Here is a 57,038-nt window from a genome sequence, read left to right on the forward strand (position 1 = left end):
GGCGTAGAAATGTGAGAAAAGAACTCGCACAACACTCATTCTGGCAGAAAAAAAAAAGGATAAATGCAAGGTAGATAAAGGCAATTGCGGCAGCTCTAACCTAGAAACGAAAGACCCGGAGAACTCTGGGTGAAACATGAAACTTTATTTTCTTTAAGCTAAAGTAGGGAATTAGAACAAAAAGAGAAACGAAGACAAACACAGGTTTGAACAACAAGATGCGTCGCGGCATTAAACCCAGATTAAATATCTTGACTGGAGTGAAACGCAATGGACCCTTTAAATGGCGTACCAAAGTTTTTAACCTCATTAATACCTAAACAAGAAAGGCTGGTATATGAGTCTGAAAATATCAGAATGTCAAGAGGGAACAGGATAGAAACACACACGCAAATGTCCCACTATAAAAAAAGAAAATTGTTAGTAATAATAAAGTGAGAAAGAAGAAGAATGCGGTGAATATCACTGTAGAGGAAACCTGCAGAGATCATGAGATTACTAAGGGTCTAACCGGAAACGGACGATACAACATTACAAGAAAGGATTGATGGGTAAATTTGTTGAGAAAGATGGAAAGAGTGAAAGAAGAGAATGCGAGAGAGAAAGAGAGAGAGAGAGAGAGAGAGGGGGGGGGGGGGGAGATGGAAAGCTGGAGGGAGGGAGAGAGGAAGAAAGATACAGCCATTTACTCTTTAATATACCTTGTATGTCTTACTTGTTTAAGTTCAAAAAGTGGCCAGCCAATGCCACAGGAGATATACCGTCCACACTTCTTTCCATTATTTCGGATTGTCTTACATCTTCCCTGACGGCAATGTCACTATCCAACCAACTCACCACTTGATGTCAGTGTGTATTACCCACAATGCCCCGGGGCTATGATTACATCATTTCACAACCATTCAAGGGCTCCCCACTCAGCGCTCTTCAAACTTCTCTCATCGCACGCCCATACTTTTCAACATCTTTGGCATTAAACTGTTTGCCCGAAAATCATCGACATCCTACACTTCATGTTTCGTCCAACAGACTTCAAAGGTGTTCACCGTGTGTCGGGAAAAAAAGAAAGTGTATTATTAGCGCTTCCCATTGCTGATGTTGTACATTTGATATTTGGCAAACAGTGAAAGTCGATCTCCCACAGCAAGAATTCCGACAATTACCAACATTTGACGCAGCCAAGGTCGATGAAAAGAATTAAAAGGATGACGACTTGTGACTCCGGCTACTGCTCTCACTTTTTGTTGCTTTCATTCCTAGTTCCCTACAGGCAGAACATAATGACACCGTACATATTTCGGGCCTGCCAACAGTTAACAAATAGCCTCTAGAGTACGTTCTAGTCGCAATATGTGTGCGCTCGTATTTTCCTTCGCTTTGTTTGTTGTTGTGGGAGTTGCGTTTGCTCTAAGCTGTGGTGACATTAAGATAGATGGTAAAAACAAGATCTTGTGTCTGTTAAACAGCCACTTGGGTGAAACATCACGCCAAGACTCTCAGAACGAAATGATATCCTTGCTCTATAATCCTTTCCCATCTTTTATCGATGTACGTACCTGCCCCCCTCCCCCCCCCCCCCACAGACACACAGAAATGGTTTAGGCATATGAGGCTTCCAAGGTTAATACCTCTATCACCTGCGTGCTATAGTATCATCCATCGCTGTTAAAATGTCCACCTTTGGCGAACTATTACCACCTGAAAGTGGCGATTCGCCCACAAGCGTAGGAACTGTCGAATTACAGATCCTTCTTCCGGTTTGACAATCTTCAAAGACATTTTGGATTGACTGAAATGTTAAGGATATCCAATGAGCTGGATATTGCTCATTACTATGCCTGAGATGGTGTAGTGATACGCCGACTTTGTTTGAGACGCTGTTACATGTTTATCGAAACTTCAAGTCTTCCGCATTTCAATTCTATTATCATTGATCAAAAGAGAAGTTACACGTAATCTCACTGTGCCAACTTGGGGCAAAAATTAACCATAGCAACGATTCATAACGCCTAAGCGGATTTGAAAATTAGCGATCGTATAATGTGCAAAAGAAACGCATCATTCGAGTCAGGGGGCTCAACAAGAAGAAGGAAATAAGCCGATCGCAATTGAAGTGACAAGAAATAAAAATGCGCCAACATTTGACTGTTTGATCCAGTGTAACAAGTTGGCATTTACACGACAGACACTCTCTTTTTCGACAGCTGAGGAAATAGAAAATGTATATAGAGAACATGCAACCAGAATTGTGAAAATAACGCAGGCAGTTATTGCAATAAAAGGAATATATCCGTTCTTGATCATGTTGATTATAAAGCATGAATTGGCCGGAAATTACTTTCAATAATATATTGTGTCACACCAGTGCCAACAGCTAACCACAAAACAAAATGACTTGAGGTTGAAATATTTCTTATTGTGATATATTCATTCTGCCTTGATTAACGCATGATGATGAAAAATAAAAACAACAAGACAGGTGGAAACTTTGAAACTCACCTCCTGAGTCCCCCTCTCCCTCTCTTCTCCTTTGCTCGGTCCTTTTCCGGGATGACACTTGTCGTGGTCACGGTATATTTAATGAAGTCGCTGTCGCCGCGAGAAAACGAAGCAAAACGTAAATATCCAACGGGGCGATTATAAAAGATCCCTCTCTTCCCTACACCTACCTATCTCCCTCTCTCTCTCTCTATATTCCCGTCTTCCAATACTCTTTACCCTTCCCTTATCAGCACTCTCTGTCAGAAATTCACAAAGAATATTTCCTCCCGTGCGGATGGAGATCGGATAGTTACTGGGAGAAGATAGTGGTGGCGAACATGCAGCGGATTATTTCGTCGCAGGATCGTCAACGGCGTATTCGTTTTCTTGCGTAAGTTGTGATACTCCCGCGGTAATAGACTGTTGTTTTTTATCAATTATGAGTGCAATACGTTGGGATATAGCCTGCCACAATCAAGTTCCTTGATGAAACCCTGCTTGCTGGCACAACCGCGTTCAACAATTGCGTATTAAACATTTCCTGGTCATTGGCGTTGGAGGTTTATAACGAAGATCACGGCTCGACGTCACAATCGCTCTGTGATTGATGAGTGTTCTTCCTGCAAAGAAAGAAGAACAGAAATCATCACACAAACGTTATTTTATTGGAATTAGGAAATGATCATCAAATACAATGATGTGATCAATCATAATTTTCTAAAGTGTTCAGAATTTACAATAACTCTAACAAAGACTTGCAAGTCTCATTCTTCTGAAATGCCAAGCACAATATTACATACGCGAACATTTCCAAACAATGGAAAAATGTAAATGATAACATTGCAAATGAAGATATATAAACCGAGAAAATAAAATGGAGAAGTTATGTTATTGAGCTTTGATGATAAATAAATTTGCGATTTGGTTCTATAGTAGAAAATGGACTGTAAAATGTCCTGATAAAGACTTTTTTTTTATCGAAGGAATATTCAAACAGCAGTAAGATATCACTTGCGATGACATTTTGATTAATCAGCGCACAGGTGAAGTATTTAAGTTAACTTTAAAAAACAAGCCCGTGTCCAACTCTCCCCACAGGAACTCACCTAGACCGAACAAATTCCTCTGGTGAACGAAAAGGAAAGAAGAAAGTGTCAAATTAGAAAGATTTTGCCGCTTTTCGGAGTCAGAGGACACTATCGAACGTTCTTAGAATCTCTCGAGCTGCGCAAGCGTGCTCACTGAGGGACAAAGACAGAAAGAAAACTTGGCCCACTCGTGGTGCTTCGCGCCTTTGTATTATCACCGAGGGGTTTCCCGCTCAAAGAATAGTCTTCACTGCGCGCTCGCATATCGCTTCAACAGCGCCGAAAACCGTCGTCTGCGTTAATTCGGAGATGGTTACAGACATAAGTACTAGTGACGTCGCATGATGATCGGCCAAGCTTTGCTTATTCATCATTCCAAACAAACGGAGCTGCGATGCAAGGCAGGAGCGAGAGGAGCACCACCGGGGGAAGATGGGGATAGATGGTAGAGGGATAAAATGTGGGAGGGTGGATGGAAAGGCGAAAGAGAGAGAGAGAGAGAGAAAAAAAAAAGAAAGAGAGAGGGAGGGACAGAGAAAGTGATGGAAGGGAAGAATGCCTTAGACGGTAGATGCAAAATGAGAGCTACCGTCTTTGGATTGTATCTTGGTGTAAGGTAGAAGTGGTCGGGGCTACAAGATGGATGGAAGAGTGAACTACGATCCCTTCCCCCTGCAGATGATTCCTTTCTGGGTTGATCGATCCACGGGGGTGAAACGTTGTTATCCTCGTAGTCTTATAAAACTTCCATTTTGTGATAAAAAAGCGAAAAATTACTCTGATTGGTGTCTCTTCTTTGCGTCCCCAGGAAGTTAGGTCGACATGGATTCACCGCATAAATCAAGCATACTTCTAAAGGGAAGGTCATGTTGCAAGTGGTAATTGTTATAAAGCAATAATATCGGTGACGAGGCGTGAATATTATGGTAACAACGATCATATTGTTTTTTAGTTAGATTTGTGGGTTTTTTTTTACACAAAATGATCAAAACATGAACGGCAAGTTCATAACATTATTAAATCAACAAAGTATCACTTTATGTTTGCATTATACGTTTAGTGGTAGATTTAATATTTTGAAATACGGAAACGCTTTTTAACTTGACGGGAAAGCATTCATCAGTGAAGTCATTACAGTTGACTAAAGAGTATACTATCATTAAAAAGTCATTGCTCATCCGTGCAGTGGTTACAAAGTGATGATAAATTCGCACTTGTCTATATTCAAGTTTGTTTTTCAGCACAGCCTTTGGAATTCGTACACATTATCTAACCTTCTTACTCCGTTGGCCCTTTGAGTAGTAAGCTCCAAATCTGGACAACGATTCATGTTTTAACATTAGTATCTCCCAGTTTAGATTCAAAAGATAAAATGACACTAGATTTGATTAGAGAAGCTATAGGTTCAATACTGGTAATTTGATTTTTGCGCGAAGTCAGGCTGGTGCAGACTATTTCCTGCTGTCTGTCTGCCTTGGCGGTCGAATCGACGAACGCCCGCCCTTTCTGGTCATCTGGAGACTTAACGTCCATCCGTGTCGGTTTCATCGCCACGCGTTGGTCTAGGGTGTCTCAGCAAAAAGCGAATTCATTAAGGGAAACCCATCTTTAGAGTTTTTCTGTGTGCTGCAGAAATTGAAATACCAGCCCCAGAGCTGGCTACTACAATAAATGATTTGAAATAGATGTATTTGTACATCTTCGGAAGATTTAAAAAACAAACTGACACGGGAATCAATGCATGATACTCCTGATGAATAACATAAGTCCGCTAAAGTGGAGATTTTCTTTGTTGATGCTCCGAGGGCTGTTGGTGTTGTTGTTGTTGTTCTTTTTAAAAGATAGCGACTTCTGTTTCCAAAGCTGCATACACTGCAGGCAAGGATGTAAATTTGACACATTGCTACGAAAATAATAGAACGCAGTTGTTTATCAGGGACTCCGGCCATAATACTATTGGAGACATTGCCTTGTTAGCCCTCGTCATTCCTTGGTGCGGAGTTATCCCAAGAAACGTCTGAATAACTTTTTTTTTTTCGTTTAGAAATGACAACTTAAGATACTATGTTCAAACTCAGGTTTATCACTTCATCAAATCGGCAATGATAATGATGCCATGACCAAAAGTGCGACCCTTTCCGGATCGCAACAAGTGCACAGTATCCAAAATGAAAGTCGTCTTTACGTTTTATATCTACTAGTCATGTTCTTCCTCACCGTGCAGCTCATGTCCACTTCCCGTTTGACAGTCTAATGTTCGACATCTCGAGCTGTGCATGCGTCATCAATGTTCGGCTTGGCTGGACGAAGTCTACCAAATCCCCTTCCATTCGTTTGCTATACTGTGTGGTATACAATTCGCTCTATCCGATGCATGTGTAATTTTGACAAGTTGAGATGTATTAGATCTGCAGTTGGCCAGATATATAGACACCTATACACAGGCAGGACAGAGCTTACGTGCGGGTTTCTCCGTCCTTTTGCATAAAATTGTTCCGCTCATTCAAATCGCGTCATTGGCGCTTATCTCAGAGGGTGGCTTGGCATTTCCACACATGTCAAACTTGTCGAGTGTCACTTTGATCAGAGGATTAGGGGGCATGATAAGAATCTACTAAACAGTTTCTCTTCGAATGCGTGTGCTCCGATTGTTAATGAGCCTGCGTCAAAGTGACCAAACATGCAGTCACAATAATTAGTACCATTCCTTCCCTTAGCTAGCAGAGGTTACCGCCGGACAATAGAAATCTAATCATTAATGTTATACAGGTCATCCCCGGAGTTTACACACGCCCGGATGTTCTGTGCACACATAAAAGGAGAGACCAAAGCATCCTATGACCAGGCTTATATTCTGAATCGTTTCTATCATGACGATACAAGTGTAGTGCATATTTTTCCCTTCATGTTGGCAGTGAACTTAGTCTTGTCACTAGATATTACTACCTGACTACGTCTACAGAAGATGTAGAAAATCCATATGAAGATAGGCGGATCCTACAGATTTGCATAACTTGCATGAGTATAAAATACATTTTTATTTAAAAGAACGTAATGAGGTCGAGTAACTTAAAGACTCATACTGCCAAAGTGTAGCTTAAGTGTATTTCGATCATGAGATCGTATGTCTCTTTCCTCTCCCTTACACTTTGTACTATACGAGTCCATACCGCAGAGAAGATTACATCGTGTTAAATTGTTCTGTGGTCTATTTCCTATGCCTTGATCATTTTTTTTTTCTTATATGATTTCCTTCTCACAGTAAAGTAAGTGCCTGTATTCACATCAGATAAAGGTCTGATAAAGATGTAGATAGATAGATAGATAGAGATAGATCAGCTAGAAGAACATATTAATGAATATCGGTTACAGAGAGAGGTGAATAGATAGATAGATTGATAGATAAACAGATATATAGGAGATAGCTGGATAGATGAAGAAATAAACAGAACGAAGTAGATATAAATACGGTATATTTTAGATTTATATAAAGAGTTTGATATAACAAAAAGGTTAAATAAATAGATGAAAGGATAGAGACTTAGGGGAGAAACAAGGGGGGACATAATTCATATGAAATGTGAAATTTACTAGTTTGGTATCACAGTGTTTTCTTTTTTCTTTAAACAAGGTTCTCATAGAGGAAACACCCATTTAAAAATCAGGATGAAACTGAACTACATATCTAGGGCTCCCCTTTGCATAATGCTACAATTTACCAGTTGCTACCTTTGTCGGAACCTCTTGATACTGGCATATCCTCAACATACACTGAAATAAAGATGAATTAAATCCCGTTAGAACATTATGCAACATACATCGACTAACCTCGGGGCGTAAATAATGTGTTTTTTACATAAATCTATAAATAGGAAAGGGATCGAGTGAACGTGCCTGCCACCCACTCTCCATACCCATCTCGCCGATTGAAGGGCGCTAACTCTCGATATTGCTGTCGTAAAAATTACGATGTTATGACCTTTGTTGGTCTCGACTGGATAAGTACATGGTGGTGAATACAGAACATAAACGGCTGGGCAGGGCAAGTGCCACGGGGAAGGTGACGAAACTGACTTTGTAGAACGTGACCGCAACAATAGGATGTTCACACAAAATCCCCCCCCCCCCCACGACGACGCTATGGTGCTAAATGCCTGCATGTTCTTAGAGAATATGAGGTATTTGTGATAATCGAATAAGCCTACAGTCTATTTCTCCGAGGCCAATGACCTCAATGTAAGTCAAACCCGATGCCAGCTTTAACAGTTATACGTCACCTGATGTAATGTTAATCTTTGCCCGATATTCTTGAAAATCCATTAGGGAGCTCCTTCAATCTTAATGAAGCATAAACTCAGTATAAACCCCTCTCTGTATATACGTTCTGGAATGTGAACGAAATTGGTTAAATCATGCTAATGCACGCAAAGTGCATTCCGGGGAATGAAATACAATGGGGCATGTGAATTAAATAGCGCGTTAGTATGTCTTTATATAGAGTGAAAAGCATCTGTAGATTTCAATACGACAGTGTAAACTGATCTATTTACAAAGGTACATACACAAATGCTGACTTGTTATTGTGGCAGGTGCACGTGTTACATTTTCTCTGCCTTCTACATAAAGCAACCTGCCCATAGAACCTGAACAGTTTTGGTTTTTTTTTTCCTCCATTGACTATACTTAATATCACGGGGGAAGGAGGGGGGGGGGAGGATATTGGTCGGGGTTGGGGATTCTAGAGGGGCGGCTGCATTTCCAAGGAGAAAAAAAAAATGCATTTCTTCGAGGAAGGAGGTCGGTATCCTTTCACCCCCACACAATGCATTTCGGTCTCGATTGGACATCCGACCATAAGCCCAGAGAATATTGCAGTCCAAGTTGCACCTGCCCTGGGTTATTTCGGAACCACGACAATTCTTGTAACGAGGGGATATTCTATCCAATTTATTTGTTGCCAAGGCCGCGCATGGATGATGTAATAGAAAATTCGATGAGGGGGAAGTAATAGAGGTCTTTAATCAATTTTTGTGAAGTCCATGGTCCTCCCCTCCCCCTTGTTCGTGTTCGTGCCTTCGTTCCAAAACAGGCACAAACAAAAAAAAAAAAAAATGACAAAACAGGGGACCTGACGCTGGTCGTTGACATTCAAGCAAAGAAATTTAGCGAGGCAGCCGAGGGTCGTCTATGCACAAGTAATCCAGTTCCACTAAGAATGAATAGCGTATAAGGTGTCAAAAACCCGTTGTTATAAGTTTGTCGCAGGTGATCAAATATGCATAGGTCATCACGTGATTGTAAGGAAAGTGTAAAGATGAATTTGTTAGTATGCAAGTAACGCAAGTTCCCATATAAGTGATGATAAAGCTTTAACCGATCCCTATCGAAATGACCATAGTCTTAGTAGCATTGATTAGATAATAGAACATCGTGTACATCTTATCATAGCTAAAGATTTACTCCCCAAAAGGTGAAAAGTGTACATCTCTTATTAGTGGAAGCACTCCCATGGCGAACCCATTGCCTGAACGTGAGGCTTATTTTGAGCGCGTGCTATGCATACCAGCGTGATCTCTGATCATCTGCGGTGAGTGTTCATCCTTGGGTTTATAGACGTAATCTGTGCACGTAAATGGTCAACTACAATATAATTAGTGGCAAGGGCTTTCCGCGGGTGATCTTCTCTTTGCTACCTGCTGGCTAGTCTATATAATGTTATGTCTGTAAGGTCTAATCTTCATTCTATTGGGACAAACTGAATCGATCTACACCAGTGGCATTTAATGCTAGGTCAAAGTCTAGAATTTGTGAGCTTCCATCTGAGGGAAATAAGTAGGCCTATATAGAGAAAAGAAGCCTCATTCTCCATTATAAAGATTGAGACAATACATCAAATGGTTGTAATAGTGGAAGTCGAAAGTCCTTCCTTGTGACGAGGGGCAATCAAAGTTAAGCTGAAAATATTCCATGTGGAAATATTGAAATCATTAAAAGAATGAAAGAAAAACCAACAAAGCAAAGCATAAAGCCCAAAAGGCCGTTAATAAACTGGCGTTTACAACTTACTGGTCTGCAAAAGTTCAATCACAGGAATTCACAGAATACCCTCGATGCCAGCAAGCTGGAATAGCTCACATGCGGAGTTAACAATTGCATACTTATGAAAGGTTTAGCTCATGTAGAATACATTCAATTTCAAACGCCTAGCAGTAGCACTATCGATGTTATACAAGACTACGCACCCCGGCGTTGATTGGAGTGCAGAGTTGGTGCACGTTGAAGTCCGCATGCGGACGCGTATGCGTATAAGCCCGTAGCGCATGCGCAGCTGTGACCAGGGACCAATAGAATGTTGAGTTGAAATCACATACTAGTACCTTACATTATAGCTCGTCCGTATGCTAAACTTGGATGGTAGGCTTTTGATTCTAATATTCTAACGATTGTTTCACGGTCACTGTTGTTTCATGGTTATTTATGTATTTCATATTTAGGAGACTAGTAGGCCTTTTGACACTTTCCGATCTCATACAATGTGATATTTTCTACGCTTAAGCCTACTCGAACATTGTATAGAAAACTAATGAAGTAATTGAGGGGTGAATACAGGTATTTGACTTATTTATTAAGAGGATGATTGACTTTTGTCTCATAAATGAATCGAACAATCGATAGCAACAACAACGACAACAGTCAGACGTCAACAACGTCAGAAGAGCCAATGCATTTAAAAAGTTCCACAAACACAACTTGTACGTGGAATGTTACACTTTAATTTCAGTTGAATTCAAGTACAGAACATAACATAAAAAACCTGCAAATTGTCTTGAGTACACAATGGTTGACTGTATGATGAAAATTAGAGGTAATTAATGAATCGAAAGCACGTGATAAATACCTATCACTTTCAAAATAAACTTGTTACATTATCCATGTTCTGAGAAGAAAGAAAAATTGAGAAGTCGACCACTAAAAAGCAGGGCTGATGTGGACAACTCATGCAATCGTCCAAAACTTAGACTTTCCAAGTTACGGAAAAAAATTATCAAGTAATTCAAAACAAGACAGGTAGATCAGAAAAAAGAAGCGTAACAAGCAAAAACACAAACTCAAAAGCGCAGCAAACCAGGCAATCTGTTAAGAGAGAGAGAGAGAGAGAGAGAGAGAGAGAGAGAAAGAGAGAGAGAAGGAGAGAAAAGACTTGGTGTTTACACAAAATCTGCCGATCCCAGCTACTCAATTTATAGTCAAAGCGTTGCTTACACGCTCGAGTTAACCGTGTTGCATTTTTTCTGCTTTTATTCTTGTTTATTTTCAGTCACCAATAATATACACATAGGGACAATATAGGGACAATTTGGAAACAATTCAAATTTCCAGAATATTTCCATGGATATTTCCCTTTTATTTGCCCTTCCTTTCTTTCAGATTTCCCCTCCCCAATACCCATAATAGCTTCAGACTAAAATTTGTAACTTCAGTTGAAACCAATACATCTCGTATTTTTGCTCGTCCCAAACAGACGTGTATAGGCAGGAGTTACATTGTTTCTTAACTTACTATAATCATCAAAATGTTTCATGCACAACCACAAAGGCTTTCCTTATGTAACGCTCTTAACGTTACTGTTTAACGTTTTTCTTTTTTTTTTCTTTTTACGAAAAGCATGGACTGCGATGATTTATAAAAAGTATGCCTGCTCGGCCAGGCAGAAAAGCACTTGGATGAGAATCCCAGATCAAATACCATCACGAGGTCGGGAGAAGTTGCGATAAGTTCTCCGAGAAGATAAAATGTCGTCTGCTTTCCCAACTAATTATCTCCTCGAAAGAATTAATTAAAGGGTGTCCCCCATGGGTGGCGAGTCCATCAATTTGCCTTAGGGGTAGGATAGCTTTTAATGAAGCTCGAAAAGAAGATATTAACACCTTCGTTGTTCACGTACCAATATGTCGCGGTGACATTATCTACCTTAAGTCGTTGACTCTTTACTCTTTATCTTCCACTGCCTTTTTTGTGCGATGTAGCATCATTGCTATCAACTAAAAAGATTATAACTGATTTTAACATAATTAGATCTTAACGAGAGTATATATGGCATCTAAGACACTGAATGGAATTGCAGAATGATTACCAATGATAATAATATACGTGTAATAGTTATGTATTTGACCTTTAGAATACAAAAATATATTACTCGCAGCTTATTTTCCCTTTTTAGAAATCTAAAGCAAAAAAAAAGTAAGAAGGTCGAGTTTGTAATTGGAAAAGAAGGCAGAAATTAAATAAATGAATGAAGGTAATTTCCCAATCGATATGATGTAATGAAATTATTATAGAAGGCATGTATAGAAAGATATAAAGATATCTATATAAACAGATCAGGGGGTGTTTCATAAAGCTGTTCGTAAAGTTACGAATGACTTATGAGCGACTGGTGATCAGTTCTTGTGTTGAATTATGGAAATTCTAACAAGTATAGCACATCAGAACTGAATACCAATTGCTCGTAAGTTGTTCGTGACTTTGCGAACAGCTTTATGAAAAATAGGGCCTAGGAATATCTGATTAATCTCGTAATAACATATTGCAAGTATAGACGATAAACACTGGACCAACCTAGACAGGTAGGTTAAAAAGTCGTGTTTTTTGACATTCTATACTAGTTTGTTTGTAACATTCGTTTTCTGTAAAATGAATGATAGCGCTGAAATTTTAATGTCAACCCATAACATGCAGTGATCAACAAGAAGGATGTATAACAATCTTTACCAAAGTTCCCTGCCCCCTTCTAGGAGAACACAGAGAGATTAGCAGTTCACTTCACGTTTGCCCAGTTTGTATCAGTATCCGATGCATGCAGTATAGACTGCGGTTTCATGGGCATTTTCAACAGCAAATCGGAACATTTATGCTCTTAACTCACGAATTGACCCATTTGTACATCCAAACTTTTGACGTTCTTCTGTTCGCAGTGCATCTTTAAGTAACATCACTCTCTACCAGATGACCATTTCACCCGATTCTTAATCAGGCCAAAGATTCGCATGCACACGTCCGATCGACGTTTAATTTACTTCATTAGCTCTCGCGGATGTCTCCGTCGGGCAGGGACATGGCGGTCGCCATCATGTGGCCAAGGAATGTTTGGTTCCGGATGTCTTTTCGCCATGCTCTTATGGGGTGACCAATAATCAATGGTGTCTTCTTAATCTCCCTAATGTAGGGTGTTTCCATTCTAAAAGCTGTCTCATCGATCCCTCTGTTCCGGATACGTGACTCAAGCTCACGTAATGAATTTGCCACCGTCTCGAGGTGGATGAATGTTGCAAGGGCAATGGATAAGAATATTGTAACAGTGGTAGGACTTTTGTTCAAAGTTTACAGACCTTCTTTTAATTGCAGTGACAATCGAAATCATGACTTATGCTAACCGACGTCATGTCATTAATAGAAACTCAGTAGAGTTTCAACGAGGAAGTTTCAAGGAAATAACGATTGCTATGATGGATTTTAAAAGGTCACTCCAAGCAAGAACCAAAAAGCAAACTACTTGTTTGTCAAAAAAATAATCAGATAGTGGTAAATCAAAGCAATGCAGTTCGTTGACATGCATATATTATCATTTTAATTAAAAGTTAGTGTGCCCTTATGCGCTGCGACAAACATGTTGCTCGTTATGAAAAGTCAGATTGATAAAACAGTGTTATGATTGTATGATGAAATCCACTGAAAGAGGGAAAATGGAATAATTATGTGATAAATGAATAAGTTGTATATGTATATATATATATATACATGTATTATGTATATATATCATTCATAAATCTTTAACCTATTTACATGTTATATATACATATCACAGTTTTTCACTGCTAAAAGTGTCATTTTGCATGCAGGAATGTGCTTTCAAACAAGCTTCGCACCTAAAATCTGGTCTTGATTTGTATTGAATTAGTAGTTGTATGAAGGTATGTGTGTGTCCTTTGAAAGAATGAGAATTGCCAAATGATAGAGAAAAAAAGAGAAGAAGAAAATAAGTTGAATAGATCTGTTGCTATGGCGGCGACTGTTCTCCCGCATGGACATCAGTTATATATCAGGGGAGAAATGCACGCATCACCATGCGAAATCACAAGAAGAGGCAGATGGGTTCCACTAGAGAACGAGTACGAGTACGAGTACCAGCTTGGCTCTTCCTGAAGCCAGCGGTCCTCGAATGTGTCAGGGAATCTCTTCATCATTTCCCAAACACAATCCGACAACCCTCCCCTCCCTCGTCCACCGCCTCCTCATCCTCCACATTTCTTCTCCTGACAAAATCAAGTGCTCCCCCAACACGACACTCTTGCTCAGTGGAATCAATTTTGGAGGGAAAAACCATAAAGACCGCCAGAACAGTGCACAATCAGGACTATTATATTCATCTACATGCAGTGCTCTGATGCATTGTATTTGCATCGTTCGGCACACTGGTGGTGAAATGTTCAGATGATTTGGTCCGATCATCATAGCAAATGGCGCAGCAATAACTGCCAATTTGACGGTTAGCAATTATGACTAATGGCATGGCATGCCCCAGTTACTGTGTGCACCTTTGTAATTTATTGCAATTTCCATCGAATCTGGTACATTTATTATTTTTGCTCAGTCGTCTACACTCTTCGCAAAGATAGATTCGCAAAATCACAACCCTGTCTAGGTCACTTTGCCTACATACCCTTGATAGATGTAAACTTATGTTTTGTGCAACTTCATAATAAACAAGGTTTTAAATGGACTGACATAATGAAATTGTAACCAAACCTTTAAAATCAAATTTGCACATGTGAAACGGAAAGCTTGCCCTACATAGCAACAAAATCAACATGTACTTTGGATCTCAAGCTCTGCATGCCAGTGTGATTAGTAAGAGTACGTTTATCGAATAACCTCTTGTACTCTTCTCCAGGTAAATATTTCAGTAAAAAAAAAAAAAAAAAAAAAAAAAAAAACTAATCTTGTCAATTCGTTCAATGAAAGGGCTTACTTTTCCTTCTTCGTAATGCAAGAATGATATTTATTATGATTGCATTTCACCAAGTTTTGCTTGCTGTAATTGACACATGATTCACTCAATCAAGAAAACAAAAATGTATACGTGACAATGCGAAAAGTATAATGCTTCATTTTTTTTCTTTCTTTGTGTAAACCATTCTTGAATGTTCCCGAGTGTAGCGAATTCACTGTCCCTCGCTTATTCAGAACTTAAGGCGCCTACGTTATTCCCGCAAGAAGGTTATAGGTCTGTGCATAATGAAGTAGAATTTGTATAGCGTGTGTAATTTCAGATGCTGTACATCACGCAAGAAAAAAAAAGAGAAAATGTTTACTATAGTAAGTCCATGACAACAGTCCCTGGATGTGTGACATAGCAGGCACAGGGATTCTCTTTGTAATCATTCTATAATCATTCTGCGTCGCGCCTCACTTTAATCTCAACACGCCACACCGCGTGGCACGGCGTAGAGTCGAATTCAACACCGCGGGTCTGTCTCCTCAACAGCTCCAAGTGTTAATTAAGCAATAAATATATGCTGCATTTTTCATGCAGCTCATCAAGTAGTGGGAGGGAATACTCAAAGTGAAAGTGATATTCTGTTATCCACTATGTCAAAAGAGAAAAAGAAAATAAAGATAGTTGATGTCGGTTGGTTTTAACTTTAATCTTCAACAGGGAAAATATTTGTTCTTTATTTTTTTATTTTAATAATTATTTGTCTTTGTTATTACCTATCAATTCAGCTATGTATTTAGTTATTTCAATCGTTTGATTATGTACTACAATTACTCCCTATGTCATTTATCTATCTAATTCTCACTTTATTCGATATAAAATCATTTTATCTCTTTTATTTCTTGAAGGAGGGGGCAATACTTCTCCGTGAGTAATGGAAACGGTAGTGATTCCATAGCTGGTTTTAGTTCTATTCTGTTTGTTTGTTTGTTTGTTTGTTTTCATTCAGTCTATTATGATATTGTTCAAACAAGCGTGTTTTGCTCAGGGAGAGGTACAGCAAAACTTCTTCAAATGCACAACCTCCGCACTTTCTCCGCAAGAATGATATTCCTCCGTCCTTTGCTCACCGTTATATAGTCTATACCTCTTTGACAGTATCACTCCTTCTAATTCATGTGAAATTTAAAATAATCTTTTACTGCTTATTCAGCCTTATCATTTTATACCATCATCATAACTCTGACCAAAAATAGATGAATATTGATAAATGCACAGGCTCTGGCAGCTGCACAGTCATGATATAGAGGAAAAACAAGCAAGCCAACAGAGATTATCGTAATTGGATCAAAATCATTCCTATATTGACTGGTTGAAAGAATTCCATGTGATAATTATAGGTATTTTCAGCTATGTTAGAATGTGTCATGTTTGACACTCCATGGCATATTATTTGTGAAATGATGTCACGAAGCAATTGTGACATCACAAAGCAATTCTGACATCGCGCACTGCTTCGCACCGTCACTCTGTGGAATGCAGCCGTTTCTAAAAATAATTGTAATATCAATAACAATAACAATAATTGTAAAATCACAAAGCAATTCCAACGTCGTGCGCTGCTTCGTAGAGCCATCACTGTATCATCACTCCACAACATCGCACCCACCCTATGACTTTTTGTCTCACATTTCCCCCTTCTTTTCTTAAAAATTTTGATCCAAAATATAGAACAAATATACTGTGCCTAATTTCGAGTTTCTGGCTAAAATTATAGGCCTCGGTGCCTTCAAAAGTACTATTTAAGTCAAGGCTGCGCTCCTCAGTAAATAGTACTATTCGGTGGTGGGAGTCACCTGTGCCCATAGTAATAATCAGAAACTCTCAAGGCAAAGTGTGTGATATCAAGAATATGAGTGAAAGCAGTCGATAATTAGCCCATTCCCTACCGAAACCTCTGGTGGCCTGTGTATAAAAGTCCATTGGATTTCGGAGTTCAGTATGGATTGGGTTAAAAGAAAATACTATACTAGTACTATACTACTATTTCTACTACTACTACTACTACTACTACTACTACTACTACTACTACTACTAATAATAATAATAATAATAATAAAAATGGTAATAATAATAATAATAATACTCATGGTAGCCTTATCAATATAAGCACTGTGTTTTTGTTTTTGTTTTTCGAAGCGCTCTATCATCACCCCCCCCCCCCCCCCGCCATAGCCAGGTATGCACTTTTACGCTTTGGTCGAGAGAAACATCTTGGGTAAAGACATCTCGTCCACGTACAGGAGGACTTAAACTAAAAACATCCGTTTAAAAGCCTCAAGAGTCTTATCCACTATACTACATAAGAAAATGAGAGAAAATTTGCAGAGTTTAAAGTAGGAAATAGCCAAATTACGCGCTACATATTACAAATGGGGACAAATGTTAATGCAATTCATACATCCGATTTTTGGACATATACTCGCCTATGCAAAGTTTTTATGTTGTTTGTTTTTGTTTTGTTTTTTATTCTCAGGGAACTTGCTTTTTGTACAAGCTCTGTTTGGTTTTGTTTTGTTTTGTTTTGCAAGTTCTCTCCATATTCCTCACGAGCTAGAGCTATTTCAACTCAAAGTGATTTCATTAAGATCAAATCATTTGCATATTACAATGTACGTAGGTTCATAATAATATTATCATATTATGTGCTTGTATTGCAAGTGTACATGTAGTATACTTTTGTTATACTATTGTTTGTACTTGTTCATGACAATCCACCTTCTTGTACAAATCGTCAATTCTACTCTGCCGATATAATTTTGTATTATCTCGATATGGAAATATTTAAAATGAAATAAAATAAGTTCAAAGAATAAGACATGTTCTTATAAGCATATTTCGTGTCAGTTCTGATAAATAAATTTATTTCATGGCTAAGAGACCGATTGCAAATACCAAAAGAATAAAAATAGATTAGAGGGGTCAGACTTTGCTACCCAATAATTTACCTATATTTCAAACATTTGTTATAATCTTTGCTATTTATCTTCATACCATTCGTTACAATTATCGTCGCAAGTTTAGTTCGACCTCGGGCAGGTGGCAATTAATGCCCCCTGTTCTTAATATATGCCTCATAAATATATCAGAATACTTATTATCCTTTGGATATTGCCTCTTTTGATATTAAATTCGAGCACTTTTTTATTGCTAACCTTTGGGGTGAAACAGCGGTTCCCCGATTTCACGAGCATGCATGTTTCCAAGCAACGAAAATATTGGTCTGATATTGCGTGGTATTTATTGCAGATTTATATGACAAATATCGATTCTGAGACAACATCATTTTTTTCTTTTTATTGGCAAGAGGTTCCCATTTAGCTTCCAAATCACAACAAATTGTTGTAACGACACTGCGTTTATGTGTATGGATGTATGTTTGTCTACGTTAACTCAAAATATGTTTTCCACCTCATAGTTACACTGAGTGTGACTTTTTGCTGTCTAAAACGGGGCTTATTATTATTTGATTATTTCTTTCTATTTTTCCCTGTTCTTGATATACATACGTACACACAAATATATATATATATAATATATAATTAACCAGAGAGAGAAAGAGAGAGATAATTCAAAATACACCTTCCTTGCTACAATTTGTACTTTTTGAATGGAGGGATCATAAAAAAGCTGTCAAAAGGCTTGTTGGATACGATTCCCTACAAACAATCATTGTTACATTTCAACTGGGCAATAATCAGACGAAATAGACAATGAAAAGAGAAAAAACAGGCAGAATCAGAAATAATCATTATTTTTACTTATTCGCATAGTTTCAGGCACATTTCATCATTTTTTTCAAATCCTTTTAGATTTACTTTAAGTCTTAATACTCTTGATTGATGAGAGGAGGGTATTCCAAATAATAAGGCCATTGTGATTGTAGAAATAATATATGAAAGATTGAGTTTTTGAAATCATGTTCAATAGTGCATGTAGTGTGTGAATATTTTAAGCATTTCTAGTGTTGTAATTTTAAATGGAATAATTCATTCAGAATGAATTTATTGTGAAATACTTCAGGAAAAATATTGTTACAAACTTTAAACATGAAGATTACACTTTCAAGAGAAATAAATTCTTGAATAGGTATTTCATCTTGTGAAATGATTGATTACTATTATATAAACACAAGTACACTTAGATACAGAGATACTGAGTTAGAAGAATATCATTCGTTATGTTTGCTTTTGATGACTATGTGAACGTGTATGTGCAGGTAACGTAAGCACAATTTGGATAACCAACGGACCCCCAGTCACATAGGATGATAATCCGTTTCGTCCAAACAAGCAAAAAACATGGAAGATAACAACACTGCCTCTCCGAGATCCAGACATTGTCAGATAGCATTTCATTCGTCCATTCGACGGTGACGCGTTTTGTTAGCTGTCGACAGGTTCTTCAGAAAATATGTAGGCATACTTGGGGGATCATGAGCAAACGGGGTTCATGTAGAATTTGGCTAGTTATTTACAATCAGTGTTTTATTCCCATTAACATATATATATATATATATATATAATTATAAATATATATATACTGGGTATCTAGCACTCCTTGTCGACCAGTAAAGAATTCACAGCGGATGTCTGAATAGTGACTGACGTTTGACCTATAAACTCAACGGATATAAAGTCGCACTTATCAAAGGTAAATGCGGCATTGGCAAGAATACGAACGACTACCTGCAGCAACGCACGATTGTGAAACAGCGCCCAAGGTATACAATGATACAATCTCTTGCCCGCGCAGGCGAGAGACATAACCTCCGCCTCTGTTAAAACACTCCTGGCTCCACCCATACACTACGCGGCGACGCGTCGCGACGGCGCCACACCTGTAAGAGCAGCAGCAGCAAGCTAGGGATAGGAGCATGTGTGGCTCTCTGAGGCTAATTCTCACTCTCGGAGCCGCCTCCTCCGCTCTGATCAGCGATTTCACTTATATAATATTCAAGCGTATATATACATATACAGGATGTGCATGTAAAGTAATTCACGTTAATTTGAGATATTTGTGATTAAGCTGCTGAAAACAAAACAAAGAGAGTAGTAAGAAATATGGGATATTTTGATCATAATTTCAGGAATATTCCTCGGTGGGTGACTGGTGAGGTAACGTTTGAAATGTTTTATTTTATTATACTGTATCAGTTGCTACATGCGTGTGAGTGTGTGTGTCTGTGACTGTGTGTGCATATGCATAATTATGATATACTAGTAGTGTTCCTAAGTTTTGGTAAGAGTGGATGCTAAGAATTATGTTCAATACCATGAATCAGCTATCTACTGCAGTTCAACAATGTTGAATTGAAGACATGATGAACAATGGAAATAAATTTGAAATTGATAGCATTATGCAATCAGATTTTATACTGTTGGAGTCAAATTAAAAACATTTAAAGACCTGGGATGCTTTGGCACGACTTAAAAGACAGTAGGCGAGGACAAATTAGCGCTGACATTTATCTGGCAAATGTAGTTGCCCCTCACACACCCATCCACACATGAACATAATTGAAATAATGTGCTTCATTATTATTACTATGCATGAATTAAGGTACGGATATATTTCAGAAGCTGTTTTCGGTCTTCGCTTGATTTTTGTGAGCATTTGCCTGCGTGTGTGTGTGTGTGTGTGTGTGTGTGTGTGTGTGTGTGTGTGCATTTAATTGCATTATACATACATCAATTTGGTGATGCCTTCACGAGAGGCATTTTATCTGCCATGAAAGCACTTTGTTTTTCACGTTTAGGTTCGCGCCCACCTCTTGATACACTGCTATGATACGTTTATTATAATACAGACGATCTTCACCGCCAGGGTCGCACCTGTCAGTCTCCCCGTTCCCGCATCCCAGTCTACATGAACTCCATAGCAACGGGAGGAGAGTACCATGCCCATATCTTCTCGGAGGAGTCTGACGGGTGAAGAGGTGGCGACCTCGGAGCCTGTCGAGACGGCGACTTCCCATCGACGAAGATAGCAGAGGCTCCATCACCTGTCAAAATAAATTATCGCTCCTGAGACCGGGTCCTTCCGACCAACACTACGTCTCATCCAGGTTGATAATTAAAGGGCAGCCATGGCGATCAGCCCGTAACTCCCCTGTGTGATGCCTCATACACGGAAACTTTTAGAAGCCTTGAAAAATAAATAAGACACACCATCACAGTGCAGGTGGTTGGGCGAATGGTGTTCGAATCTACCAATTGCATTACTTGAATTTGTTATAAACAGAATTCGTATCATTTACATATTTAGGTATGGTTTAACGTTTTAGGAGAAAATATGAAAATTATGATCAAATTTTTGAAACAAACATAATATAATCTCCTGCGAGCAAAATTAAGTAGGCGCAGTAGCATCTAATAATCTTTCACGCCATGAGGGTGCTTGTAGCCCACGATACATACATGCCCCTTGCTAATCGTGCAGGTATTTATTTTATTTATTTATTTATTTCCATTCACAGGGTGGATAGCCTTTTCAGCACAAGACTGATTTTCAAAGGGGTCCACGTAAAAAAACAACAACAATGATTTACAGGGTAAAACAATAAATACAAATTACATAAATAACTGTATACAACAAAACAAACAAGAATAAAAATAAAAGTACTCAACATAAGAAATACAAGTATTCCTATTCTTTTCAAAAGCATGGAAAATGTGCCTAGATAAATTGAATTTTCTGCCAGAGTATGCAAATAATCATTCATGATATGAATATTAATCAATGTATGTATAATAACAACAAAAATATGTATATTTAAAACGCAGGTAGTGTCTGAAGTACATTTATATTCTTTTTGGCAAATTCGAAATGGAGCTTCAGTTTCGTAATGGTCAGGAATAGTCGTAGACACAGAATCAGAGGTATGTTACAGATATTCACAGTGTGCCGAGGAATGCAATAACAAAGTGTACCAAAATTATGCCAAATCATTCTTGGACGTTGTTTTTAAAAGGGAGAAGAACAATGAAAGACGTGTATTTTCTAGGTCGGAAGGTTTTAGGCCATAAATTTCAAAGCAAGTTCGAGGACACGATTGCACCTTGGATTTAACAAAGTGAACTTTATATTGAACATTAGTACTGAGGGAACGGATAATAATAATACTTTGGTAATCATCAACTGGAAATATTAGTATTATGTTAGAAAAAAAAACACGAAATGAGTTTCTCATGCTATTGAAGTAAATTGGATGCACTTTTGAGATGAACAGCGTCAAAGCTACATGACAGTAATTATAGTCAGCGGATTGATTAGCACATTGTGAAAGACATAGAAGCTCGTCAAAATGTAGTTCATTGCACTTAGAATGTTTGTACACGTGTGCATGGGCATGAATTTGACAAAGTGTCTATCGGTTTAAATTTCCCTTGATGCCAATCGGTGACCTTGATCCAAATTTGTGAAAGTCAATTGTGTGATGAAGCGTGTGGCTAAATACAATCTTATTCTGCCAGTAACACAATTGCAAGGTTGTTTTACGTCAACAATGATTTGGGAGTTCTCCTTGTTATCAAAGAAGAGACTGCTTTCTTTCAAAATCTCTCGTACAAGATTCTTTAGTGCATTTTTTGTGCATTTTTTGACACAATCATTGTTTACAAGATGAGCATCATTTTCAGGATATACATCCCTTTTTTATAAACCCGCTCTTTGTTGGCGAACTCCCGACTACATTTCGGTACGTGAAGCATGCTAATAGTGCAAGGAAGGCAAGTAATCACGGAGGATTGTTTGGACCTTTTTTTTTTTTTTTTTTTTTTTTTTTTAAATCAGAGCGGTAAAGAATGACAAAGGGTGTATTGGCATTCATTGGGACCATACACAGACAACCAGAGTAATCATTGCGACATTGCGCAAATAGATTGGATGTCGGCATAAAGTAACTCGATGTATGAACTTTCCCTATGAACTTTGCAATGATGTAAAAAAAAAAAAAAAAAAAAAAAAAAGGATTTACGATTGCTCTCTCAATCTTAATTACCTACCAGAATAATGTGATCAGCGCGGCGTGTGTGAGTTTACCGATACAAGGAAACCAAACCCATTATGGCAAAATGTACACATGTCTGCGCAATTCCCGTGTTAGTCAACATTGAATGAGGAAATGAAATCAGATATTGCTTGAAGATTTATTTCTTCATCGTGGACATAGCGGCAAATCATCATAGCGTGTGACGGTCGTAACATCTGATGAGTAACGGCTTCTGCACTTTTCATTTTGCTTCTGATTGAATTGCCTGCGTGTGTGTATTTTTTATGATTTTGTTACATGTTTGTTTGTTTTGTTTTTTGGCCGTTTATCTATGGAGGAATTATGGATGACTGAAAGAGTGTGGTACAAGTACTTTCCATTCCATTTTCTCTATCCTAGTTGAGGCAATAAATCGATGATATCAAATGGGCTAATTTTACCGAGGAGAGTTCCAAGACAGGCATGGCTGATGACCTTGGGTGATTATTTTTATGAGAGTCGTAGGGTCAAGTTCTTAGAATAGTGTAAAGAATTTACGAATTACATGTAAGACTGATCAGTTTCTCTACCCGATATCTTACACACTACATCCCGATGGGGGATATGGGTATAAATGTATTGGTGATAGCGAGGTTTAGGGTGATAGTGCAGTCTTTGCAATAAACCACTGTTAGATACCAACAAGACATTATTGAGTCAGTTGTTAGTGGTCATTAAAATGGTGATAAGGATCTTAATCATTATTTATGATTGGCTGAAAGCTGCTTTGTATCAAGTAACAAGTCTATTTTTCGCCTGCAGGCCCAAATTCATTTGTTGCCCAGCTGCATTGCTACTGTTATTGTGTGCAATTCAGTTTACTTGGCGTTGGTGCTAGCCTCAAAATCTTAAAAAAAAAAAAAAAAAAATAAAAAAATGGTTACAGTGGAAATTAAATCATGTCACCATTTTATAAAACAAATATTGCACATTACTTGTCTGGGGTGGGTGTTTGTAAAATCATAAACTCCAGAAGTCATGAACACTCCAAATCATACTTGACATCACCTTGTGTTTCGGATTGTTCTAATGTACTTGAACAGTAACTATTGGATGTATAATTCTTACTGACACCCTTTGTAATGTGCATTAATTGTATACTCGTCTTCACATAAGCAACACACACAAACACAAACACATACACACACTCACAACATATGACTCTTTTTTTTTGGGGGGGGGGGGGAGAGAGTATGAGATTGAATTGAATGAGAGAGTATGAAGATTACAGACATCATCAGGTCATTTAACATGCATTCTTCATATCTTCAACCAAACACACATGATATACACAACAAATTTGTTTCTCGTACATGTTCAGTAAAAGATAGCAACATGTTATAATTCATTCTCACAAATATTACATCTCTGTATGTACAGTAGCCAAGTCAATGTTCACAACAAGCTGGTATTTACATGATTTAGCATTCTTGAGAGTGACCTATGACCTTGATAATATTGTACAATACTGGTACTTTGTAGAGACAATCTAAAATAAATGGAATTATTAACATCACAGCTTTGTGAAAACTGGTCCTGTATACCTCAACACACTTTAATTAAACAATGCTCACATTTACTACATTTTTTTAGTTCACAAATATGATAGGCTGGACGTTGTCCAAGATGTGGAGATAACAAGATACTTTATACTTGGAGAGTAGCTAAACTGTGTGTGTGGACGAACATTCATTTTGTAACAGCAAGAGAATCTTTCTTTTTACATGTCATTTGACAGGAGTGCGTAACCAGTATGTACAACTATAAAATATATAATACTTTCTTGCAGTTGGTCACATATACCTCCGTCTGTATAAGGTTGTTAACACAGATCTACTGAAAATGATTAAGTATCTGATAAATGTAAAGTAATACATGAGTGCAGGATCTTGGCTGGTGGTAATGCACTGTCTTAACCCAGAGCTGGCAAACAAATTAAGAACTGCATATGTGTCTACACGTGATAATGACCACTCTGTGAGACACAAAAATGATGTGTGTATATAGAATGACAATTGTTAACATTCCTTGTAGAATGACAGCTGAAAGATATCATTCTTCCTGAATACAACTTAGAAACTGACACACAGCAACAAATATCAAGGTGACGTTTAGCACTTGTGGTGACATCTAAAACAAAAGCCAATGGACTCAATGCATTTCAGATCAACGTTGCATGCTTCTGTGATAAGATACCATCATTTTAGTGACAGCTCATTTTCACATATTTATGAAAGTTTGTGTGATGAAAATAATGCTGAATCTTCATACCAAAAAAAATGTTTCAATTCATGACATATTTAAAGTATGCATAAAAAACATACATCGACAGTTGTGCAGATGGTAACATCTTAAATACTGACCAGTCACAGCATGTCTGTGTGATAGCTGGTCAATTCATCTTACACCCATGGGTTGACCTTAATTGATTTCTGGTCAAACTGGACCATATATATGTAGAAATGGATTAAGTTCAGCATTTTCCCAAAAGAGTCATGAAATGCATTCAAATCCTGCACAGTGGGCAGGAAGGACATATAACAGTGAGACTACCACCTTTGTTTAAATGACATTTGAATGACAAGTTAATGAATATTCATGACCTGGGAGTAATTCTTCGCTCTCCCCAACCAATTTAGCTCAAGTTTTCACTGTTCTTCATGTATCTTTCAGTTGGGCCTGCAGTGTGGTAAAGCAAAAATATGTATTTAGTGCCAGTCATCCCTCAATGTGTAGTTGATGCAACTCATCATCATCCTTAACATGTAGAGGTCCATAATACTATCATCCTCAGACAGTCCTTGTTCATTCCATGACACTGACAGTGCCCTCCGATGGCTCTGCTCCTCCCCCAAACCCAAGGAGCTCCATGGCAAACATCTCGGCCGTGATCCCCTCTGGCAGGGCCTCCTCCAGGACCTCCTGGGCCCCCGTGGCGTCGTACCCACCCAGCTCCGAGCTCCCGCCCTCGGGGTTGATGCCAAGGAGGGTGGTGAGGTACTCAGCAACCTCTGCTTCCGTCATGTGTTCACCTGGAGAGGCGACAAAATGATGACCAAAAGGCATGATAATGATGAAATGGAAGAGGTGCTTATGTACATATATGAGCTTCTTGCACAACTTTATCATTTTTTTCTCCTTCTGTAATTCTTTGCACCCTTGGAAAGTTTGCCATTTTCCTCATCTGTGTGTGTATGTAGACTGCATGCCTGTAATAAGAAACATAATTGTACAACAAAGTAAAAATTCAGATGTCAAAATTATTATCTGTGAATCTTTATATACTTTCTTGTTTGGAGAAACAAAATTTCAATTTAATGAAAGAAATCTTCCAGTGTCGAGGACTTTGTTATAAAAGGAGCTGCCAATCGCCTTTTTTTTTTTCAATTTTTCAATGGATCTACAAGCAACTCTCACAAGAACACACACATACTGACAAGTGAATGTAAACACTTTGTGTAAGAACTCTGTGGTAAACAACAATAATAGAAAAAAATCAATATTTCACCAAACTTGCCAAAATCGCAGTTTTTGTCTGTTTCATTTTCCATCAGAGAAGATGGCTGGATAGCCCATATTCAGCTGAAATGGTTAGTCTTCCATGGGGTCCAGTTGAATGTTAGGCAGAGCCACTTCACTGGGTTATGCACCCTGCTCTTTGTGATGAATAAATGAAGTGGGATTTTTTACGTGCATGAGTTGTGACTCTCTCACAGGACCTCCATTTTATGTTCTACATGAGAGACAAGAGTGCTTTGCCTCTTGCAAGAGGGGACGGTATGCTTATGTACAACATTGCTAAGCTAGACTCAGGAATCAAACCAAGGCCACACGGATCGGGAGGCAGCTGCGCTACCGACTGAGCCAAATCACCGCCCACTGATGATGCTTTCTCACCTTTGGTTTGTAAGAGCTCAAGGAGTTCTCCCCTCTCAATCTCTGGCTCTACCGTGTCATCCTCAGCATAGCCCAGGATGTCAAACGCCCACTGGAGCTGCTCTTCACTGATCCCAAAGGCTGGTCTGTGGTTCACATACACTGGAAAGATACAAACCAAAAGAACGAACATGAACTATTGATACAAAGCAATATTCAGGACTGAAGAAAGTTCCGTTAAAAGCAAAATACAGCAAAATTCCTATAGTACAGTGCAGCCTTGTTATAAAGAGGTATAACAAAGCTCTCTGCAGGAAGGTGATTTTGCAGGTCCCACCAGTTGTTTGTGTTTTTAACCCGATATAGTGAGAAGGTATTGTAGTTGTTCTTAGGTCCTCTTTATGATGACGTTCCCCTTTAACCTGATGGGGGATAGCTTATTTTGCTATAACCAGCATTTCCCACAGACACCTGCCTGAGTATACTTGCGACTAATCTTCAATGTGTAAATGCTAATTATAGTAGTAATAATGGCAATCATCAAAACTGTAACACTACCATTTACACTACAGTGGACTCCAATTATAACAAAGTCCTTGGGACCAGCAATTATATCGAAATCTTTTTATAACCGAATAAATAAACAATAAAAAACACAGAGCGCATTATGCTGCCGCCTGAATTATTACTTCCTTACAAGTGGAATTTTGTTATACTGTGTTCGTTATAATGGGTGTGCACTGTACTACAAATAATAATAATAACAATCACTGTCTTAATTTTGCTGTGTATTTATGAGCCTTGAGCACTTTACTGAGTGAATTTGGCACCCCAAATTGCATTCTTAGTACATGCATTATTATCATTATTATAGACAACAACTGTTGATGTTTGACAGACATTTCCCAATCATATCATGGTGAAGAAAAGCAGTTAACAACATGATACTCACACTTGATGAAGGTGCCGAGGTCAATGTATGAGACGTACTCTCCAGTGTCCACATACTTGCTGAACTTGATCTCATTGATCATGTCCTCTACCTCCTGTTCACTGGGGTAGTGGCCCATGGCCCGCATCACGAAGGGCATCTCGGAGAGGGGGATCTCTGTGGAGACCCTTCGTGTGTCCATTGTATCAACACCTTGACTGTTGGAAGCAAAATCAAAATACACTGTAAGACCAGAAGGATTTGCAGCATTAAACGTTTGCAAATTGGAGCCAACAGCCTTTTTTCGGGCATGAAACTAACCCTAATTTCTCACAAATTGCCACTTATGTTCAATGCCTTGCGTAATAAAAAAAAAAAGAATATGTGTTCATTTTTTTTCGCAAATCTTCACTCCTCGCAAAATTTGTTTTATAACATATAAGACAAGGTCAAACTCATGTTACCATCATCGCCTTGGCATCCAAAAATTGCACTTTCAAGACTGAAGGGGAATTACATATTTGCTGCAACGCGAAAATCTTCCAAGTAAAATAAATCACTTTTTATGACATTGTTATCATTATAAAGGATGTTGCAAAGCTCTCAAATTTTATTTTTTGTGTCAACTCCTACAATCCCATCAAACACTCCATAATAGAAGATTATATTGCTCAATGGTTGTGATAAACCTGTATCATGTCATAATGATTTGTATCATAAGATAGAAATGTACCCTTAGTTTCATCATATCCTGTATATATATATATATATATATATATATATATATATATATATATATATATATATATATATATATATATATATATATATATATTGTAGTGGATATCCCTCATCCTGGCAACGCGCATCATACTGCGTTGCCAGGCAGCGCACAGCGCATCATCCCAGGCCATGGATGTGCGCGTAGAAGATGCACCGGCGTTGGCAGTTGGAGATCTGCAGTGAATGAGCTAACATCACGTAAGTCAATTCAACCCCCAAGTGTTATCAATTCAGTAGATTTAACCCGTTGTAACATTGGTGTCAGGAGTGGGATGAAACTGAATTATAACCTGACTATGTGCAAATTGTGAGAGGTGTTTGAATTGAGTGAATTATGGGATAAATAGTTGATGAGAGGAATATTGCGTAAGTTGTCAGCTGACGTAAATTGATGTGTTTTATTCAACGTTGTGTATGCGTGTTGTTCATTTTATTGTTTATGATCAGTGTCTGATGTACCGAGTATGATGCGACGAACACCGGTAAAAACACGCTCTAAGCGGAAAACCAAAACGGTAAAAAGTCAGTCATCGAGCGATCAGTCTGCCGTGACTGCCCTACTTACGGCGTTGAATGGGTTGACTGTAAGCTTGCAGCAGACTACATCTACGATTAATGCGAAATTAGACTCGGTTACAGCTAGTCAAAAAGAACTTGAAGAGCGCATGACAGTTGTTGAAACTAAGCGTGAAGAAATTAAAGTTGATCAAGCCAGGGAACCATCTCCGTCGCAACTACTAGAGCAGTCTAGTTTGAATCAGAAACGCGGCAAAGTGATTCTACCTCCATCGTACAATGGAACAGTGCCGTGGGAAGCTTACTTCTCTCAGTTTTCTTTGTTAGCACGATCAAATGGGTGGGATGAAGATCAGATGGCTGTTTATCTGGCAGCAAGTCTGACAGGTAAGGCGGCTTCGGTTCTAGCTGCCATTCCAGCACAGCAGAGAGGTGAATTTCGGGTACTAGTGCAAGCCCTTGGAATGCGATTTGGCTGCGTCCACCAGTCGGAACTGAGTCGCGTACAGTTTAGAAATCGTCGACGCCGCCCTGACGAGAGCTTGCCTGAGTTAGCAGGAGACTTAGAGCGTCTCGTTATGCAGGCATATCCAGACGCAGGCACCGCAATTCACGAGTCGCTAGCTCTCGATCAGTTTATCGACGCCATCAGCGATGAAGATATGCGTTTGCGACTTCGTCAACATCGTTGCGCGACGCTTCACGAGGCTTTGCAGCTCGCTCTCGAACTGGAGTCGTTCTCCCTAGCTAGTAGAGAAAGACAGAGGGATGTCAAGACAAGGGAGGTGAAGGTTGACAATGGCATTGGGGAATTGATGGACACGCTGGTTGAGAGAATTGAGAAAGCTATCAGACGTGGAACTGGTGGCAGAGAGAAGACCACACAAAAGGGAAAAGGGCAATGCTACAACTGCGGCGAAGTGGGACACTTTATCAGGGATTGCCCTGAAATGACGTGTGCCGTCTGCAAACAACGAGGCCATCTTGCAAAGGATTGCACGTCAACTTCTGCTTCCAGGGAGAAGCAGGGAAATGACCAGTAGTCGCCCTCACGGAGCAGAGGACGACTAGGAACTTTGAGAATGCTCCAAATCACGTTATGATCAGGTCACTGGGAGGAGAGCCGGGAGGGCTTGTCGTGAGGGGTGAAGTTGAAGGAGAGGCGTGTAGGTTCCTCGTCGATACTGGGTCAGGGGTGACCCTAATCAGACCGGATGTCTGGGGAAGAATCGAGAGGAAGGCACGAATGCAACTTACCGCAGATGCACGACGAATTGTCACAGTGACTGGTGAGAAGGCGGATGTTAGAGGTACCGCGTGGGTGCGCATTCGCATGGGCAATGACGTGGTGGAGCATCGCGTTATCGTAGCTGATATTGTCGACGAGGGCATCATTGGCATTGACTTTCTTTCTACGCAAGATTGCATGATCGATATGGCAACTCGAACACTTAAGATAGGAATGAACAAAATTCCACTTCTTCGAGAGGCGTCGGGCGCTAGCAGTGTGAAATGCTCGAGAATTGTAGCATCTTCGGCTGAGGTACCAGAAAGAAATGCAATAAATAATGAATCAGTTGACGTATCAACGAAGTGTAACATGAGAGTGGATGTCACTGAATCTCACCAAGGGGTAGATTATGAAGTGGGGATAATGTCAGGTGAGACATTGGTTAATTTGGGATCGAGATGCGTTGCTGCACCTATAGAGTCAGATGCTTCAAGCACGCTTTCTCGTAGCATGTGTACTGGAACATGCGTAAGTGTCGAATGTGTTGTCAATCCTTCAAATAGGGAGGGAATGAAGGGAGAGATAGAAGGTGTCGAGGTGAAGCAGATTGAGTTGGAACCGCATTTAGAGCCACCAGTTGGAAGGGGTGGGACAGATCTTTCTATGGAAGAGAAAGATGAAATGCGGAAGTTTCTGCGCAAACGACAGGATCTATTCTCCATAACTCCCAGTGGTACAGGACCGAAGGACATATTGACGCCGAAAAGGATGCATGATGAAACTTTAGAGAAAGGAGAACAGGTGTGGCTGCACAATCCTCTTAGGCGCAAAGGATTATCACCTAAACTCAAGTCGGAGTGGGAGGGACCATTCACAATATTGAAGAGACTGAATGATGTGGTCTACAGAATTCAGATGACCAAACGAAGCAAGCCCAAAGTTGTGCACCGTGATCGGTTGTGGCGGTACAGAGTGCACAAGGAATTCTGGCTGGCTGACGAAGAGACGAACTCAGCAACAGTGCTTAATAAGTGCACTCAGACAAGTAATGATGGATATTAAGAGTCTTGTTGTTGTTGTTGTTGTTGATGTTGTTGAGTTTCTTTATTCATTCAGTTAGCTTCCAGTTTAGAATGTTTTGGTGTGTGGTGTGATTGCGTTTCAGACACCTTCTGACACCATTGTTTTTCATTAGTCAGTACGAGTATTTTATTCTTTTGGATGAAAGAATTTATAAGAGTTATTCGGATCTCTACCGGACGAGATGCGCGGATCTCGTTTGTCACTCTCAGCATTAGAGCGCTTGAAAATTGGTACCTGTGAAGAACAGGGATACAGCGCAATGTCCGAGACGTAACGAATGAGATCAGTGTAGTTAAAAAAAAAAAAAAGAAGTAAGAATTGTAGTTCATTATTGGTTGAATTGAAACGTGTTTGTGTACAAACAAGGTAATATTTTGACGGGACGTCAAATTTGTAAGGAGGGGATAATGTTGTGGATATCCCTCATCCTGGCAACGCGCATCATACTGCATTGCCAGGCAGCGCACAGCGCATCATCCCTGGCCATGGATGTGCGCGTAGAAGATGCACCGGCGTTGGCAGTTGGAGATCTGCAGTGAATGAGCTAACATCACGTAAGTCAATTCAACCCTCAAGTGTTATCAATTCAGTAGATTTAACCCGTTGTAACAATATATACATATATATATATATATATATATATATATATGAAGAGTTTGTTCGCAAAAACCGATAAGTCCATTTTTGAAGATTTTGAAGTGCGGTCTCTGTCATAAAGTACGAAATAATACCTTTTAAATGATATATTGGTCACTACATATAAAGGTACATTTTTGAAGTTATGGTCAAAAGAAGCAAAATTTTTTAAATTATTGTCTGTATTTTTCTTGACCTTTAATCGCAAATATCTCCATTTGGCAAATATGGACTTATCGGTTTTTGCAAACAAACTCTTCATATATATATATATATATACATATATATATATATATATATATATATATATATATATATATATATTATATATATATATTTTTTTTTTTTGTAAAACTTCATTCATGCAAAAGTTGCAGAAACCAAGGAAGGAAATCAAAGATATTATCCAGATAGAAATAGATAAGATAGAGATAAAATCTTGGGGAATACCATTTTATCAAACAAGATTCAAAAGACAAAGTCAAAACATATTACTCCACCATGAGCTCCACTCACCTCCTGATCTGTGCATAGTAAAAGTAGTTTTCCAGCTCCTTGAAGAGTTCCCCCTCCCTTCCGCCCTCCAGGAGACCGTAGAAGGGAATCAGATCCTCACCACCGAGCTTCACTGCTGCCTCTAGGGCACTGAGAGAAAGAGAACAAGGTATGTGTAGATTATGTGATGTTTCAAAGTTTGCATGGTGTTAATCATACAAAATTGTCATGGAGGAATACAGGTTGTGGTAATACCATCATATGTGACCGTGCACCTCAAAACGAACATAAAGTTGCACACACTGATTTTGCGTGAGGACTGAAAATAAGTGAAATGGGTCAACCTAGCCGAACTTGACTTTTTCATATTTTCTGAAAGAGCGGGTCTTCTTTTACATTATGCTAAAATTTGGTATCATAAAACGGGCAGGAAAGTGTGTTTTTTAGCAGTTTATCTCGAACATTTTTGGTAGAATAGTGTGATTAGGTGTGTCTTTAGAATCCCTTTTTCATTTCTGAAAATCCTTGTCCACACTCTTCACTTTCAACTCTAATAACTTTTGAAAGGATAGTGCTACTGCTTCGAAAGTTGGCATTAATTGTGAACAGAATGTGTTAATGAGACATGCTTAATTTCAGTTTAATTTGATGATCCCTTCATTGTTGTTACTCTGGTGGTTTACTTCCTGTTTTTTGTCCCATTCATCGCACAGCCAGCACGGTTTGGTAAAGATTAAGCGCTTAAATAGACACTGTACTTCAGAGCCTCTTTTCTCAGTTCACACTTTTCCTGAGTTTGTGCTTTCTTTCCAATATTTAGATAGGTTAGGAGAGTCCATTTGATTTGAGTTATACATCATTTTAAAGCTTAAAGTCGGCTCTTTCAGAATATGGTCTTAACTAAAAATTCATGTCTGGCGACTTTTTGTTTGTTTTGAGGTGCATGGTCACATATCATATGTGTAGACTTGTCCGCCTGCCATATATGTTGATACAACAGGAAGGTTTAAAAGCATCCTTCAAGCAAATTTATGTTAAGGGGACTGTGTCGTGAGGAGACTTTGTATTGCTAAGGATGGAAAGAAATAGAAATATGAAAGACAAGATAGGTTTTTTTTTTTTCATAAACATTGCCATTTATGCATATTTTGAATCACAGACTCAAACATACACTCATATTCAGGATGAATTCCTTACAAGATTTTATATTAGATACAACTGCCAATTGCAAGGCCATGGAAGTTGACTTGACTAATGTAAGATACAAGGATGAGGATACACACAGATGGAGCTGTTCCACATCACACTGTGATTGTACACACTTACATAGAAATGCTCTTTGATTTCATAATTTTCTGAGGGTACTGACAAGCAATCTGGCCACATTCCAAACACAAAACTGTTGTATGTAAACTTATTTACGTCGATGTAGGGCAATTTGTCACTCAGTTGCAATGAAAACATTTCGACGGAAGAATTTCATGAATTTGAACAAAACTGTTGCACTCACATTCGTCTGACTGTAATAATATCCATGACCCTACATGTATTTGTGTGTGTGTGTGTGTTTGATTGTTTTTGCTATCAATATCACATACTTGCTTTTTTGCTATCGAATATGCTGTGCAGAAAACCTGGAAGTGTTGCAGACAGTTTTCTGCCATAAAATATGTGCTTTGAGCAGTTTTGGCGAAAGTTTAATCTCTTTCCTTTTTTCTTGTGAGCATGAACCATTCCAGGTGTTTGGCTAATATCCACGCACATATTGCTGCATATCTCACTCAGCAAAACTAATGCAGAGCGCATGCATGCTCTGTGAAAAAAAAAAAAAAAGAGAAAAAAAATAACAATAAACAAATAAAAAAAAATGCCCTACATGGCCTATTTTTCAGAGACCTGTTACTCCAATGCAAACTCATGTTTTGTTTTTTGCCTCAGGGGAACAGTGCTCCAGTTCTCCTTACATGGTAGCTTGGTAGTCAGGATGATGAATCAAAATCTCGACTTACATGAAATTTGTGTCCCACATGTGCACTGAATAGTCAGAGCCTCCTGCAGTGAAGACATGCTTCCCGTCGTAGCTGACAGCTAGGTTGGTTACCTGTTGGAGAAAATGGTCACGGTGAATATATTTCATCAATGAGGTATATCCAAAAAGAGGCCTGTCTAACTGTTTGTGAAATTGCTACTGTAAAAACAAGCATACTGAAATTCTGACTGGTTGCTCATGTTGTTTGTTTTCTTGTCTTTGTTTACTGCATTTTTTTTATGTTGTTGTCTATCACTGCTGTTGATTTGCTTTTCCTGTTTGACTTTAACAAATAGTACTACGAATTATAGTTTTATATCACATCCTTCTCCTCAATCTTGCAATGATTCCATAGCAAAGATCTCTGAATAACTTTTCCCACATATGCCATAGATATATTCATTATTGGAAGATTATCAAACATTTTTTATTACAGTGTACTCCCATAATAACGGACACAGTTGGTTACAACAAAGCAAAAATTCGGGCTGCAATGTTATCCACTCTGTGCTCTTTTATTGTTTATTCGTTCGATTATAACAAAATTTCAATACAACAAAAGAAAAGTGCCGGTCCCGAGGACTTCGTTATAACGGGAGTCCACTGTATTATCATTACCTTTTTTTTTTTTCTTTTTTTTTTTGGGGGGGGGGGGGGGGGGGGAGAGTTTGTTCCTTTGAGCAGAGAAGTAGTGGGACAAACTTACCCCAGAGGGATGGGCAATCAAGGCCATGGCATTGTGGGGGTTGCCATCTGGGGGCATCTTGTGCAGACCAACCTTGTCCTTGGTCACATAGGCCATGTAGCGGTTGTCGCTAATGGGGTCTTCTGAGGGAAGGACGGCAATCCTGGATGCAGTGGGAGGCAGAATCAAACAACGTGATGGATGACATGAATGACATAAGCCAACATAATAATTGTTTTTAGCAGCTTTTCTTTTATGTAGCACCTTTCCATTGCAGTGTGGTGCTCATATACCTTCACAAGTAATTTCACATACATGTCTACAGATATATGGGACCATTGTGTTGGTGTTTTTTGTTTTTTGTTTTTCGTTTTTTTAAATCAAAGTAATCCTCCTGTAATGGAAAAGGATTCTTGTTTTCAAATTCATTTATATACACTTGTTTGGTAAAATTGCTTTCATAACCCTCCTAGATACCATAGATGATTCTGTAACACTCTCAAGTGAAAATGATCAAACAAACAAAACCACAGGAATAGTCAGTCATTTAGGTTAACGCAATCAATTTAGGTTATAGTCATGAAACTACAATGCATTAATACATGATTCGTTTAGGCTGAAGAATAGTTAGAACATACCAAGTACTGGCAATGGCTGTGCAAATGTCAGTGTTTTCTCTTCAATAGAAAATGCTGTGATATGAATCAGTGTGAGATATTTGGTGAATGGGCAGAAAACAGAATTTTGTAGGACTTCCATGGTTTGTCAAATACCCCCCCCCCAACACACACACACACACACACACACACACACACTTAAAAATAGTGTAACTAACCTCTGAATGGGAGATCCATAGGTTGGTCCTAAAACAGTCCTGCGGCACATCTTTGTGGTTGTGTTGAAGAGTTTAAATTTGAACTGAAGAAGGAATAAGAAAAAAAGTCAAGTTGTGAATAAAAAAAATAACACAAACAAACAAACAAACAAATGATGAACATTACACAGATGCAAGGGATATAGTGGCATAAATCTGAAGTAACGAAAAAAGATCTGCCTATATGAGAACTCTTGGCATATACAAAAGATAAGTAAAGATGATCAGGGCTCCATTTTATAAACAGTTGCTATGACAGCAAAACTTGCTACGGGGGCAAGTATCATGGTAATGACAAGAATCTGGCTTCCTGACTGGCTGTTGCTACGAGAAATTGTAATTCTAGCAAGATTCAATTGCTATCAACATCTTTAATGGAATGAGACCCTGTTGATCTGACAATAGTAAACTTTCCAAGGCTTTGCAACTGATTGACAAATTGCCCTACATCGACGTAAATAAGCACTGAATTGATCAGTGTTTTAGTAGTAGCCATGATAAAAAAATCATGGGCGTACATACTCGAGCAGGATTCGAACCCACGACCTCCTGATCACCGGACAGGCGTCATCTCCACTAGACCACCGAGCTTTCGCCCGACAGCAAGTGTTGGTTCTAATCCTTATAGCGTGCAGCGGGTACTGCTTTGTTATTCAAATTTATGAAGTTCTTCCGTCGAGATGTTTTCATTGCAACTGATTGACAAATTGCCCTACATCGACGTAAATAAGCACTGAATTGATCAGTGTTTTAGTAGTAGCCATGATAAAAAAATCATGGGCGTACATACTCGAGCAGGATTCGAACCCACGACCTCCTGATCACCGGACAGGCGTCATCTCCACTAGACCACCGAGCTTTCGCCCGACAGCAAGTGTTGGTTCTAATCCTTATAGCGTGCAGCGGGTACTGCTTTGTTATTCAAATTTATGAAGTTCTTCCGTCGAGATGTTTTCATTGCAACTGATTTCCAAGGCTTGTATGATAAAAGTAACATACAACAAAAACATGTCTAGAAATAATCATTACATCTTTCAATATTATATAAATGAAAATAGCATCAATCAGTCAAACCACAACACACATAGAGGGAGAGAAAGAAAACAGTGGTGGGAGTATTTTGTATACATACTATCAGCATTATTGGCGCTATCATCTACATAAACTCTTCACAGTGCAGTTCAACCTTTGTCTTTAATTGTTATACATCTTTATGAACGAGATGAAGTACGCCCAGTAATCTATACATGGTCACAATACCTTTAGAAGCTTTACAAATTGTACAACTAGCTAAAGATTTAAGTTTCAGGGCACTCTTAATATAGATTTATGTATTTGATACAGTTTTTATTAAGTATGTCCAATGGATGTCAATCTCTTCTGTCTTTCTGTTTGTTTTTCTTCTATCTCTTGCATTGTATAAACTTCTCTCTTCAATCAGTAAAGAAAGTATGCTGTCTCTCCTTATTCCCTACTCTGTTCTTTTGACTGTTAAAGTGGATATTTTTGCACCAGTACTTTGTCTTGCTCTGTCATGTAAGATGAATTTCGTGTGTTGCTTTGATTTCACTGATTCAAGACATCACATGGTGGCACATTCCCACTTTGACAGTATTATAAAGTCATGCAATTCTCAATCTACAGCAGGCAGGCTTTACCATCCACATACCTGGTTATTGGCAGTGATGAAGAACTGCTCCTTGGTGATGGGTGGGTACCAGGCGAAGCACTGGGGCACGGCACTCTGCTCGATCCGGTCCGTTGACAGGACCTGAAGACTGTCCTTGGCAACCGTCTTGAGATCGTACTCAACCTGGTTGTCGGGGAGAAGCGAGACAGAACATGGCGATCATGGTAATCACAAGAGTGTCGATACGAGTGCAGCACTCCATATACCAGTCTTGTTTGGAATGTCTTGAGTGTGCCTTTGATATCAAAGTCCAAATACTGATAAATTTTTGTTGTCACAATCAGAGAGCTCAAAATTGGAAGACCATGATTACAATGAAATAAATATTTCGTTGAGATAACCCCTCTCATAGTGAGTAATAAATCTTCATGGTTGGTTCAAAACTTCTTGGGTGAGATGACATAAAAGTGTCCCGTATTGAGTGTTAAAAAAGTCTAATGATGAAGACAAACAGCAAAGCAGATGATAAATGCATGAATGTTGCATTTCAGCATCTTGAATACTGAAGAGATACTCCAAGGTCAGCCACTTGTTTCTTGGTTAGGGGAACTTCAGAGCTTATCAAATATCAAAATCTAATCAAATCTAAGGAAACTTCAACACAGTTGCGTATCTATGTAACTACGCTGAGCAAAAGTACTCCTGTATGACAAAGCAACGACTGAGGCATGTAAACATGGATTTTGACACAATGACTTTAAACAGAAAAATTGTAATCTATACAAAACAAAGTATGTTAGGTTGCCCAAGTTATGATTGTTGTCTTCTTGGAGTTTCAAATATAACCCTCTTTGTCCTCTACAAAGAAAAAAAAAGGAGCAACAGTGCAATCTGCTTCAAGTTGACATTAGGGAGCTTTAGATTTTAGAAGCGCGGACGTTCAAAGAGAAAAAAAACATGATCTGAGCGTGCGCAGTAACTTGATCCGCGCTACTGCGCACGCTCAGATCATGTTTTTTTCTCTTTGAACGTCCGCGCGTCTAAAATCTAAAGCTCCCTATTAATACATTTCTCTAACCTAAGCATGAGCTCTTTCCAATACAGCATTATCCTACAAAACTAAAAGTCAGTCAAATTTTCATCATTTTAAGGGACTGAGAATTATAATTCCTTTTGACACCCCCTTCCAAATAATTGAGCCTCAAATAAAAGGTGAGTGAAGCATCTCATTGAGTGTACTAGAATCAAATCAAACGAACACAAAGAGAGATAGCTCTCCTGCAGCCAGAAAAAGACATAAACAAACAAGATGGATGATACAATAGAAAGACAGGATTAACTCAGATGAGAAAATCACTGGGAAATTTGATGAGTACCATTGCTCTGTCCTCTCCCAGGGAAAGGAGCCGCGGTGAGCCAGAGTCCAGGGCAGTCCCAAAGGTAAGACCCCTGATGTGTTTGTAGTGAGCCCGGTGCTTGCCCATGTACACCCATGGTTCCTCTTCACTCAGGGTGTTAGCTTTGTACACCGTCACACAGTAATCAGCATCCTAGACAGATGATAGTATGGTTTAATAAAGAGTGAGAGACATGGTGAGCTAAATGGTAGATAAATCCTTCTGTGAAATGAGGCATATTTGTTTAATATAAAGGTGTAATTACAGCATTGCATTACAATGTGAGCCAATATACAGTTTCATGAGAACAGCTTTGATAGATAGGATGTGTTTACTGGTAATGATTCAAATATGAAAATTCAATTTTACAAGAAAACATGCTCACTTTCTGTCCTCCGCGCCACACTGCGTGTCTTAAGCAATCCACAAGAATACAACATTCCTCTAATTATTACCAGACATTGTAAGCTTTATATATTGCCATCCTTCTTTCTACTCTTATGAAGTAATCTGCCAGATTTGTATCAACCATGCAATAAAATAAAGATCAAATATCAAGGTCAAAGGTGAAAAGTCCAGAGACTTACAGCAGTAGCCATCCACCTGGAGTTATGAGAGAAGGTGACATGTGTGACGGCATCCCTGGAGTACCGGAAGGGCTCCTGGTTCTCATCTATCAGGGTGAGGGCATCCAGGATTCTAACACAGCCATTCTCAAAGCCAACACCTGTAAAAGGATAGGTTACCATGGCAACGGTCACATCTGAGACTAGCAGCAATATTACAGTTAAACATTAAAGGCATAATTTACCATTTGCAGATGAAAGCATTAGTGCTGTATAATAGTTCTAAAGTGTGAGTTAGGGATAGAAACAACCACTGTCAAAATTTGAATCCGTATAATCGATGTTAAGATTTGTTAAATACACAAAATGTGAACAATAGTTATAATAAACAATTTTCCAGACTAAACCGTATACAGTTACGGTTTATTGAGAAAAACCCTGATATCTCCTTATATTTTAGGTTTTATTGCAAATATTTCATATGGTAGGATGTTTTATGATACAACAGACCTACACATATGCATCAAATATGAAATCTTGAAAATTTTTGAAATCACTGCTCCCAAAGGTAAAGTGGACCTTTAACATGAATGGCTACTGCCACAAAGAGTGAAGCTAGATTTGCGATGACTGCGACTGCAGTAATGGTCACAATGTTGAATGAGGAATGGTATTATTTCGGATGTTGAAAAGCATCTTATTCAAAATAATACTTATTACCATTGGAATCGTAATCATATGTTTATCATCGACCAATGTTGGATGCCACAATAGCAGCCACATATTTCTCACATGACTAATACTGTGGTCATAATAAAAAGACCTCAGTAACTTCCTTTAGTATTTTGGACAGAAAAGACATAAGAAGATTGATTGTAAAATGAGAGGTGGGTCCTGTACAGTCATTTTGCACAAACTACAATGTGTACATACATTGTGCAGAAGAAGCAAGAATAACTGAATAGCGTTGTTGAAAACTGAAACTGAAAATAGAAGCAGAAATACACACAAATATATTATTTCTATGCACAGGAAGAAAACTTTCTACTTACCAAGGTAAGAGCCAGATGGGTCGTAGGCAACGCATCTAATGAGATTCCCTTTCGGGAACTTCCTTGAAGCGATGACTTGCCTGCAACAGAAAATAATATGTCGCCATTAGCATCACTGCTTTCAATTTCTATCAATATCTACTTCTTATGTCTTTTCCTCATTCCCTGTTGCCCTTCAATCTTAGTGATTCCCCTCCACAGCTGTTAGATATCACACTATGTAATAGGTACCCAGTGCTTCTGTCCACATCAAGCGATCTTTGAGTCCTTCATTCCTTTCTAAATACAATTCTATATAAACAAGAAGACAATCATTCTATTGCAAATTATTTTCACTCACTATTGTCTTGTCTATCTGCCTCAGTTGTCCTTTTGGTGCACAGAGAGATGAAATATCAGTATATAACATACAGAGATTCATGATTAAGGATTGTATTAGCATGCATTCTCTCAGTAACACCACAAGGAATAGAAAAATAACCAATAAATTATCAAAATAGTCTTTACAGACTTTGGAAATCCACATCAAAAGTATTAACTTACTTCTGTTCATAGTTCCATACTTTCAGAAGACCTGCGTAGCTGCCAATCACCAAGTAAGGCCTGATGAAGTAAAGAAAATCATTCTTAAATGAAATCTCATATACCTTTCTGTAGTGCATGGATACCCGACACTTTCAAAAAAGCACTTCTACATGACATAAAATGAGGCTCCATACAACATTAAAAAATCACATTGCATGATTATTCTGATATTTCAATGAACTACAGTGTAAATTTTTTTTCCACCTTTTTGCCCATCAATATGACTTATTCTTTAAATACCGAGACAATGACTATTTTTTCTCTCTAGAATGTACTGATTTCATCTACACTGTATGTGACCACAGATTTAGTACCTGTACAACAGTCAACATTTTGCTATCCAAAATGGGCCAACAGTATTCTAATCAGAAATCCATCTGATGATGGCTATCAACCATGGGGCAATAACCTTTCGCATAAACCTTTGACCAAACCAATGACTGAAATGTAGAATGACAGTTTCAAAAGTCTATGGTTACCACTGCAGCACAGTTCATGGCACAATTCACAATTACTCCAATGTAAACATATCATTTTGCTTATAAGGAACGTCTTAAGGTGTAATCATGAAAAATAATGATTTTGTCAACTTACTGTGAGGGGTGTGTTGTCAGTGCGTGAACCGGTTTGTCGTGTTCATCACAGATCATCTGTAATGAGTAAAATCACATTGAGAAGAATGCATATTATCACAAATCTGCGGAAACAAGCAGTCTGCAGAAAAGTCTTGAATAAATCACAATGCATTTGCCAATGCAATGCATCCAAGGCAAAGCCTTATCTGTAAACTTGCATTGTGAATATCTCTGTAACTCTTAAAGTTGTTTGAAGTGGATTTGACGGTGTATTTCACAAACACAACAAAAGAAGGCATCATCCCTTGTCTAATGCATACAGGAAGACGAAACTCACAAATCTTTCAAAAACTCCTCATAATTAAATTACTCATACATATTTTTCATTACAAATGAAATTTACGTGTCCAAAATATCTGTGTAGAGTTGGTATGAATGATTACACATTTTCTCTAGATTAGTTCTTCAACAAAATTTTTTGCTGAATTCTTCTATTCAAAACAGACAAGAACAAAAGACAATTCGTGTATTCAATTTTCCTGACCACTTGTACATTTCCACCGAATCCCATGTTTGTCACACCAACTATACCATGGTTCTGAATAGAATCGGGCAATCACCCCCTGGCTAAACACTGGTTAGTGATAAGGTTAGAGTAAAGATTAGGTTTAGGGTAAGGTTTAGGGTAAAAGGAAGGGTCTGGGGTAATTGCCCAAGGGGTAATTGCCCTAGAACCTCCTGAATGCAAACAGGAGCAAGAAGGACTCACTTTGACTTCAACTCCATCAGCGACAATGAGTGCCACCTGGGCATTGGAGGTACTGATTATGTAATCCCTTGTCACAAATGAACTGGCCTCTATTGTTGCGTCCTGTGGGTAGTTGCTGCCTGGCTTGGCACTGTGGTATTAAAAGAAGAATTGTGGGATAAACTTGGGCATAAATATATAGCACATGATTATGTCCATTTCAAAATAACATATGTTTTACTGCTTGCTGACATGACCGTCAAACCAAGCAGAAATTTATATCTGTCCCTGTGTGGAGTCTTTATCCCGTTGAAGACGAGTCCTGAGTATACTCGGGCAGGTGTCTACGGGAAATGCGTGTGGTAGTAAAATCAGCCCGTCCTTAATGGGTTAAGCACAACTGAAAATTGTCATGTTGCCAATTTATGTCATACACACAAAGACTGCTAAATTATTTGAGATGTGTTATCAAAATGACGATACTGCATTAGCTGAGTTTGATCCTCATTAAAGAGCACCAATTCAAAATGTCCATACACTTGAGATTGAGCTTGTCAGACAAGGTGAATGCAAAAGAAGTGCAACTGTTGCTGCACAATTTATTGAAATGATACACGAGACCAGTAGATACTTTGTATAATGCAAGAATATGAACAGTGGATGATACTCCACCCACTAACTTACAACAAAACCATCCAAACATGGAAGAACACCAATACCACTCTCATCATACTGCAGATATATTCCACTTAATCAATATCATCATGTGCACAATAATGGCTGCATGGCTTCTTTTTTCTTTCTTTGCCAAGCTGTAACATTGAAACTAACTTTTCACCTGTCACACAATGCAGGCACACAAACAGGGTGAAAAGGAAGAAAAGACAAGAAACATCAACTTACTCTGCAGTAAATTCTGGGTGGTAGGCAAAAGAGACAGAATTGATGGGTCCCACATTGAAGTCACTATACCAGTTGGACATCCGCAGCTGGGAGTCGTAGAACTTAACGTGTCCAAGCACATCTCCTGTTACAACATATCTGTCAAAGGAAACAGGTACAGAGTGTCAATCATCTGGTTCTAAACTAATTTTGGGTTGAATATAGGCAATGGATGCCATGTACATTCCATGCAAGGCAGTAAAGATGAAAATAACCAAGAAATCAGAACAAAGCAACAGTATTTCATTGTTTGCTTGTTTGATCAAGCACTGCCATAAGTTAAAGGGGAAGGCTAGTAACTGATCAGTGGGAATCAGTGGATATGCTGGGAGATGATTGTTCCAATCCTTATGGGATTCATTCAAGAGTTCATTGTATACCTATTGTTGTGTGAAAATGATTTGCTTCAGAACGGTCACATATTCCAGTAATGTGCAGATTAATGCTCCGTCACTGACCAGGGACGCTAACCTGGAAGCATTAAACTGCACATTACTTGAATATGAGATCATTCTGAAGCAAATCATTTTCATGCAACAATAGATATACAATGAACTCTTGAATGAATCCCATAAGGATTGGAACAATCATCTCCCAGCATTTCCACTGATTCCCACTGATCAGTTACTAGCCTTCCCCTTTAAGTAGTGTGATTATACATTGTACGTCAGCTAGCTTACTTTTACATACGACACTAGCATGCTTTATTCATTGGATAGCATGGTTTGCGTTCTACACATTGACACATTGGCCCGAATTCACAAAGGTGGTACAAATGAAACCATGGTTTAAACCATGGACAAAAACCATGGAGCGCCAAGTGTCGCACGGAATATTTCGTTACAAAATTGGTCATTTCGTCGACAAAATGACCGTTTCATTAACGAAAGATAATTTTGTGGACGAAATGTTCATTTAGTTACAAAATTTTGTTATTTCGTTACGAAATAATAATTTCATTGACAAAATGACTGATTTCGTAACGAAATATTACATGCGACACCTGGCGCTCCATGGTTTTTGTCCATGGTTTAAACCATGGTTTCATTTGTACCACCTTCGTGAATTCGGGCCATTGGGGCAAGATAACTCATCAAGAGTGACCAATAGAGGGCGGTATGAGACAAATGCAATGCACTAAGCTTTTCCGATACTATATAAAGAACGAGTCTGCAGTGGTGATGCATGGAATATGCACAACAGTGATACAGAAAAATTCCTAGGCATCACTCAACATATTCTCTCTGTCCCTGCACTGCCTTCGCTAATGAATGAAACACAGACTAGTTTGTTGTAGCACAGAAAGAGTAAATTGGTATGGGAAGATCTAAACATGAAAATAAATGTGCCATGTACCACTGTATTGATGCTTCCCTATGTATGTGGCCTAGCTGCACCATCTAAACAACTTTGAACAACCTGCCCCCTTGGATTGATTTTTTGCTGGGTCTGATGATGAGACATTTTGAAGAAGTCCTCTCACAAGATGTAAAAATGCAGTAAAGAAAATGTCATACTCCAGAATATCAATGAACAAAAGAAAAAACTAGAAATGTCGCTATGGCGACTGATGCCTCCGCCATAATGCATGATTCTCCAAATAGGTGTATAGTACAATGTCTTCACAATGTGTGATGACAGTTTCACATAACTGGCAAAATATTGAAATGACAGGTTTGTCAGAAATATCTTGAATGTTCACTTTCCTTGAACTGGGTTTGCTATGATTGTCTAAGAGTGCAGGTACACATATTTAGGGAATTGAGAATTTTTATTTGACTTCTGACGGACCCTTTTATAAGTTTATGCATTGAGTAATTTCCAAGGTATGAAGAAAGAGTGTAATTACAGTACAAAATAGATTATTTGGGGGGCATTGAAACCTGGCCTTTGACCCTTAACCTTTGACCTTCTGGCTGGAAATTTCCTGGAGAATCTCCATTAAGTAATGCATGTATATATTAAGTTTTTAAACTAATAATGCAAGCATTGCATATACTAGTATATGAGGGAAATGGTAAAATTTTGAGAAGTTGACCTTGACCTTTGACCCCTGACTATTGACCCATGACCCCTAAATTCCCTAGATAATCCTTGCCAGTCAGTACATGCGTATATACCAAGTTTCATGAAGATACATTGAACCATTTGCGAGAAAAGTGATATTGCAACATTTTCACCTAACCTTTGACCTTTTGACCTTTGACCTTATGACATGAAACTCTCTCTGGAGAATCTTTATGCAGTAGTACATGTCTACACTAAGTTTCAAGAAAATACCTTTGGGCATTGCATAGATATGGGGGAAATAGCAACATTTTTAGCATTTGACCTTGATCTTTTGACCTTTGACCTCTTGCCAATGTCCCTAAAATCTACTCAACTAATTGTCCCATCATACATCATCCTTGGACCAACTTTGGTGAAAGCTGCTTCATCCAGTTTTGAGTTATCAGATAAAGAGATAAATTCTAGGATTTGACTTTGATCTTTGACCTTTGACCTCTGTCCGATTTCACTAAAAAAATAATCAAGTAATTGCCCCATCATACATCATCCTCCGACAAAGTTTGGTGAAATTTGCTTGATCCAGTCTTGAGTTATCGCGTAAATGGATACAATTTCATGATTTGACCCTGACCTTTGACCTTTGGCCAATTTCACCCAAAATCTAATCAAATAATTGCCCCATCATACTTTATACTTGGACCAAGTTTGGTAAAATTCCAGTCAACATTACTCAAGTTATCGCGTAAACGAAAGCAGACGGATGTACGGACGTACGGATGTACGGACGGATGGACAACCCGAAAACATAATGCCTCCGGCACCACTTCGTGGCGGAGGCATAAAAATCAACAATATGACATCTTTGGATAGTAGTGGATTTTATGGACATTTTCAGTGTTTTGCACTAAGGATGAAGCAAAATGAGAATACAAAAAATGCACATGAGGGTAACATTCCCATACACACACACAAAAAAAAAAAAAAAAAATGTATGTATGGATATTCAATAATGTTTAATTTCACAGCTTTTCAGTTTTGGTAAAATTGCTCGAATTCATACATTTCACTTCCAATAGCGTTTATGGGCACTGCTACACCATGTTTGAAAGGTAGCACAATTGATAGATGCAAATTCACGCTCTTCCTAAAACATCATAAATACAAGTTATCTTTAATACTGCCATGGGTGTATGTTCTTTGCCCCATTGTTGGCTCACCTGTCGGTTGTAGTCAGAACTGTGATTCCCCTCTCTTGAAGGCGGACCAGTTTGAAGGCCTTTTTATTTGGTGATGGCTCCAATGATATAGCTGTTGAGAAATGGGGTTACAACAGAAGTACATACAAAATAGTATGTGTTATAACAAAAGAGGTACATTGAATGTCTTTCTTTCCTTGTTGTCTTGAAGTTTACTTATTTTATGCCAATGCGTCTCTATGCTTTATTTTCAGGCAAGGTCTAGAATGCATACTGAATGTATGCATGCATTGAGCTACATGTCTGCATTATTTGATATCAAGCATATCTAATGGAAAATTCTTGCAAGTGTACCACATGATGCACGATAATACATGAATTTTTGGTAATAAAAAATCACATCAAAAATTTGTACAGTGCCTACTACAAACATGTTTTTAAGCATTTTAAAATTCCAGATATTTAAAAATGTAACCTCAAATGAACATATACAGGATATTATGATTCCATGATGTATTTCATTAAATAGATAACTTTTTGTATATTATTAATTATACATCATGTTTTTGCATAAATGATATATATCGTGTCAATATAAAAAAATAAAAACACACACACACACACTATTGCCTTCAATAACAAAGTTTTCAAGGCCTACAGCTTCCAGATGAACTTTATATAACAAACCATCTGAGATTTAAAGAACATCTGAAGTCTAACACAAGGTCCACAAATCATACTGCTGTTCAGAGAGCTTACCTCACTAGCGAACATGTATTGCATAAAATGGTGAACATATAAACAGCAGTCTGAGTTGAGAGCTGAGGATACTTACGTCCAGACACCGGTCTGTTGTTGTCCCACACCACAACGTTGCCAGCGGCAGTGGCTGTCAGGGCCCTGGTGCTATTTTGACAGAAGATGGACTGGCTGAAGTTACCGACAACTCGATTGAAGTCTTGGTCAGTCAGTGGTGGTGCAAAGAACTCTATCTCTGAGCCTTGCTGCTTATCATGGGGGGAAGAAGAAAATATGTTATAAAGAATTACAGAGAGCAGCTGAACAAATTTCTTTCCCAGTGTGGAGAAACACTGCTAAAGAATTTTGGAGGAGACATTCACAGACTTCTCTCTCAGTGTAAGCAAAATTTAATGAAGCATTGAGGAGATCACATAACATGAGCAACTTTCCTTCACAGTATAAGGAAACTTTCTGAAGAATTGTTGACAGAAAAAAAAAAGAGCTACCTGGTAATGCCTTTCCAAGCATAATAAAAATACCTTTGTAAAATCGATTGGATTCTACATTGTTTGCGACATCACTATAGATTTAGCCCAAACAGGAGTCAGATTTTTATCTTTTAACCATGTGCATACAATCACGCTACATAGGGTGTGCAGATAGTGATTGAATGTGAATATTGTGCAGTGTACAACCTCTCTGCATACATGACTGTTGTGTACATCTCGCCATGTTGGCTGAAGAACTGATAAACGTTAAAAGTTCAATGCCCTGCATGTTTTCATCTGCAACTTGAATTGAAGTGCCATGTCAACAGGTGGCAAGTCTAAAAACAGGGTACCACGTGGTAAACATATAAATGGCTCTTTTGTCATTCATTTGATTGACTGGGAAAAAATCAATATCTACACTATTCTGTGCTATTGTCTAACATTTGATTGGCAGGCACGAAGTGATACGTTTTAGATTTTTTTTTTTTTTTTTGTGGCAGGTGGCAAGATGAAATCAACTCTAGGTTTTTGTTTATTTGGAATGTTGCAAACAGTGCAGAGTGGTGCTTATGAATGGTTTGTAGATTTTGTGGCAGGTGGTGAGATGAAATTAACTCTTGGTTTTTGTTTGTTTGGAATGTTGTAGGCAGTGCAGAGAGCTTACGGATGGTTTGTTGATATTTATAGCAGTTGGAGAGATGAAATAAGCCCAGGTTTACTGTTTGTTTGGAATGTTAAAAACAGGTGCCGAGCGGTGTTGATTCACTGGAAGGTACCATGAGCACCTGTCACTGGTATGTGGTGGAGTGAATTTTAGGTGAATTTTGACTCACCCATTTGTAAAAGATAACTTGCGTTGGACTGTTTGAGACAATCTGTGAGTGGTCCTCAGGATTAAACATGACGTAGGTCTGCTGGCCGTAGCTCTCTCCCAGCTCCACACTACAGACTGGAGTATCACCATCGGTAGTCCAGTCCCAGATGGAAAGAGTCTACATGACAGGGACGACAAATCAAAGAATGAAAATGATCTTAGCATACTTGCATCTGTACTTATATGTGTCAATATGTCACTGGATGTGCATATATCATCTAAAGTGTAAATATAAGGCAAACTGGAAAAAAAAAAAAAAAAAGGCTGTAAAGCCTGGCTACTGGCATCAGAGTAAAATGTCAAAATATTAGCTGAAACTCTGGTTTGGCAGTGTTGAACTCAAGAAGTAAACAAACACATACACTCTCGCACAAACACATATAAGGCTTGCCTTGAGCCAGATTACAAAAAGAATGAAAACATGCAGAATTTACACAAACATGTTAACAATGAATTTACCATTTATATTCATTAGGCCTATAAGAAGTCAACTTTACCAAAACACCTTCACATTGTTAAAGTTATAACTGCCAGTAGATAATGTCTAAGAAAAAAAGAGTATGACCCAGTTCGATGAAAATTAACCTGTTTAGGATGAATCCCAAGTATACTCTGGCAAGCGTCTATGAGCCATGCATGGTGTAGCAAAATCAAACCGTCCTCAACGGGTTAAAGGGTGTGTACAGTTCTGGTCGAGGTGAGGATTTAGCTTTTAACGTTTTGCGAGATATTTAGAAACCACTCAAAGAGCATGCAGTTCTAAGGGGTATCAAAAGTTTATTCGATGAATATCGGTTTTGAAATGGCTGAGATATCCAAAAACAAGGTGAAACAAAGAGATCTAATAAAGTTGTGGCATGTTGCCTTTTATTATTAGCACTTTTTTGGATATCTCAGCCATTTGAAAACCAATTTTCATCAAATAAACGTTGAATCCTTCTTAAAATTACATGCTCTTTCATATTTCATAAGAGGCTTTTCATTATCTCACTTAGGAATGTTCAAAACATGAATCCCCACCTCAACCAGTACTGTACAGTCCCTTTAACACTTTGTTCACTTCTCACCTGTCTTTTGGCAGCACTGAGAGTGACGATGTACTTTGCGTCTGGTGTCATGTTGATCCCAACCATACCGCCATCTGGATGGGCATCAAAGATGGTCTGTACTGGCGTCCTGCCGGTCCATACCATGGATAACAAAATTGATTTGGTTATAACACAATAAAGAACTGAATGAATTGACCATGGGTATTATACATTAACAGTACTCTAGCAGATAAAAGAATACAAATAATGGAATAAAAGGGATGCTGAACTTGTGAAGCACATCAAGAAGCTTCTTGCAGTTGCAAAGAGATGCAAATGTGGCATGATTTGGCACAATGAAGGTCACATGCATTGTGCAGTGACCTTCATTGTGCAGGATATAATAGGACCTACCCTGGACACAACACTCATATCCAATCAAAGATCAAGATTTATCATTCTATCTATCTATTTATCTATCTATCTATCTATATATCTATCTATCTATCTATCTATCTATTCACTTACCTTGTACCTACATCTCTTATTCACCAATCTATTTATATGTCTACAGTGTATTTGCCTAGACAGACTGATAGATACACAGGGAAATATACTACATTGTATTTCACTGCTTAAGTCTACACTTTTTCTTTTTCCTTGCCATGAACATAACGAGTAAGCTTACAAGTAAGGACAGGAATAGCAATATACTTACTTGCAAAGACTTCCACCTGTAGTTTTTCCATCTGAAAGCAATTTCTCATATTAAACATCCTCACCCTACAGCTCTCGCTACTAAAGAGCATGCCATCAAAGGTCCCAGTGTGTCAGTATTGAATTCAAAGTGAATGTCCAAAACAAAATGATGACCATGGCATACATGTTCTTGACCACAGACTTACCCAGAATAAGTGTCCCATATGATGACCATGCTATTCGGTCCCTTGTCCGCTGTGGCTACCCAGCGCTTGTCCTGACTGGCACAGATACAGCTGATGTTGTTACACTGCAGTCATGAATTGTCAGCCAGAAAAGAAAACAAAATATTACACAATAATCAGCCTTTGGAAAAACCTTACAAAAGGTAGAATCAAAGTTTTGATACGATGGTTTATATTCATATTTTGTTGTTGTTGTTGTTGTAGTCGCAATGACTAGTTCCACTTATTCGGAGTTTCCACTGCAAAATATGAAGTTTCATCAATAACACATGCTATCAAAGTCAATGACAATGCTCTCAAGACTTTTTTTTTTTTATCTCATCTCATCTTTATCTCTCACCTTTTTTTTTTTGAACAATAAAACTTTATGTCTCTAGTGCAGATATGAGATTCAAATTACAAACAAATTCGAAAAAAGATACTGCTTGAGAGACAGATAAATCAGTTGCACTTACATGTCCCTGTAGAATCCTCTGTGTGTTATTGTCATAGCTGTAGAGAATGGCTGTGTTGCCACAGACGTAGAGTACCATGCGTCGGAGCTCATCTGTTAGGTTGATGGTAGGGACGTACTTATTGACTCCAAATGACCAGGTCATATTCTGTTGGGGAAAGACAAAAGAAACAGAATAAATATTGACATATATTTCAAAACTCTTGAGTGGCAGATACGTTGTAAGACAGCAGGTAAAGAGATAGGAAGTTTCTATGACAACACATAGACACATTTGAGTTTATATGAAAGCAGTAATTTTGCAGATTTAAAATAGGCCTATGATCAACATGGTAATAATAGCTCAATTTATATACAATAATCTGTAAGAATCAGTGAATATCACATCATCAAGCAATATTCCCCAATACATGAAAAATACCAACTTACTACACTCTGTAGGCAATCGTTTAGTAGATGTAACATGCACCCATGTTGATTTATTAATTTACTGGAGATAACCTGCAAGACTCAGTAAATATCAAATCATCAAGCAATTATTGCCATCATATGAAAATACTACTTTACAATCTGGAAAAGCATATCGTCGCTGGGGCGACAAGACCTCGTATCTACAAAATGTCAAATGTTCAGGAGAGCCAAAAAACATGGTGGCCAAAGCACTAGAGCGAATGGGAAAGCCTTTCCTTTGACATGCCATGGTAGCTTCATTTTTGGAGTAAGACTGTTGGGATTTGGACAGGACATCACTTAACGCATTATTTGACCATTAATCCAAAAAAGTCATTTTCACCAAAAATGCAGATACAAGGTCTTGTCACCCCAGCGACGATATGCAAATTGAAAATACAAACTAACCACACTCTCTATAATGAATTCATAAACTGATTCTTTCGCTACTCGATGACACAGTTAGGAGAAAATGACACCATTATTTACAGTATCATATATGATGGGGTTTATGAATATGTTGTCTAATGGTTGCCACCATTGCTGTACCATACAATTTCTTGTCTGATTAAGAATTTTTAAAAATGATATTAATGAAGATTCACATAAATGTCTCCCGTTATCTTTTGTCTTCATTCACACACACTTTCTCAAGTTTGCACATGTTTGCACAAAACACTGCCCCAGTACTACAGAGACAAGGGTACCTTGGAAGATATTGACGAGGCAAATTTGTGTATTGGTTGATGCTGTAAGTTGTTGTTGTTTTCAGGAGGTTTCCATACAAATGTGTTTGCTTCAAAAGAAGCCTTGTCATGAAAAAGTATCTACTTTGCGTACTATGCACCTCATATTGGAAGAAGCCATACAAAATATAGTAAGATTTCCTTGGGAAGAGAAAAAGTCTTGATAAACTAAAAGGATTCATTGTCCAGCAAAAACAAAAACAAAAACAAAAACAAAAAAATCCCTCCTTACTTGCATGACCTAGTGGTTGTTTTTGACTTTTTTTTTTTCTTCAAAGAGAAGTTTGTGAATATTCAGATATCTAGACTGCATATTGCCATATCCAACAGAGTTCTGAATGTATGTGACATTTAGCACAGTGTAATTTTAGTGATAGCTGTCCCTGTGCAAAGTTGCTGTAATTAAATAAATCTGTATCATTTATGTGTACTTTTCACAGTATGTTGCTGGGTTAATTTCTTTGGTTTGTTTGTTTGAGTTTGTATTTTTTTTTTGGAAAACTAGGTCTTAAACAAGCATGTGACTACAATTGTACTACCTGTAAGAAAAAAAGAGAACAACGGGAGGAAAGGGGAAGAAAGCATGACACCCCTATTTTCTTCTATTAATGATTAAGAATACACATCAAGACTGCTAAAATTGAGATATACTGCTTGACCACTCACCAGGGCATTTGGAGATGAGTCACTAAACACCTGCTCTTGAGCAGCACTGCTAGCACTTCTGGATTTCTCCTCTGAGTGGGAGGGGGGCTGGGGTGGTCCTGCACTGGGCGGGGCAGGGATCTCACCGGGACCGGTACTGGGGACAGGGACCTCTTGAGCAGCATCCTCCCTTTGCTCCTCATTCTCCCTTGGTTCCGGAGCCTCTGGTTGCTGCGGGGATGTGGGTGCTGGTATTGGTTCTCCTGGACCTTCTGCAGGGGCATCCTCAGCTGGAACATCCTCTGCCGATGGTGACTCTGCTGCTTGCTCTGCTGTTTCTTCAGCTGCTGGCTCTGCTGGTGGCTCAGATTCCTGGGCTTCTTTCACTGCCTGATCCTACACAGAAAATACAAACAAATTAAAAAAAGAAAATCAGCAGCCATGTTTGTAAGTTCTTTCTCATTTCATATTCTGGGAGATACAGTGCACTTGCATGGCACCATTACCAACGAAAATATGCTGTGACAATGCATAACAAATGTACACAACAGCTTTTCAAGTGTAAATGCTGAAGTGCCAAATTGTCACACTGTGATTGCTAGTATCGTTGATCCTGCCCTCGCCCCCCCCCCTCCAAAAAAAAAAAAAAAAAATGGAAAAGAACGCAACTGACAAACTCCTAGTCTTTTTCAATCCGTTTGTGATGCATTGCAGATGATACATAATGAGAACCTGCACAAGGCAAACAAAAGGGAAGAAGAAACAAGAAACAAAACAGAAATCCTGTAACAAAACAAGTACCGGTAGAATATGCACATTGTATAAGTCTGTGAAATGAAGTTAAAAATCAAACAAACAAACAAAACAGAGGGAAGAAAATCTTACAGCTGCTATGTCTTCCTGCTGGTCTGTCTTCTGTTCTACTGCTGCTCCATCTTCACCATCAGCAGTCTGTTCTTCTGCATTAACTCCCTCCACAGCCTGCTGCTGTGGCTCACCACCATCCCCCTGATCTCCATCAGCTCCTGATGCGTCCTGAGCAGCAACCTCCACCGGTGCATTCTCCACCTCAGCCTTCTGCTCCTCTTCCTTCACACCCTCTCCTTCATCTTCTTTGGTATCCGCCGCTCCACCTCCGTCAGCCGGGGGTTCACCTGGAGCACTTGGTTCCTCGCTTGCATCTTGTTCTTGTCCCTCTGCTCCTTCCTGCTGCTCGGATGCTGCTGGCTGAGCATTCTCTGTTGCCGCACTTTCTCCTGCTTCTCCACTTCCCGCGTCTCCTGCAGTTGGTTCAGGATTCTCTGCTGCTTTGGCTTCTTCTTCTCCTTGCTGTACCTCAGGAGGAGCATCTGTAGTTAACATAATATATGATTTTTTTTTTTCTTATCCTTGATTTGATCTGATTAAGTCTGTATTATTCTCTACACACATGTGACCCTAATCATGCAAAGGCCATGTTAAACATGATATCTTGGTACTCTGCTTTGGAATGAGATCCATTTACATGCATCTAATACACAAAATATTTTGAAACTTCAATGAAACAACATACCAAACAATTGATGAGTGTGTAGTTACAAATATGAAAGTTATAGATTCAAAAGGAGAAAACATCTTCTAGTTTCACTTAGCTAGCAAGATAAAATAAAAGGACTAAACGATGTTAAATGTAAGCCTTTTATTTATTGCATATTTCTGCCAGCACTTCAACCTGTGTCGTAATGAGTGCACTGTCAGATGTCAGGCAGTGTCTATGCATGCACAAACTTTACGACAAATTGCATGATTTCTACTCCTTCAATTCAGCAAAAGGTTACATAAACTTATACAGTACTGTTCTTTAAAATAATCCCTTAAGAACATGAAAAGAAGATAATCTCCCTTAATATCTTTGTTTCTTCTCTCTATGCATAGATGTAATGTTTCTTGTCTCTGAGTATGAAAATTTGAATTGCCGTTATGACTGATATTTAGCAATCTACATAATGTAGTACTCTTTTCTTGGATAAGTGTGTTCGGGAGCTTTCTCTATTTCATGTTGATGATGATTTACTGTCATCATCACCATAACAACTGTTACCTTCTATTGGCTGCTGCTTTTCCTCATCTGCCATCTTCTGTAACCAGGTGTTCTGCTTTCTAGAGTATCAGCATCGTATACACAAGAGGAAAAGGCTTGAGCAAGAATGGAAATCATGACAACATACATTTTAGCAGAATGTGATATGAGTGCTTACGTAAATAAAGAGATGATTAACCACAGAGACACATCCAATGTATTTCAGACTTATTCCAACTTCTCCTGATCATGTGTTGTGAGACTGTATAAAGGGTTTTCTCTCAGTGGCACATTATAGACACTACAGCCATATCACAGTTTTTACAGATGACTAAAAAGATACATTCCATATGCCTTTTATTGTAAATGCTTCATAAATGTGTGCAGAAGGAATTGCTTCCAAATGTTGAGATAATGTGGATGGGATTCTTTCTCATTGATGTCTCATAGTCACTGATCAGTAAACAACTCAGGTGTCTATTATTTTCTACCCTCCTCAAAACATTAATATCAGTAAGCAAGAAAAACATGTATCAAGAAAAGTACATGGTAATGCAATCAGTTTACATTGTACAGTCACATCTCAAAAAAATGTTTCAATTTTGTGACTATGCGATGAAGGTACAGTACAAACAATGGCTACTCTGAAGGTGTTCTTAAGTACCATACACTATGTACAGCCCAAACGATGTACACAACTGATGCCAGAAGTTATCATACAAATCCAGTAATTAATGCTGATAAGAGTGATGGTGTCATAACATGTCTTCCAGGGTAATGAACCAAACACCGCAACAACCTTATAATCAGTAAGTACAGTGTATTCTAGAGTACAAAACAAGTAACTACATCAAGGTCATTTATGTGCCGTGCATGACAAAACCAACAAAAAGCAGTATGTCAAGATTTTGCGTGTGGACTTCTATAGGTAAAATGGGTCAATTTAGTCAATCTTTATTTTTTTTAAATATTTTCTGAAAGAGCATTTTTTTTTTTTTTTTACATAATTCTGCAGTTTGGGATCGTAAAACAAATGGGTAATTGTGTTTTGTTTTTTTTTTTTTGCAATTTTCCTAGAGTCTGCTCTTTTGGAATCTGCCCTTAAGCCTTAAGTTAACTTTAAATCCACCATGTCTGCTGGTAACTTTTTTGTGGTTTTTTGATGAAGGGTCACATATTTCATACAGTGTAGTAGACAACTAGAAGTAGAACCCTCCATAGAGGTCTTAAGCCTAGACCTTTACACCTTGACCCTCACGTTTGCACACATTTTTGAGAGTTAGCATAAAAGAAAAAGTGCATTACTGAGTAAAAAACAAAGCTAATACAGCTCTACTGGAATAGCAGTCAGACTGGGCAACTACAATACACTAGTGTAGACTACAGTGTAAGATGATGATGATGATGTTAAAATACTGAAAAACCGAAAATATTAATAAACAAGATCAACAGCAAACAATGATACCTTAGATTATAAATGGCACATAGGAAAAGCATTACGTGATTTCACAAGTATTGTCCATGCAGGGAAGGGGTGTTGATTTCAAAATACAGTGCAACTGAGTGCGTCAAAATAACAACTCACGCATTCGAAGTATATTAGTAGTTATCTTGGAGCGTGTACCGCAATCCGCATTTTCAATGCGTGCTTGTAAATTCAGAGTATTTTCTTGACATGTGAGTAAAATTTCAGGCAAATTGTGAGATATTTTAAGTTTCTATTGATAGGGAAAAAAAAAAACAAAAAACATTCAGGTGTTGATGTGTTGGACACTCATCCATACTTGGCGATATCCTATCCATGGATGGAAGAACATTTTAGATGAGTGCTATATGATGAGTGTTTGTTTACAAAACCTGAATGAACTATCTAAAAGAATCACTTAGTGATTCTTATTCTGTTTATTCTGTTTCAATTTCTCACCTAATTCCTGTGAAGTGAAGCATTCTAGAACAGAAGGTCCATAACTGCATATCTCCACACACATGCACATACACATGCACATGCACATAAGGCTACAAAACACACACCAACGTCAACGCATGGGACTTAGTAAAGATACCGTATTCGAATCGACAGTCAAATTCCAGTAAAAATCTAACATAAAC

General features: G+C 38.4%; 1 protein-coding gene across 1 annotated transcript; it reads right to left on the reverse strand.

Annotated features, from left to right (window-relative positions):
• Positions 1 to 23,978: 23,978 nt before the first annotated feature.
• LOC140227798 (cilia- and flagella-associated protein 251-like) lies at positions 23,979 to 54,232 on the reverse strand. The gene is made up of 23 exons (XM_072308194.1): positions 53,756 to 54,232; positions 52,892 to 53,266; positions 51,031 to 51,177; positions 50,537 to 50,640; positions 49,671 to 49,779; positions 48,563 to 48,721; positions 47,333 to 47,501; positions 46,519 to 46,609; positions 43,253 to 43,390; positions 42,371 to 42,500; positions 41,621 to 41,676; positions 40,985 to 41,044; positions 40,442 to 40,521; positions 39,411 to 39,550; positions 38,803 to 38,976; positions 37,466 to 37,609; positions 35,758 to 35,840; positions 34,944 to 35,085; positions 34,218 to 34,309; positions 32,230 to 32,358; positions 27,486 to 27,682; positions 26,555 to 26,695; positions 23,979 to 25,689 (listed from the first exon to the last, which is right to left on the reverse strand). The coding sequence occupies exons 1-23, from the start codon at positions 54,230 to 54,232 to the stop codon at positions 25,463 to 25,465; spliced, it is 3,564 nt and encodes a 1,187-aa protein (XP_072164295.1). The 3' UTR covers positions 23,979 to 25,462.
• Between the last annotated feature and the right edge of the window lie 2,806 nt (positions 54,233 to 57,038).

Source organism: Diadema setosum, chromosome 4 (genome assembly GCF_964275005.1).
Source record: "Diadema setosum chromosome 4, eeDiaSeto1, whole genome shotgun sequence".
Lineage (NCBI taxonomy): Eukaryota > Metazoa > Echinodermata > Echinoidea > Diadematoida > Diadematidae > Diadema > Diadema setosum.

Coding starts and splice junctions, on each gene's coding strand:
- LOC140227798 (XM_072308194.1), bottom strand. CDS start 54,232: ATGTTAACTACAGATGCTCCTCCTGAGGTACAGCAAGGAGAAGAAGAA. Junction 41,677..42,370: donor CTGATGGAGTTGAAGTCAAA/GTGAGTCCTTCT, acceptor TACTCATTACAG/ATGATCTGTGATGAACACGA. Junction 25,690..26,554: donor TGAGCTCTTACAAACCAAAG/GTGAGAAAGCAT, acceptor TCGCCTCTCCAG/GTGAACACATGACGGAAGCA.